The sequence below is a fragment of the Enhydra lutris genome, unplaced genomic scaffold, assembly GCF_002288905.1.
Source record: "Enhydra lutris kenyoni isolate GAN:26980312 unplaced genomic scaffold, ASM228890v2 scaffoldscaffold13, whole genome shotgun sequence".
Classification (NCBI taxonomy): Eukaryota; Metazoa; Chordata; class Mammalia; order Carnivora; family Mustelidae; genus Enhydra; species Enhydra lutris.
Window position 1 is genome coordinate 14,165,496 of NW_019154097.1, and position 72,089 is coordinate 14,237,584.

The following is a 72,089-nucleotide window of genomic DNA, read 5'->3' on the forward strand; positions in this document are numbered from 1 at the left end:
CTCTAGCCATGGGTCGGGTGCAAAGCTGTGTACTTTTTTAATCATTGGTCTTTCTTCTAATTTGCATAACCACTCTCCTCTAAGATTGGTAGAATAAAGACCAACCTAGATCTGGCTTAACTGAAGCCATAACTGAATTGCTTTATTGCTGTGTGTAATTTAGCTTCCCAATCAGTCTGAGCTAGTTCATGTGTGAACCAGTTTTAAAGACAACTGATTCTCATGGAGCATTTTCAACTGGCATGTCCACTAATTTTTCTTGGCTTTACATTGGCTGTCAGCTAAGGGATGAAGGGTTATTTGCATGTTTCATTTTCAGACGAGTGTCTTCTATATACCTGGAAGATAACTAGCCACCTGGGACAGTATGGTAGACTAGATAAAAAGAGCACACCATTTGGAGTCAGACAGACTAGGGTTTGAATCCTAGCTTTACATCATCGCTGTGTTGCATTGGGCAAGTTACTTCAGTTCTCTGGGGCTCACTTGACTTATCTGCAACTTGAGGGTGACAAAACCTAGCGCACTGAGTTGTTGCGAAGGTTAAATCAGATAATGTTTGCTAAGTGCTCTGGAGATCCTAGATGGTCAGCAAGAAGGAGGGAGGGGCAAGAATTGAGGAGGAGAGCTCTGAGACTCATGGCCCATTAACCAAACATGTAATATCAGAGTGCAAAGAAGACAAGGAAAGGGCGAGTGGTCAAGATGTTTCCAGGCATTATGACCCCTAAATAAAGGCTTTGATGAGGGAAAACACTAACTACAACTGAAGACAACAGCTTTTCCAAGATGGCCTCATTAAATGTTTAATTGGGTGAGAATATTTTGTGGGTTTCCACACATTGCCAGGATCCTTATGCAGCATCTTATTCTTTCTCTAAATGTCTTTGTCACTATGCAGAGACACAGACTCGAGGCTTGCTGGAAAATCTACCTGCTGGTTCTGACAGAGAACACAAACTGATTACTGAGGTTAAAGTATTTGCTTTGCTTTGTGTCTCTTTTAGGACCATTTCTCTTGCTTTCTCTGAGAGGGGGGTGGGAACAGTGAGTGAAATGATTTACCGGGAAGATAAGTGAAGGAGGCTTCAGGTGATCTGCGAAGCTGGAGGTCACTAAGAGGTCAGGCTGAAGGGCTGCATTCCAGAGAGCTAATGTTGGGTGAATTGGGTTGTTCTTATTTCACCCAAGAGGTAATTGTCCCCCAAAATGCATTGCCTGCAATATTTCAGATTGTCTTGATTATATACGAACTCACATATATTGTATTCTCTTCCATGAGTGGCCCTGGCCTAGGGAAGTCCTGTGGGGAATGCCAAGGAAGCACAAGATGTGGTCTCTGCTCTCAAGGAGCTTATTTAGCTAAAGAGAGAGGACAGAAAACTTAAGAAATAATACAAGACGTATTCAGTATGCTCTTGATCCCGAATGTAAGCGAAGTGGGAGACCAAACCGTGACATTCTGGCAGATGTTGATGACTGAGGTTATATTCACTAAACTGTCTGAAAATGGAGAGAAAATAAGGATACTATTTAACATCAATGTACAGTTGTATGTGTATATTACAGAACATGTATAATCTGATTATACTGTATTTCATTTCCATTATATACATATATATGTATCCAACTGTCTTTTCCTTGTGACTTAATTTTAATCCTATTATCTTTCCTTTACTTTTTTTTTTTCTTCAGTCTCTTTCTTTTTTTGTGAAGTAGCCATGAGACTATAAAGCCACTGTTTCTTCAAGTTCCATATTTGGCAAAACAATTTGTGGGTTGCCAGACCTTTGGCTTTTTAATGCCATTGGTCCCTGAGAACCACTGCTTTGAAGCAGAGAGAGGGTGCGTGTGTCAGAGGTGGCAGGAGGAGACTTCTTGGGGGAAAAGAGGAGTTCACTAATACAGAAAGAATGTGTCAGAAACAAGTAAGTGGTATGTTGAGGTGGGGTAAGGAAAGGACAGGTTAGGAAACTAGATTTTGTATAGCAGGGAGTGAGGGACCATTCATTGTCTTGAACTAGAGAGTGGCATAATGAAAACTGCATTCAGGAAGGTGAGTTTGTCATGAGATACAACGAATTAGAGGGGGTGAAATTAGCATTTATTTTAAGAAAAATTACTTACATAAATTCCTTCCAGAGTTACTAAAGGCCAGGTGGTACTCAGGAAGTTTCCAAATAGAAGATCAACTAAGAGAAGAAAAAAAAAAATCAAGGAGTATAGTGCTTAATCTGTGGATTAATAGATTAGAATAATAATAGATAATAGGGTTATTATCTTTTATCCATAGATTAATCCATGGATTTCCAAGCTTTTTTTGCTTATAAAGTCATAATCTGGAAGATGGGATCTTTGGTCACTCAGTGGCTCACACGGGGCAGCATAGCAGAGTAGGCAAGAGAGCAGCCTCTGGTCTGAGTGTTAATCTTGCCCTCATATTTTAGTAGCTGTGCAACGCGGTGAAATTTAAGCTTCACTTTCCTCATAAGAAAGATATGAAACACAATATTATCTACATCATAAGGCCCTTGTGAAGATTAAAAGAGATAAAGCAAGTGATATGCTCAGCAGAGTGTATGGCTCAGAGCAGGCTCCGAATAAGCAAAGCTCCTGTTTTTACCTGTGTGTATTTTTTGGCAAGACCCTTACTCGTTCTGAGCCCTGGTACAGTCAAATGTGAGGGGAGGTGAATCAGAACTACCTCGCAGTTACTGCAAGAATTAGGAGAGATGGATGTGAAGGCATCATGAAAACTGTAAGTTGTTGCATGGATGCTAGCTTTTATGGTTATTGTTGTTCATAATAACTGGTGTCATATATAAACTATGTGTCTAGACCCTGAGCTAAAATAGGTGCTTTTACATTTAAATGGTCTTTTGGGTTTACCAGGGATGTGATCATCTCTGCACTGTTCTTAGCCTGGCCCTGGGCTGTTAAGTGCTGAGCTGCTTGAGGGCGGGTGACAGAAGTTCATGTCACATGGACCCCAGACCATGTCAAAAAGGCCTTTCAGATTAGCCAGAGCTCCAGATGCCCTGGATGCTCTGGTGCAACGGAAGAGGCTTGTCCTGAGCCCATTTTTAGGGCTCAGTAATCTCTATCTTCTGATAAATAATTCAGGTCATGCTCATTCAGTCAATCAACAAACAATTTCCAAACACCCTGTCCTATGTCCAGTGGTTGGTGCTCTGAGTAGAAGGAGGAATCATTCAGTGATCCTACTTGAGGGTACTTACAATTTAGTGAGGGAAATAAGTCAAATGACAGACAGAACAGCCCATGTGAGTGTTCTGGATGGTTCGAGGTCTCCCACTGAGCACTGTGTACTATAGTGGACTATAGTACAGTGTCAGGGCACAGTGTCAGGAGACAGACTCAGCCAATTACTAGTTGTGTGATATTAGTCAAGGGACTTAATCATTCCAGCCCTTGGTTTCTGCATCTACACAATGGTAACTATATACATTTCCCATAGTTGTTAAAGATATCAAGAGAATCAGCCTCTGGCCAAGAGTAAGCTTTCAACATATGGCAGCTGTTTTTACTAGAGGAAGGGTACAATATGCACACCCACAGGGCAAGCTCTCTTCCACGTGACCATGCTTCCCTTTACTTGTTGTCTACAGCTGAAGGAAGAAAACAGGATCAGGACCAAACTTTTGATTAGTGGAAATTAACTTTTGTTCTATTCCAACAGCTAAATTCCGAAATACATTTTTTCACATGTACTATTTCTGTAATGCCTAAAACAGCCAAAGGGGAATATTATATCCCCATTTTCTAGGTAAAAGAGCTGAGGTTCTGAGAGTCTAAAATTTCCTGCCCAGAGCACATGGCTAATCAGGGATAGGCTAGGATTTGAACTCAAGTATTTTTCCATCTTATGTGTAAGAGATTTGCCCATAAGTTTTCTCCTCTCATTCAAAGTAAAGTCTAGATATCTGAACTTTAGATTATTATTTGTCACTGCTACACTCATGCAGATTGGATTATATGTAAAGTCATCACATGTTTCTTTAATTTGACTAAAGGACATATCCAGATATGTTTTGGATGGCCTTTGAGTCTATAAATAATACCATATGAATCACCCACCTATGACAAATTCCTTTGGGAATTACTTATGTTTCCATAGTGATATGCCATTCCAAACAATTAGCTATGGCAGACCTTGTATTATATCAGTATAGGAGGGGGTGCCTGGGCGGCTCAGTCATTAAAGGATTTGACTTCAGCTCAGGTCATAATCTCAGGGTCCTGGGACTGAGTCCTGCATCTGGCTCCCTGCTCAGCAGGGAGTCTGCTTGTCCCCTCTCTCCTTCTTCACCCCCATCCTCTCTCTCTTTCTCTCTCTCTCTCAAATAAAATCTTAAAATATATATGAAGAGAGGGTGAAGATAGAAATTAATATTTTTGAATACCTACCATTTGCCATACATACTACATACATTATTCCATCCAATCCTCAGAGGATTTATTTATTCAATAAATGGTTATTGGGTGCCTCTTCTGTTTCAAGTTTTCTAGGTAGTGAAGGTACAATATCAAACAAAACAGACACCTGTGCCTTTGTGGAAATTTAACATTCTCTTGGGAGATATAAACAATAAATAAAATATATATTCCTGATGGAGAGAAATAAAACATGGAGGATGTGGAGTATTAATAGGGTAGTTGGGATTTGTCTCTAATAGGAAGGGTCTCACTGAAGCAAAGACATTGAGTAAAGACATAAAGGAGACAATGGAGTGATCCTAACTGACATCTGGGGAAGAGGGTTTCAGGCAGAAATGAATAGCAAGTGCAAAAGCCCTGAGGTAGGAGTATGGCTGAGGTGTTTGAAAAACAACAAGGGGGCAGAGTGGTGGTAGTGAAGTGAATGAGTAAGAGACCAATAGGAGGTGAGATCAAAGAGAGTATAGGGGCCTGATCAGGCAGAACCTCATAGACTATTGTAAAGATGTTGGCTTTTATTCTGAGTGGGATGCAAGCCACTGGAGGGTTTTAAGAAGAGTGACATGATCTGACTTATGTTTGAAAAAGGTCACTCTGGCTGCTAAAAGCATAGAAAATGTGTAGAAAGCTTTTACAATAATCTAGGTAAGAAAGGACGGTGACTTAGACTTGAGCAGTGGCTGTCTAAGTGAGAAGTGGTTGGATTTATGATGTATTTGAAAGGTAGACCTGACAGCATTTACAGATGGATGGGATGAGGAGTATGAGAGAGAGAGGAGCCAAGGATAACTCTAAGACTTTTGGAACTGGATCTGGAAGAATGGGACTGCCTCCAGTGGGGATAGAAGACTACTGAAGGATCTGCTAATTAGCAACTTGTTCACATCCACACATCTAGGCTCTCCCCCTTTCAGCCCGGCCTTTTTCCACTTGGGCAAAATCCACAAAATGATGAAATCACTCTAGTTCATAAGCAGGCATGGTGTGGACAAAAGACTTGCCAGAGGCTCTGAAAACAACTCTCTTTCTTCCCCTTCAGACTAATTAGGAAGCAAATTCTTGTGAAATTAGAGTGCTCTAGTAAACCCAAGCCAATCTCTTGGTCAACTTGTTGATTATGGAAAATGGGGTTTTCCTGGCAATGATTCCAGTATGTTTCCACTGCTTTTCCCTATCCAACAAATGGGCCTAGATGCCAAATTCTTTCTTTTTCTCCAAGTTATATCTCCTTAGATAACCTCTCTGATGGGTGTGGAACCACCACAGTGGTTGCATATAGTTGGTCTTTTGACTAAAGAGCACCAACCAGAGGAAAATAAATAGCAAAAATATGATTGTCTCATGGGACTCATAAGTGGATAATTTCAGTGAAATTGTAAGACATGACACCCCTGGCAGGCATGGTCATAGCCCAGCTTTCTATAAGGAGGATATTTATCTGTTTGCTCACCTCTGGGCCCCAGAGTAACCAAAGCAAGACTTAAACCTCTCAGACCAGACGTCTCTCTGTTCCTGTGCCAGCAAAGGTTTTCTAACTCAGATTCTTCCAGCAGATTAACAAAAGGATTAGTTGAACATGATTGAATCCCCACTGTGGAGTGAGAACTGTGTAAAGATAATTCACAGATGACTTGGGGATACTTAACATAAAATATGCCTTATATAACATAGTGTTAGTATAAAGTCTCAATTTTTTTTCTTCAAGGAACAAGTGAAAATATTAAGCTAGTGTAGCAAGCCTTAATTTAACTATGTTGGTGTGTTCATTCATTCACTAGTTCATTAATTTACTCATTTATTTATTCATTTAATAAATGTTTTTAACAACACTTATGTGCAAGGCATTGTGCTAGAAATCCCTAGGGTAACTTCAAGAAGTTCATCCTCTATTGTGAGATAGGGCAGAAGGGAAAACATATATGCCTCCAATATGTATTGCAGGCACTGTATTGGACCCTGGGGTATAGCAGTGACCAGAGAGATAGAGGCCCTGCTTACGTAGTTCTTATACTAATTAAATAAAGAAACATATATATGATTAGATATTATTTCAGAGAGTGATGTTATATAAAAAAGGGGGGGAGAAAGTGATAAGTGGCTAGAGAGTGAACAGAGTAGAAGTTTGAGTTATTTTAGAAAGAGTGGTTAGGATAGGAATACAATGATAAGCAGGAAAAAACATGCCAGGAAGAAGAAACATGAAAACCAGTTATGGTGGGCAGATACGGAAGAAGAGAGGAAAAGAATAGAGGGAAGTCTAATGAAGTTCAGGTTTAACAAATGAGAGAACTGGTGGAATGAATGAGGTTGAGGAGAGAGGCAGGGGCCAGATTACTGGGACTTTGTAGGTCATGGTTAATGAGTTTGATTTTTATTCTAAATGTAATTAGAAGCTGCTAGAGGGTTTTATGCAAGGATTTAATGTATGGTATAATTTAACTTTATGCAAGGCAGATAGACTTGAGGCAAGACAGATAGACAAGATGGGCCAAGATGGAAATAGGGAGACAGGCCATTACAAGTGAAAGAGGATGGTGTCTAGGGCTGGTGTGTGGCAGTGGAGATAATGTTCAGTGGTCAGATTTAAGATGTATTTGGAGACAATAATAGGAGAAATGGAATATCCAAATATGACTCCTAGATTTGGGGCCAAGCTAATGGTGGATAGTGTCGCCGCTGTCTTAGACAGGTAAGACTAGAGAAGGAAGGAGATTATGAATAGCGTACTTGAGGAACCAGTGAATACAGTACTGGAGGAACCTTTTAAATTTTAGCTGGTAATAAAATATCCAGGTCTGAAGCCCGGGGAGAGGTCAACACAGGAGATACAGTATGAGATTTACCACTTATACTTAGTATTTAAATATTATGAATGATAATGTTAAAAAAAATAGATGTAGAAGAAAAGAGAGCTGAAGATTGAACTCTGAGGCATTCCAACATTTATACTGGAGGCAGTGGAGGAGTGACCTACAAAAGAAACCAAGAGGCATTAGCCAGTTGTAAGAAGAAAAACAAACGACTGATATTTCAGAAGCCAAGAGAAGGTATTTCAAAAAAAAAAAAGCAGTGTTTATCTTTTCTAAAAGCTGCAGAGTTTAAGGAAAATGATGATAAATAATTGATTGCTGAATTTAACAAGGTAGAGCTCTTTAGTAATGTTGGCCATGGCCATTTTAGTGGAAATGTGTATAAGATACATGAAAATACAAAGAATAAGTTACCAGGAAATACATCCTAAGGGGAATAATATAGAATTTGGGATTAGAATTTTCAAAGTGTTCCACAAGTAAGTGAAACCATATGATAATTGACTCTCTCTGCTTGACCTATTTCACTCAGCGTAATCTCTTCTAGTCCCGTCCATGTTGATACAAAAGTTGGGTATTCATCCTTTCTGATGGAGGCATAATACTTCATTGTATATGCAGACCATATCTTTATCCATTCGTCTGTTAAAGGGCATCTTGGTTCTTTACACAGTTTGGCAACTGTGGCCATTGCTGCTATGAACATTGGGGTGCAGGTGGCTCTTCTTTTCACTATGTCTGTATCTTTGAGGTAAATTCCCAGTAGTGTAATTGCAGGGCCATAGGGTAACTATTTTTAATTTCTTAAGGAGTCTCCACACTGTTTCCCAAAGTGACTGCACCAACTTGCATGCCCAATAACAGTGTAAGAGGGTTTCCCTTTCTCCACATCCTCTCCAACACTTGTTGTTTCCTGTCTTGTTAATTTTGGCCATTCTAGCTGGTGTAAGGTGATATCTCAATGTGGTTTTGATTTGAATTTCCCTGATGGCTAATGATGATGAATATTTTTTCATGTGTCTGTTAGCCATTTGCATGTCTTCTTTGGAGAAGTCTCTTTTTACGTCTTCTGCCCATTTTTTTGACGTGATTATCTGTTTTGTGTATGTTGAGTTTGAGGAGATCTTTATAGATCTTGGATATTAGCCCTTTGTCTGTAGTGTCATTTGCGAATATCTTCTCCCATTCCGTTGGTAGTCTCTTTGTTTTGTTGACTGTTTCCTTTGCTGTGCGAAGCTTTTGATCTTGATGAAGTCCCAAAAGTTCATTTTTGCTTTTGTTTCCTTTGCCTTTGGAGACATATCTTGAAAGAAGTTGCTTTGGCCGATGTCGAAGAGGTTACTGCCTATGTTCTCCTCTAGGATTTTGATAGATTCCTGCCTCACATTGAGGTCTTTTATCCATTTCGAGTTTATCAAAGGAGAAGTGAGTTGGGGGAAATTGGAAGGAGAGACAAGTCATGAGAGACTGTGGACTCTGAGAAACAAACTGAGAGTTTTGGAGGGGAGGGAGATGGGAGGTTGGGTGAGCCTGGTGGTATTATGGAGGTCATGTATTGCATGGGGCACTGAGTGCAGTGCATAAACAATTCTGGAACACTGAAAAGAAACTAAACTAAATTAAATTTTTTAAAAAGTTTCAAAGTGGTTAGGCAAAGACAAGTGTTAGGCAGAAGCATTTCAGCAGAGAGTTGTGTAATTAAAGAATCAAAGTCAGAGAAATAACATTGTGTAAAGGGAGCTATAAGCATTTCATGTTGTTGAATGATAAAGTACTAAGCTAGAAGTATGGGGGGTGTAGATTCTGTTAGAGGGCTAGATCATGAAGGATGTGGTAGATGTTATCTATAGGAAATGAGGAACTACTGAAGAGTTTAATCAGAGAAGTAGCATTATCTCATCTGTATTTTCAGGAAGGTCATTCTGCAGTATGGAGATTGGCAGGCAAGATTGGACACAAGGAAACCACAGATGGACTGTCTGAGTGTAATAGGTGAAAGATAATGAGGATACAAACTCGACTAGCTATTAGAAATGGAAAAGAAAGAAATATCTTAGAAATATTGGGGATATAAAGTTGGCATGTCTTGATTTTAGGTTAATCAAAATGCCTCCTAGGTTTTAGTTTTCAGTGACTGGATGAATGGCAATGCCAACATCTGTGATGGGCAAAACTGAAGAAAGATCTGGTTCAAACAGAGAATTGATAAGCTCAGTTTCACACCTGTTGACATTACGGTGCTTGTGGAACATGCTGAAGGAGTTTTCCAATAGAAGGCTGGGTATTAATTTGTAGCTTTGTGAAGAAGTGTGGGTAGGAGACACACACACACATACACACGCATACACATTCTGGAGTTACTGAAAAACATTCAAAGTGTTTGACAATTCAAAGATATCAGAGAGTGTAGTAGTGAGTATAGACTGCTCTTTAGAGGGGTTTCAGAGGTTTGGATTCAGAAGAGGAAGAGACAGATTGGACAGTCACTAGAAGGATATGTAAGATTAAGATATTCTCATTTTTTTAAGACGAGAAAAACTTGGAAATATTTATTGGCCCTGGATGAAGAATTCAGGAATTCAGGAGGGAAGTAGGATGAGGAAAAATTCAAGTGCAAGCTGAGGGAGAGGGGGTATGTACTCAGAACTCAGATGAGGGATTGGCTGTGGTCAAGAGGAAGGACAGCTATCTCTTACACTGCAGGAGAGCAGTTGATGTGAATTCGGGTAAGGTAGGTAGAGGAATTGAAAAGTCTCAGTTTTCTAGAACTCTTAAAAGGCACAAGATCATTGCGAGAATGAAGATAGTGGGCACTGGGTAGAGCACTTGAGACCAGTGAAGGTTTGAAAGAGCATCCTAGAGACAGAAAGGGGAGATAATCAAGAGCTGATAAAGAGACCCATGAACCATACTTGGTTCAATTTAGATAGCATGAGTTTATTATAGAGTCATCAGTCTTCATGGTTGCTTGGTTTTTCTAGAAGCTCTAAACAATTCCAATATAGAAGTGGGGGAAAATGAAAAATTATGCTAAACTAAAGTTAGGTTTATGTTAGATAAAGTGGAAATAATGGGGGTAACTATGAGTACTAATGAGCAAGTAGTTCCATGGTCCATTATGGGACCATGGTTGGAAGAAAAAGATGTGAGGATAGAATGCAGCTGATAGAATGAGAAGAAATGAAAACTTTTAAGCACCAAGTATGTTGAAGGACATTTAAGATGGGAATATGATATTGAGGGATCTGGAAGGTGGTTTATATGAGGTACTGGAGCTTAGTATTTCAAAGGAGGAAATATTCCAAGTGATGATAAGCTCTAAGGAGAGGCCACAAGAGTGAATGACTGGATGGGAGTGGAATAGAGTGGAGATGAAGGCCACAATGGCTCATGGTGTTAGATGCTAGATGGCTCATCAGTATGGAAATTAAAGCCACTCTTGCGGTATAGAGGTTGATATAGTTCTATAATCTGCATTCAATGAAGGGAAGGGACCATGAAGCCAATGGGAGACAGTGATGGGTGAGGATAGAGAATGTAGGGACAAGAGTTTTTAAAAGAATGTGGATGAACAAAAGTCTGTAATGAGCATAGGGAAACAAAGAAAGCATCAGACCTACCTCCTGACATTAAACAAGGTAAAATGTGACAGAATGAACAGCTTTCATTTGGGACAGCTGATAGAAAAACTGTATTTCCAGGGTGGAGAGGTAGAAGGATTAATATATGATAAGGTTAATATGAAAGAATTTGTTTATAATAAAGGGTTCCAGAGGTCTTACTGGGAATGTTTGAAAGACAAAGGAACAATAAGATTCGGACCAGGACTAAGAAAATGAGCAGTAAGGAGATGCAAATATGAATAAACAGAGATGACTATTGGGCTTTATGTTTTGGACGACAACCACTGAAGGGAAGCTGGTAAAATGTGCTGCAGAGTCCCAGAGAGCATTGGCGCAAAGTAGTAGCCTTTGAGGTCTGGCAGTGCTGGCAGCCTGTTCTAATGACTGGTGCAGGAATAACCAACCTTTCAAGGTCAGAGACTGGGATTTGGGCCAGATGAAGCTTCCCACTAGCACAGAGACAGGAGGCTTCATCTGTGAGCACTGAGTCTTCTGCTAACATGGTCAACTTTCTTCACTTTATCTTCCATCTGCCCTTTGCTGTTCTTCTCCTTTGCCATTCAACTGTGAAATGTCCATCTCTTTATCAAACTTTGCTTAAGCCTTCATTCAATGCTCACTTTGAATACAAACCTTATCAGTTGATTTCTATGCTTTCATGTTATCTACAATGTATGTCTTCTAATGTCTGTTCTTCACTCATTAAGCATTTGTACCTTATCTGTCTTGGAGGGGTTATGATGTTTTCAGTAGGAAGAATAATGCCTCATTGGAACTCAAGATAAAATTTGATACCTTCTTCATTCCTCTCATTGGCAATAATATTGAAACTTGGATGCTTCCTGTGGAAGTCCATTTAATTTCTTCCTGTGCTGTCCCACTTCCAAACTGTTCTTGTTTTACCACTTCACACTAACTCTTATTTGGGCTATGTAATAATTGTCTGATAACTTACAAAAGGGTAGGTGTTCTTCCCTGTTTCTTTCTTCTCAGGCATAATTTCCGCAGCCTTGGAGTCATCTAGGATGCTCTGTGGAGGCATGAATAATGTAAGAACCACCTGGAAGGCCTGGTAACTCTATACCTTTCTTAATAAAAGGCAAAGTGCAGTTTAGAAATTCTGACTGAGGACACATTCCCCAGAACCATGTTCTCACCATACAGATCAGGGAACATAACAGAGGGCAGGAAGTGAATAGCCTTTGCTCTAGGATCAGAGGTTACTTTTGTGTGACTTGCTGTAAACATCATTATGTCTGATGCCCTGACCTATCCAAATGCTGGAAATTCCTTCCCCAGACCTACCTTTGGGACCTGTCTGCCTCAGACTGCCTCTGCTTGCTATTTAAACCTAACCTGAACAACATTCATCCAGTTTTCTTGGTTTCTCTGGGCTCAACCTATAGCCCTGCATTTCTAAAAGATGGAGAAGATGAGCTTTAATTGAAGACCCAACTGGTCAAAAGGGCTTGAAACTGAATCTAGAGGGAAAGTAAGAACTGTCCAGATAAAACTACAAACCCATGCACGTTGATGACCATGGCTGATATCTCTACCCTTTGTTCTGCCCCTGTGAAACTATTACGCATTTACACAGATCTGGTCATGCCATCACCCTACTCCAAGTTCTTCTAGGGTTTCCTAATAACTCTGGGGAAAAAATTTAAAATCCTTAGCAGGACCTTTGAGGCAGTTTATAACCAAGTTTTAATCTATCATTCAGTCTCATTTCTTGCCACTTTTCATCCTGCCGTTATGTTTCAGCCACATTGTAGTGACCTTTCCCTAATACACAGGGTTTTTTCACACACTTTTGTCTTCTTACATATGTCAATACCTAGTTATAAATTGTCATTCTACTGTCTTTTGCTTGGGGAACACCTCTATAACTTTCAAAACCCATCAAGTCCCAATATAACCTTTCTTGGAAACTTTTCTCAATATCTACAGCCAAAGATAATGGCTCCCTCCTGTATGTGTGTGTGTGTATATACACACACACACACACATATATAAATATATATTTAATAATAATAAATATATATAAATATATTTTATAATTTATATATTATATATTATAAAATATATTTTTATATATTTATTATATAAAATTATATAATTATATATAACATATTATATATAATATGATATTATGAAATATATAATATATAATTATATATTATATATTATATATTATATATTATAAAATATATTTATTGTATATATATAATAATTTTATAACATACACATATATGTATATATGTATATACATATACACATATTTCTATGTGTATATGTATATACATATACATATTTATAATATATAATAAATGTTAAAAAATATAAATATGTTTATATGTATATGAAATAGACCTATAGATATATAAATATAAACATAATATATATTTATATAAATATTTTATATTTACATATAAATATGAAAAAATATATTTTTTATAAAATATATAAAATATATAAAAATAAAATAATATATTTAATAATTATAATAAATGTATATAATATTTACTTATAAAAATATTTATATTTTTATATATTTGTAATTTTTAAATTACAAATTTTGTTAAATTTTTAGGATAGGTTGGCAGGCTAGAAAACTCTGGGCAGGAGCTGAATTTGTAGTTCACAGGTAGAATTTCTTTTTTCTTCAGTGAAACCTCAGTTTTGCTCATAATGGTTTCCTCTGATTGAATGAAGCCCATCCAGATTATCAAAGATAATCTCCTTTAGTTAAAGTCAACTGATTGTAGATATTAACCACATCATCAAAATATTTTTTAAAGATTTAATTATTTATTTTAGAGAGTGAGGGCATGAATGGGAAGGATAGAGGGAGAGGGAGAGAGAATCTCAAGCAGACTCCATGCTGAAGGCAGAGCCTGACATGGAGCTGGATCCCAGTAGCCTGAGATTATGACCTGAGCCAAAGTCAAGAATCAGATGCTTAGCCAGTTGCCCACCCAGGTGCCCCACATCTGCAAAATATTTTTACAGCAACACCTACGTTAGTGTCTAATTGAATAACTATTATAGCCTCGCCAAACTGACACATGAAATGAGGCATCACAGGGAGATAAATTTATTATTATCCCATTGGAACCAAATTTTTCAAATATTTGGAAGCAGCTATAGCACATGGATCTTACTCTGGGGTCATATGGAATTTCTTATGGAAATATGTTTTCTTTATTGGTCACATACAGTAGATACTAAATATCTAGAAAGTATTTTAGGGATATGTACATTAATTTTTCTATTAAAATATCAAAGAGGAGTGAAAATTACTGGGAATGATAAATATGGGGTAAATATAAAATTTCATTTTTTTCTCTTAATCTCTTTTTATATATATATGTACATATATATATATTTGTTTATATGATTGACATAGTTTGGGGTATATATTATTGTCAATCAATATTTTTATACATTACGAAAATGATTCCCATGATATGGCTAGTTACCATCTGTCACCATACAAAGTTATCACAATATTATTGACTATATTGCTTATGCTATATATTACATCATGCTTTATTTATTTTATAACTGGGAGTTTGTACTCTTAATCCTTTTCATCTGTATTGCCCACCCTCCTAAGTCCTCTCTACTGTGGTAATCAATAGTTTGTTTCCTATATCCATGAGTCCTATTTTTGTTTTGTTGTGTCCATGCATTTGTTTTGGTTTTCACTTGGTGTAATACCCTCTAGGTCTACCCATGTTGTTACAAATGGCAAGCTTTCATTCCTTTTTTATGGTTGAGTAATATTCCATTATATATATATATATCTCACATCTTCTTTATTCATTCTTCTAGTGATGGACACTTAGATTACGTCCATATTTTGGCTATTGTAAATAATGTGGCAACGAACATAGGGATGCATATCTCTTCATAGTAATGTTTTTGTTTTCTTTGGATAAATGCCAAAAAATGGAATTGCTGGATGCTATGGTACATTTGTTTTTAATTTTTTGAGGACTCCTCATACTGTTTTTCATTGTGACTGCACCAGTTTGCATTCCCATCAACAGTGCATGAGTGTTCCCTTTTCTTTACATCCTTGCCAACACTTACTATCTTTTGGCTTTTTGGTAATGCCAGTCTGACAGGTGTGAGGTGATAGCTCATCATGGTTTTGATTTGTCATCCCTGATGATTAGTGATGTTGAGAATCTTTTCACATTCCTCTTAGCCATTTGTATGTTTTCTTTGGAAAAATGTCTAGTCAAGTCCTCTGCCCGTTTTTTAATTGAGTTGTTTGTTTTCATAAATTGTGTGAGTTCTTTATATATTTTGGATAGTAACCCCTTATCTAATAGATCATTTGCAAATATTTTCTCCCATTCAGTAAGTTGCCTTTTTGGGTTTTTTGTTTGTTTGTTTTTTCAGGCCCCCTGCTGAGCAGAGAGCCTGGGATCATGACCTGAGCCAAGGCAGAAACTTAGCCCACTGAGCCACCCAGATGCCGCACCTTTTTGTTTTGTTAATGATTTAGTTTGCTGTGCAAAAGCTTTAGGTTGTAATCTAATTTGTTTATTTTAGCTTTTGTTGCCCTTGCCTGATGAGACTTGTCCAAAAAAATATTGCTAAGACCAGTATCAAAGATACTGCTTTCTTCTTGGAGTTTTATGGTTTCAGGTCTTATATTCAGGTCTTTAATTTGAATGTATTTTTGTATATGAGGTAAGATATTGGTCCAGTTTTGTTCTTTTGCATATAGCTCTCCATTTTCCCTGGCACCATTTATTGAAAGGACTGTTTTTCCCATTGTGTGTTCTTGCCTCTTTTGTCATTGATTAATTGACCACACATATATGAATTTATATCAGGACTCTCTATGCTAGTCCAGTGATCTGTATATCTGTTTTGTGCCAGTACCGTACTGTTTTGATTATTGTAGCTTTGTAGTATAGTATGAAATCAGGAAGCAGTGATACCTCTGGCTTTTTCTTGCTCAAGATTACTTTGACTATTTGGAGTCTCTTGTGATTCCACACAAATTTTAGGATTCTTTGTTTTAGTTCTGTGAAAAACTGCCGTTAGTATTTTCATGCAGATTGCCTTGAATTTCTAGATTGCTTGTGTAGTATGGACATTTTAACAATATTAATTTTTCCAATTCATAAGCACAAAATATCTTTCCATCTATTTATGTTATCTTCAATTTCTTTCATCAGTGCCTTATAGTTTTCAGAGTGCAGTTTTTTTCTCCAATTTGGTTAAATTTAGTTCTAGGCATTTTATTCTTTTTGATGCAATTGTAAATTATTTTCATAATTTATCCTTCTGATGGCTCATTATTAATGAATAGTAATACAACCAATTTCTGTATGCTTATTTTGTATCCTGTGACAAAAATATATGTGATCAAAATATATGAATAATTAAAGCAAAACTCATAACATTGTTTCACAGATTGTATAACATATATAGATGTAATGTTTATGATAACTATAGCCTAAAGGATCAAGGGGACTAAATGGATTTTTACAGTTGACAATTTTCTACAGTAGACTGAAAAATTAAGAATGAATATTGTCATCCTAGGGCAATTACAAAAAAAAAATGCAATGATTTATAGTTAAGACTCCATGATCCCAACCTTATTTATTTACCCAAAATACATTAAGAGAAACTTGTACAAGAATGTTTATAGTAGTTTTAGTCATAATAGCACAATGTAGAGATCCCAGATGTCAGGCAATAAGAGAACGGATAAGTAAATTACTATCTTCATCCAATGGCATAATACTCAACAATGAAGTGGAAGAACTTACTGATATGTGTATGCATCCATTTGGATAAATTTCCAAAACATTATGCTGAGTGAAAGGGATATTATATGAAGGATACATACTGATGATTCTATTTATATTATATTCTAGAACAGGAAATCTACTTTATGCTGGGAAAAAAAATCAGAATAAGGGTAGGAGGATAGACTGGAAAAGAGAAAGTGAGAATTTTCTGAGATTATGGTAATATTTTGTATCTTAATAGTCTCCTAGGTTACTACAGATATGTGCATTATAAAAACTCCACAATATGTACAGTTAATAGTATGGCGATTTTACATCCAAAGAAAATAACTATCAAACAAATATTGAACTCTAGTTAATGATATGCATGGTGAAGTATTTAGAGGGAAATAGATGTCTTCAATTTGCTTTGAAATGTCTTAGATAGGATGATGTATGCATAGAAGTGTGAACAGAAAGGTATGTAATAAATGCAAGTCTAGTAAAGAATAATGATGTAGTCTAGGTGACTGGTATATAGGTGTTCATGGTAGGATTCTTTCAGTTCTGTTGTCTGAAAATTTTTACAATACACTTTGGGGATAAGAAACTGGATGCAAATAACCAGAAATTTTCTAAGATTTGGTTATTTGGTTGCAGTTTCAGAAACATAAGAGTTTTTGTTTGTTTGTTGTTAAATGTGGTACAGGTTACCACACTTATCTACCCCAAATCATCCTATGGTGAAGAGATAAAGGAATCCAGAAGTGTTTTCAGATATTCTTGAAGAATCGGCTTCTGCTTGGACAAAAGAATTCCTAAAGTCTGCCTTTAAGAACCAAATGTTTCTTTTAGCATGGAAGTAGATTAGGGTAACTTTTCCTTTTCTCAAAACCCGAGGGCTTGGAGCAGGTGGAGTGTGACTTTCAGTCTGAAACTGAGAAGCGCCTTCTTTATTCACTAGCCGTATCTGGAGGAATCAGTCACTTGATTGACAGAGCCCTTAATGACCTGGTGCTTTACATAGCATAATAGTACTGCAGGTGTCTTTGAAAAGGATGTTTCAGATGGGACAGTGAGCCCCCTTCCTTGGTAAATCATACTTGGTCATATACAAATAAGATCTTTGTTTGGCCTGAAGAGTATATTTAAAAATCTAACATCTCCACTTGGACTTACAACTGTCTCAAGTGTGGTTTCCTTTTTCACAATACACACGTTTATACTTGTTCTTTACCTAAATTTTTCTTTTGCCTTAAATAAGGTAAGGTTTTATAGTTCAAGAATTTCACTTTATTCTAACAGATAAAGCTTATTTTCTGGCTCCTGTCCTGTTGATTCACAAATCAGGGGATGGTGTCTCATAAGACCTGGATTTGGCTTGGAGAAAGGATGTGGTCTCCTGAAAGTAATGGTGATTGGTTGGGAGGGATCTGAATTGAGTGACCTTCTCTTGGAATAAGAACAGAATATTCAAGAACAAAGTCTTATGGTGGACAGGAATCAATAAAAGAACACTGATGGGCAGAGGTATTATACTGATGGGAATGATTCTTGATCCTTATGAGGAAAGGAACACTGAGAAAATGTTGAAATGGGTGCAGAACTCCTAGGAAGAAGATAATGTCCTCCTCCTCTTCCTTCCTCTCTTCTTCCTTTTCTTCTCCTATCTTCCTCTTATCCTTTTGTCAAGAAACCATAGTATATGGATTGCTATACATAATATAGTGTGCCTATTAGTATCTTTTTATAGGTAGGCAGACGTGAGTCTTGCTGATTTTTAGATAATCATGAACATAGGAGGTTGGAACCATCACTAAACACTGTTTGGGTGCAGAATTAAAGAGCAAGTTTGCAAATAGATGAATGAGAGTCTTTCACCCAAGAGGTAGTATGTTTGTAGACAAATTTGTTCTTTTTTAATTTTTTTTAAGATTTTATTTATTTATTTGACAGAGAGAGAGAGGTCACAAGTAGGCAGAGAGGGAAGCAGAGAGAGAGGGGGAAGCAGGCTCCCCACTGAGCAGAGATCCTGATGCGGCGCCTGATCCCAGGACCTTGAGATTGTGACCTGAGCCGAAGGCAGAGGCCTAACCCACTGAGCTACCCAGGCACCCCAAATTGTTCTTTTTGAAAAATTATCTTGGCTTGTTTGTTTGTATAGGTCTTACCGTCTTCCAAAAAAATAATTTGATGTACCTTAAAATATAACACACATCTACCATAGTATCATCAAAGTACGAATAAATAAAAATCATGTACAGGGAAGTAAAAATATGTATACAAATACTAGTAAAACATGCTCATTATAATGAGACATTACAGTTAATTGTTCATTCCTTGTAAGGAAATTACAGCAAAAAATTAAATCACAGTGAGTCATATACTTCTTTTCAACAGAATAAAGATAGCACAGTGCTTTAGTAAAGAAAACCTTTGTGCTAAATTTTTGAAGAAATTTCATATACTCATACTATACATGAATATTTATGGAGCTCTTTAAAAAGCATTATCCTTTTTTTATTAATACAAGTCTGTCAGTATTTGCCTCTCATTTTACAGAAAAGTAGACCGAAGCTCAGAAAAAAAAATATATATATGGTTTTGTGGCTAGTAAGTTACAGACCAAGAGTTACAACCTATATCTTTTATCTCCAAATCTTGTGCTCTTTCCATGTCACCATGTCAGAGATATTGTCCACAATAATGGATGCTGTTTTCAATGGTACACTTACTGATGATGCAGGAATGGAGACAGCATATGACCGTTTCCTGTATTGACCCTTGGTTAAAAGCTGAGGGCATAGAGGTTACAGCAAAACTCATTGAGTGAGTTGCTATTTGGAATAATTTACTGAAGTCTAGGTATTTTGCCTTTCAATAATTTAAATTTATGTGGGTTTAAGACTTCAGAATAACTGAAAGAATTGAGGCAAAAATATGCCCGTTAGACTATCAATCTCATTGGTATTTTCTTGGTTAGAAATTGTATCAATCAGGGTCCTGGCAGGAAAGTCCACAGACAAAGAGCAGAGTGGAGAAGGGTGAAGAGCAAATCTGGAGGTGTGCTCTAGTATGAAAATGGATGAAAGCTGGAACAGGCATAAATGTGGTAAATGCTGATCAAAGAAAAATGTATTTGCTTTCAATTATAGCTGGGATTATAGTATAGATTACAGTATAGATAAGTTAAAAAGTTATAGTATAGATTAAGTTAAAAAGAGAAAATGGAATGAACTTTTCTTGAACACCAGTATACACCAGGTACTGTGTAGTTTGCTTTCCATATATCAGTTTGTTAAATTCTTGCAATAATGACAATGGATATTATCACTACCATTATATATGTGGGAAATTAAGGTTCAGAGAGGATAAGAGATTTATCCAACAAAATAGCTAGTGAATAGCTAATCTGAGATTTGAATCCAGGATTGATTTTCTTTCTTTCTTCCTTTCTTTCAAGATTTTATTTATTTATTTATTTATTTATGCATTTATGCATGCAGAGTGGGGAGAGAGGGAGAGAGAGAATCTCAAGCAGACTGTATGCTGAGGGTGGCGCCTGATGGGGGCTTGATCTCACGACCCTGAGATCATAACTTGTGCCAAAATGAAGAGTCAGATGTTTAACTCACTGAGCCACCCAGATGCCCCCAGGATTTTCTAACATCAGAGCTTGGACTTTTTTACTTTTTAGAGTTTTCCTGCCCACTTTATTTAAGTCACCAGTGGAAAGCCATAATACACCTGCACTGAAGTAGAACCTTAATGTTTCTGAAGAAGCAGTTTTAGATTACTTAGATATATAAAATTAGTGTTCAATCAAGACCAAAAGTTACCACTCAAGAGATCATAGTGGAGAGTGTTCAAATTTGACATATTCAGAGAAAATAACTAGTCATAACCCTTATCCATGATGATAGCTGCCATTTACTGACTATTTAAAATATAGTTCACTTTCTGTTCACTTTCTATGCATTAAATCAGTTCACTTTCTATGCATTAAATCAGTTCTTTGTTATCATATTGATCATGTAAAGATGAAATTGGAAAATGAAGCATAGAGAGTGAACAAGAAAAAGGGTGAGGTAAGAAGCTAAATTTCTCTGAATAAACTTGTTTCCACAATTATAAAGAAAAATAAATTTGAAAAAAGAAAAAAATCCCCAAGAAACAGAAAAAATTTTTCTTAAAAACTTGGTATAAATTTGTTGGCATAATCCTATAGAGAGGAGCATTTTCAAGTGATTTAAAACAAAGCAATTTGTCTATACATCCTTAGTGGCATGTACAGTAAATGAATGAATGAATGAATGAATGCACCAAAACTGTAAAAAGAAAATCCAAGGGCGCCTGGGTGGCTCAGTGGGTTAAAGCCTCTACCTTCGGCTCAGGTCATGATCCCAGGGTCCTGGGATCGAGCCCTGCATCGGGCTCTCTGCTCAGCAGGGAGCCTGCTTCCTTCTGTCTCTTTCTGCCTCTCTGCCTACTTGTGATCTCTGTCTCTGTCAAATAAATAAATAAATAAATAAAATCTTAAAAAAAAAAAAAAAGAAAAGAAAATCCAAAACTGTTCTGTGTAGTAACCTTTTGAGTCATTATATTGATACTGTTATTCTGAAGCTATTGTGCACATAATGTATTATATATATAGTTAATATGATATTATAAAGCAATAATCTTTAACATAATCATTGTCATTAGGACATAAGATTTTTAGTATAGGAGGAAAATATATAAAATCAAAGAATTTCATGCAAATAAAAGCCACAATGAGATACCACCTCACACCAGTCAGAACGGCTAAAATTAACAAGTCAGGAAACGACAGGTGTTGGCAAGGATGAAGAGAAAGGGGAACCCTCCTACATTCTTGGTGGGAATGCAAGCTGGTGCAGCCACTCTGGAAAACAGTATGGAGGTTCCTCAAAAGGTTGAAAATAGAGCTACCATATGATCCACTAACTGCACTATTAGGTATTTACCCCAAAGGTATAAATCTAGTGATCTGAAGGGACACCTGCACCCCAATGTTTATAGCAACAGTGTCCATAATAGCCAAACTATGGAAAGAGCCTTGATGTCCATCAACAGATGAATGGATAAAGAAGATGTGGTACATATATACAATGCAATATTATGCAGCCATCAAAAAAAAAAAAAAGAAATCTTGCCATTTGTAATGACATGGATGGAACTAGAGGATATTACGCTAAGTGAAATAAGTCAGTCAGAGAAAGACAATTCTCATATGTCTCACTCATGTGGAATTTAAGGAACAAAACAGAGGATCATAGGGGAAGGGAGGGAAAAATAAAACAAGATGAAATCCAAGAAGGAGAAAAACCATAAGAGATTCTTAATTATAAGAAACAAACAGGGCTGCTGAAGGGTTGCAGGTTGTAGGGGGATGGAGTAAGTGGGCAATGGACATTAAGGAGGATATAATGAGCACTGGGTATTATATAAGACTGATGAATCACTGAACTCTACCTCTGAAACTAATAATATACAATATGTTAATTTAATTTAAATTAAAAAATGAAAAAATCAAAGAATTTCCATTAAACTCCTATAATTTATAATTGGAAATATCAGTTCATATTTATGACATAGAGCATTGTTCACTGGAAAGACTTGGAAGTAATAATGAATCCATTAGCACGAAGTACCACCAGCATCCAAATTATGTTACATAAATATCTTTCTCTACTAGAGGAAGCAGGGCTGTTTGGAAAAATAGCTGCTTCCAGGCCTGTGACAGGAAATATGCAAGATGAGCTTGAAACACCTTCCTTCAGAAAATAAGGACGCTACCAGAAACTAGTGAGGTCATGCCAAAAGGACTCAGAAGCTAATGTGAAGAGACTCTCACTGGACCAACATGAAGCATCCATAAGAATAGTAAATTCATGGATTAACATACATCAAAAATGTGAAAAAAACAACAACAATGTAACATATATTTTAAAATGACTTAGGAAAAAAAAGTTACTGGAAACTTTGCAGTATGATAAAGAACCAATTCTCTTTTCTCTGAAAACTGGTAAATAGAGAAAGAATCAAATATACTACTTTTTTTTTTTTTTTTTTTGAGAGAGAGAGAGAGAGAGATGATGCCAGAGAGAGCAAGTGCATGGGTATGGGGGGTAGGGACTCTGAATTTTTTTTTGAATTTTTAATTTTTTAAAATTTCTTTTCAGTGTTCCAGAATTTTTTTTTTTAAGATTTTACTTATTTGTCAGAGAGAGCACAGGCAGGAGGAGTGGCAGACAGAGGGAGAAGCAGACTTCCCACTGAGAAAGGAGCATGATGCAGAATTTGATCCCAGAACCCTGGGATTGTGACCTGAGCTGAAGGCAGATGCTTAACCAACAGAGCTACCCAGGTGTACCAAGGGGGAAAGAGAGAATCTTAAGCAGGCTCCACACTCAGTGCAGAGTCTGACTTGGGGCTCGATCTCACAACTTTGAAATCATGACCTGACCCGAAACCAAGAGTCAGATGCTCGACCGACTGAGCCACCCAGATGCCCCTCTACCTGCTTTTCCTATACAACCTCAGGATAACCAAATATCTTCAGGTTTATTTTTTTTTAAAGTATGCCAGCCAGCAAATGAAAGAAGAAAGAATTAGAAAATCACCATTTTGTAAACCTCTAATAAAATAGTGTATCTAGGTAATTATAATCAATGACTACTAACATCACGAAAAGCAGACACTGTGTGCCTCCTGTTGGAATTATGAAATACTTTCAATAAAGTATTTTTTGTCAAAGCATCAACCCTAAGTCAGATCAAACTTCTGGTTATAACTATCAGCTTATAGGAAATACAGTGTTAGAGGGACATGTTAAATATTGCCATAGAGTTGGCAATAGACAAAATCCAGAATGTGAGAAATGCTGAATAACAGCACAAATGGCTTGATTTCTTCACAAATAAATTGTAAGAAAAACAAAAGAGAAAGGTGAAGCTAAAGTTTAAAAAAGACCCAAGAAACCCATAAAATGCAATGTATGGAAATTGTTTGGATCTTGATTTGGAAAAACAAATGTAAAAATACATTTATGAAAGAATTAGAAATATTAGACACTGGATTTTTAATGAAATTAAGGGATTATTACGAATATCTATGTAGATTAATGGTATTATGTTCTTTAAAGGAATCCTTGTTATTGGAGATACTTACTGAACAAAAGAAATAATATGATGTCTGAGATTTGGCTCAAAATAATATAGAGGCTTGTAGGGTGGAGTTATGTGGGAGAGTTGAAAGAACAAGAATGACTGTGATTTGACATTTGTTGAAGATGGGAAATGGTAATGTGGGGATTCGTTATATTTCTCTTTACGTGTATATTTGGACTATTACACAATAAGTTTTTAAAATGTGTTTCGATAGGTGGGATTACTAAGTTCCACATGTGGATGGCTCAGAGATGTCTAGAATTTAAGAAAATCACTTTAAATTAAAAATAGGTAGCCTCGGGGCGCCTGGGTGGCTCAGTGGGTTAAAGCCTCTGCCTTCAGCTCAGGTCATGATCCCAGGGTCCTGGGATCGAGCCCCACATCCGGCTCTCCGCTTGGTGGGGAGTCTGCTTCCCCCTCTCTCTCTCTGCCTGCCTCTCTGCCCACGTGATCTCTCTCTCTGTCAAATAAATAATAAAATCTTTAAAAAAAAAATAGGTAGCCTCATCGAGTCATCAGTTTAAAACTATACAGTATTTAAATCCTTTTACATGTAACGGGTATGAATCTTGGTCCATAAACTCCAGTGTAAGAGAAAGAACTTTTTCAAAAATTTTCTGAAACCCAGTTTACGTTCTATTTTAAGAATCCAACGAGTGGAAATTTAATTTCAGAGGATTACCCAGTCTTTCTTCCTGAGTTGCATCCAAGTTCAGGGGAGTTACTGTATCACTGTGGTCTGGGATTAGGGGGCATGTGGTCCTCAGTGTCATCTGTCCATGCTGACATCTGTTGAAACATCCGTTGTGCCATATGATCATTGAACTTCAGTCCACAGAGATCACTAGGAGTCATTCTCTCTCTCCCATCTTTTTCTCCTCAACTCTCCTCAGTTCTGGCTTCTTCTAATTGATTATTTGGTGTCCCTGTCCTTTGCAAAGGAAACATTGTCTCTACCAGGCTGTGGTATGGAGACTTCTTGTGAAATTCTCCCAGTCCTGTCTGCTTGGATACATAGCAGAGCTGCTCCTTTTTCGGTCTTGCTTCTTCCAAGGATTCCGCCCTAAAAGGGAGCATAGGTGTCCTCTGCTCTTGCATTCCACAGATGTTTGGGTTTCCTTTCATTTCCTCCCTCACTGGTCCTCAGCCCACACAAGGTCAGTGAAGTCAGGTGGCAGGGTTTGTTCTAGATACCCACTAATGTCTACTACACCATTCTCTCCCTACATTATCTTCTCTGTTCCACCTCAAGAACACTGTTCTAGCCTTGCAGCAGGAAGCCTTATTCATATTTTTGACTCTGTTCTGAGTCATTTCTATTTCCGACAGTGAGGCATTTGAAAATCAAAGACCAACAAGAGACTTTTATTTCCTTTCCAAAACAGCCCCTTCCCAGTGGGAATGAGCAAATGACCTAAGTGTGGAGTTAGGCAAGGGGAGGAATGGTAGAGATAATAATATTAAAATAGTTTTGAAAATAACAACAATAAAGGACACTAAGTGGCAAGAACTACCGTAAGTGCTTTACATAGGTATTAATTCATCTGATTCTCCTACCAACCCTGTGAAGTCATGACTGTCATCTCCATGTTGTGGATCATGAATATAAAGCACAGAGAGGCTAAATTTCTTGTCCAAGATTGCACAGGTAGTTAGTGGTAGCAATGGAATTCCAATCTAGGCAGTCTGGTTCTAGACCTATGCTCTTTAAACCATTAAGAAAAATAGGCTGGAAGTAAGACACAATGCACTTGAAAGGTCTTGATGAGGTCTTTTGTTTGGCGCGGATTTTCCATTTTTGAAATCACCAAAAGCATAAAACCAACTGCCTCTATTTAATTTCCTTTACTTCATCCACACACAGTGTAGATAATGTGGAAGAAGAAATGTAATACTTACCTAAGTCCCACAGATCCATCTCACTCTAGCACTGGAATTTATATTATTAAATTTCCATTTTATTTCAGATAAGGACACTAACCTTTAGTTTAACTAATGTCGTCGTGACACCCCCCCACCCCAGCAAGGAAGAGGGCGTGCTGGGATGTAAACCCAAGGCCACCTGATTGAGCAAGGTCATGTTTATTCCCTGACCACTCAAGAGTGCTTAACTGCATTTTGACCCGAAATTGAAGGTGGACATTTGCACAGTCCCTGTGAACATCTGACCCTGCCAGAGGAGAGGAGAGTCGGGCCTTGGGCCTGTCAAGCAGATACCTTTTCACCAGCTGTGACTCGGCTTGCCTTTACACAGCATTAATGGAAAGCTAGAGGAGTAACAGATGGAACACACTTGAACCTTCCAATCAGGAGCCTTCGATCCCCTTTGGCTCCTCTCAGCCTTGTGCATCATCTGCATTAGAAAGCCCACTGGATCTTTTTTCAGCTGCATCCCGTCAGCCTACATAACGTTCTCTCTGACACTCCTCTGGGAAAGTCCCATGTCCGGCAGTAACAGACCTAGGAGGGTGCAAATAATTCGAAGTTAGATTGTCAACTCAGTCTCCAAAGTCAGTCACACAGAAAATGCACCAGCTTGACATATGATGCCTAGTGCCGTTTTATGGAAATAAATGATCTAAACTGCTTATTTTTTGGTAAAAGTTAATAGCATATTTTATATGTCCCAATCACTCATTTTTACGGGAGTCGAGGCAGTAACATTGATTAAGATGAATTCTTGGGAGCCAGTGTCAGTTAACTTCAGTTGTTCATGAAGTACCATTCATCTAATTTTTGCTTTTCTTCTCCTCCCCTCACCCACCATCAGAGGTGATACATTTAATTTAAAAAGTCATTTGCAGACAAAATGTATTTAGAAATAAAGATGCTCAGGTACCTAAATGCAGTGGTCTCTGTGAGAAATTGCTATTGATTGCAGACTTGTTACAGGAATCCGAAATTGACGCACAGAAAACACACACACCCAGACACACACACCTTGACTGAGGTTCAACTGCTCTCCTCCCCTTCTTGTCATAATAACTTAACATAATGATAGTGCTGTCATTATAAATATTTGGAGGCTTCTGCATCTTGATAATTGATGGATTCTGAATGTTGGAGGACTTGGAGGATAATTTTTAAATCAGCACAAGCATCATGTTCAAAGCCTTTCCTTGGATTTTTCAGAATGAAAACCAGAACCATCCTCTCTATCTTAGGAAATGATTGGGAAGCGTAAGAGAGGCAAACACACCCAGCCCTGTTATTTCCCAGGTCTTCCTCTGGTAAATTGAAAACGGTACCTCCCCTCTGTGAATTCGCCACCCTCCACATGCTTGTCCGGGATGCCACACACCTGCTCCGCGTCAGGCGGAACCCGCTGGAGCATATGGCAGCTTACATATTGCCTCGTCCCGGGACGGATTGGGAATGCTGGTCACCTGGGCACTGTTTTCAAGTGGTGTGACAGCAGCTGTGGGAAGCCCAGAGAATGACAGGCTCTCACTGCTCTTCTTACTAGTGGGAAAGAAGAGCGAGGGGAACAGAAGGAGATGTTTTTATATACCCAGCAGCTATGACTTGAGTTCTGTACAAGAACACACTACTCACTGGCTTTCCCCACCGTGAGCAGCTGCGGTAGAAGGAAAACCCTGACTTTTTAATTTTAAATTGCTTGTCAGTGGTAGCAGACAGAATTTTGGCCCTGAAAGATGTCCATTTTATAATCCCAGAAACTGTGATTATGTTAACTTTGCATGGCAAAGAGGAATTAGGTGTCAGATACGCCAAAGGTTGTTCATCATCTGTTCTAAAATAGGGAGGATTATTGTGGATAACCTGGGTGGGTCCAGTGTCATCACAAGGGTCCTTCCAGGGGGAAAGGGAGGCAGAAGAGGTCCAAGTGACACACCAAGTGATGGTGTGTGAGGAGGACTTGACCTGCGTTGCTGGCTTTGAAGATGGAGGGAGAGGGCCACTGGCTAAGGAGTGTGGGCAGCCTCCAGAAGCAGGAAAGGGCAAAAAGCGGATTCTCCTGAATGTCCAGAACGGAACACAGCCCTGCTGACACCTTGATTTTAGCTCAGTATGACTTAGGTGGGACTTCTGAACTATAGAAACCAATATAATGAATGTATCCTGTTTCAAACCACTGCCATTTGTGGGAATTGCCCCAGCAGCAGTAAGAAATGGACATATGGAGTGATGGCTTGAGTTGTGGTTCTCAACTTAGGGGTACATTAGAATCATCTGGAGAGCTTTTACAAGTCCTCGTGCTTGGGCCCTACTCCAGACTAATCATCTCAGAATCTCTGGGAGTGGGACCCCAAAAGTCAATTTTATAAACTCCCAGGTGATTTCACTGTGTAAGTAAAATGGAGAGGCAGTGATCTAGTGGCTAAATCCCCACCAGTGTTTGGAGTCAAGAAAGCTGTGTTCACTGAAGGGGCACGTGCACCCGAATGTTTATAGCAGCAATGTCTACAATAGCCAAACTATGGAAAGAACCTAGATGTCCATCAACAGAGGAATGGATAAAGAAGATGTGGTATATATACACAATGGAATACTATGCAGCCATCAAAAGAAATGAAATCTTGCCATTTGCGACGACGTGGATGGAACTAGAGGGTATCATGCTTAGCGAAATAAGTCAATCGGAGAAAGACAACTATCTTATGATCTCCCAGATATGAGGGAGAGGAGATGCAACATGGGGGGTTAAGGGGGTAGGAGAAGAGTAAATGAAACAAGATGGGATTGGGAGGGAGACGAACCATAAGTGACTCTTAATCTCACAAAACAAACTGAGGGTTAATGGGGGGAGGGGGGTGGGGGGGGTGGGATTATGGACATTGGGGAGGGTATGTGCTATGGTGAGTGCTGTGAAGTGTGTAAACCTGGCGATTCACAGACCTGTACCCCTGGGGATAAAAATTTATTATATGTTTATAAAAAATAAAATTAAAAAAAAATTAAAAAAAAGAAATAAAAAAAAGAAAGAAAGCTGTGTTCAGATCCCATTTTTTTTTTTCATTTTAAGATTGAGCTCAGATAATTTCTTTCACCTACACACTAAATGAACAGGTACACATATTTATATATTTGTATTTGTAGATATATAAATTATATGCACAAACCAGCCCTTCTGTAAAATGGAAAGCTAATGTGAGGTTTTATTATTTTTTTAAATTTTTTTTGTAAGTGAGGTTTATACATGAAGAATCTAGCACATCATAAATGCATGTAATGAAAGTTTTTGTAGTATAAGTAATTGAGAGCTACTGATGAGATTAAAAAAATCATTCTCTGATAACATCAAAACATGTTTATATTCCTATTTTACTTTTTTCTGGGCCCACGAATCTCAAAGTATGTTCTAATATGGGAGCCACTCTTAAATTTATGTCATGTCTCTGACATCTTGGGAAAAGCAACACTATTTTATGAAAGGTTTTTTTTGTTTGTTTGTTTGTTTTAGTATTAACACATGTGACCAGGGGCACCTGGGTAGCTCAGTTGGTAGAGTGTCTGACTTGTGATTTCCTTCCGGTCATGATCTGAGGGTCATGAGATCGAGCCCCTTGTTGTGGAGCCTGCTAGGCTGCTTGGGATTCTCTCTCTCCCTCTCTTTCTCTCTTCCTCCCACCAAGGTCGCACACATTCTCTCTCTCTGTCTCAAACAAAACAAAAACATGGAACCAGTCTTTCCCCGTATTTGGGATTTGTTTGCACTTCCCAATTAGCTGTCAGGCTCAGATTGCCTGTGGTGATCTCAGGCAATTTTCTTTCTTTTTTTTTTTTTTTAATTTTCAGCATAACAGTATTCCTTGTTTTTGCACCACACCCAGTACTCCATGCAATCCGTGCCCTCTCTGATACCCACCACCTGGTTCCCCCAACCTCCCACCCCCTGCCGCTTCAAACCCCTCAGATTGTTTTTCAGAGTCCATAGTCTCTCATGGTTCACCTCAGGCAATTTTCTTAACCTAGCCTTGAGCCTTCGTTTCCATGTTAGTAATAAAGAGATTATAATTGTCCTGTGGGGCTTGGAGAGAGCAAGTATAAGGTATCCAGCATTATGCCTGACCTGTAATCATGACTTAATACACAAAAACCAATGAATGAAGTGGAAGAATAAACTGGAAAGTCAGTGGGTGTGAGAAGAGAAGAGAGTGAGTGGCTGGGTGTGCAATCAGAGAGGTGCTGGAGGGCTTTGGCCAGATAGCCATCATTGTGCAGGTGCCCAGCAGGTGTGGTGGAGATGGGCACAGCTGTGTGCAGGAGCTCTGGTCTGCTGAATAGCCGACCCTGAGCCAAACCCTTGGAGATGTGGAGATGTAGGGAACCTGGTTGGCTTCAGGGACATTTAAAAGTACAATAGGCCAGCCTGGGCACAGGTAGCCCAGGTGATTTTAGTTACACCTCAGATATGTTGTTAATCCCTGGAAGGCAGGGGTTGTGTCTCAGGGTTCTGTCGTCTGATTCCCCAGCTCAGTTCTGGGCACACAGCAAATGTACAATAAAAGCTTGCTGTTTCAAAAAAAAAAAAAGGTACCCCCATTGGATTCACATAAAAACGATTAAGAGAAATGGAACCACATTCTGTCCTCTCAATTTCAATAAGTAGAACGTATAATGGTTCTTGAAACCACAAACAGTGGTCTGGATTTGGGGCCATGAAACTGACCCGTGTGTGGGTCAGCTTGGGCTCACAGTTTGATCATGGCTACATCAGTGGTCTTTCTCGAGGTCAGGTCATCTGCTGAGTGTCAGTGGAGTAATAGCAGTATCCACGGTGCTGATCCACAGGATTAGTGCCCCTATCAAATGTGCGGGGAAGTTTTCCATTAATTTCTGTAAATCCATAAATTTGAAAGAATATAATGACGTGAGACTCGAAGGAGGAAATGCTCACACCTGGCTATGGAGAAAAGAGAAAACTTTTTAAAGAGGCTATCTAAGGGTCGTAGCTAAAATAATTTTCTTTTTCCAAGTGATTTAGGATTCAGACTTTCCTGTTTTCTAGGTGCAACTGGTAGAAATGTGTTAATGGTGAAGATAGATTGAATGGGGCACACACTCTTGGCCTGGGCTTAAATCCCAGCACATTTGCATTTGCTTACTGTATGTGCGACTTCAGCCAAGACACAAATTCTCTGACCCTTAGTGTCCTTTTTTACACACAGGAGTGATAATCTGGATATGGCAGGGCTGGCTATTATGAACCTTCCCTGCATGCCTCAAACAGTGCCTCCAACATGGTATAGGAAAACTGGGTATCCCTCCCCCACTTCCTGGGGTTCTCTCAAGAAGCCCAGTTGTCTAGGGGACAGATTATAGGTAGAAGCCTTCTCCTACTAAAAGACAGTAATTGTTTGTTTTGGTTATAATTTTTAAAGACTCATTTATAATTATATACATAATTCATACATATGTATGTATTTGTGTTTGTATGTATGTACATATGTGCATACATTAGACAGTCTTACAGTAAAAAAAAAAAATGGAAACAATACCAATAAAGCAAATGTTCTACTAATCCCCTCTTCAGAGGTAGGTTTCCTTTTTAAAAAATCAGTTTACACCAGTGAAATATGAAGCCAGATTATTGTCCTATCTGACTTCAAAGATCAGACAGCTGGAATGTGTTCCCTTGAGGCATAGTCAAATCTAAAACCACCCTCAGGAAGCTCTAGAGAAATGCACTCAGCAGCCCCAGTGATTTGTGGGTTGGCAGTCTCTTCCTGGGTTCTGACTAGGGCCAGATCAGCTATCTCTAGCCACTCTTCAAATGCCCTCCTTACTCACTCTGCCCTTTACCCTTGCCAGGAACACACCACGCTGGTGTGGTGTATAAGAACGAGCTTGGGATCAGGAATCAAAAGATGGCAATGCTCAAAGTCTAGTGCTTCCTGCTACTAGCCGGTAGCACAAGGCATGTTATGGAAACTGCCTCTCAACTTCCTCATCTGTGAAATGGGAATGGTAGTTATAATTCTGTCACAGCATTGCTCTGAGCTTTGAATGACATCATGCTTTAGAATCTTGAAGTGCTTTTAAAATATGAACCATTATTATGACATATATATAATAAAGAAAGAGAGTTTGGAAGGCAGAAGAATGGAAAGTAATAGGTTTAATTGCTTATTACTCCCTTTTAACCATGACCTAATTTCACAAAATCTCATCACTTTCATCCTTTGCCATTGTACAGAATCTACTCACACTAAAGTGTGTAGCTGTGGAGTGGTTGGCAATGAAGCCCTTTGATTCCACAAAGGACCACACCAGTGAACAAAGCAGACGACAAGATCTGCTCTCGGGGTGCTGACCTGACTTTAGGAAATCCCGGGAATGGTCCCCAAGCAAGTTCTCTGACACCCAGCTGCCCTAGTAAGATTCCAGGGTCCTGTTTCCTCATCTTATGCCCAGTAGAATCCTGGGGGCCCAGGTCTTTCAAAAATCTACTACTTGGCTTTAGTCCAGGGTAGGCATTTGGAATTTTAAGCTGGGCCAATGTTTGGTGCTCAGAAGTTGGACAGGAACCATGTGCTGAGTGCCAGCAATGCTGTTTGAGAACCAGTATCTGGGTTTAATTTCCACTGTCTGTCAGAGGGAAGCTTTGATCAGACCCTGCATTTTTTCACTTCTCCTAAGTGACTAGAGGCTACTGCTGGCCCATTACCACTGCCTCCGTGGGAGCTCTAGGTTGGCCATGATAGCAGAGATTTATTTACATGAATTTCCTCCGAATTGCCCTGCCCATCGCCTCTCTCTCTCCTCTTCTCCCCTTAGGTCAGGGCACAGTGAGTGCTGGGGGCTCAACCTGGGTGTGAATGCCTGTCCAGGAAGCTAAGGGATGGGAAATGGGGAGGGGGACCCACACATATCACAGAAGGAAGTGCAGCTCAAGTAAGTGACTGCAGCTGTCTCTTAATGGCTTTTCTTCTCTGTCGTCATTTTCCTTTAAGCCCAAAAGAAACTCTTTGTAATACGTGTTAAAATTATGGTTCAGATTTCTGATGATCAAGTTACATAGATTAAAGTAATGGATACCAGACTCCACATCAATTCAGGTATAAATATGGATGAAATGAATGTACATTATCCACTGTTATAAATCTGTGTGTTCAAGGAAAGATATAAATCTCCTGAACCTTTCCTACCTCAGGGTTTGAGGGTCTTTTTTTTTTTTCAGTGTTTTCAGTGAAATTATGATTTGAAGTAATTTGCTGGTTTTGCAGAAACTCCTGGATTTTTTTTTTTAACAAGAAAGGGTAGAGTATATTATTTATAATGGCGAGTCATTAAAATGCTCCAGGAAGTCATCATTGCAGAGGGGGTTGGAGAGGGAAGGGGTTATACGGCATTCCAGATGTGCATGTGTGGAGAAGGGCCATGCATTTGGAGAAATTTATAGCACCTGGCTCCACTGTAAAGGGTACTTGGCCCGGGGGTGTTTCTCTCCCCCTCCCCTCGGCCCTATCAACACTGTACAAGCAGGGGCTCAAAGGTGTCGGTGTGTGATGGACACATGGCCACAGGATGTTGTGGTCTGGAAGAGAAGACTGAGTTCTCACTCCTGCTAAGCCACAGGGCTGATGAAAGAGAGCTCCTTGCAGCTTGGGGCCCTCACAGGAGCAGGAAGAGGCCTTACTGTGAGAGGGAAAGAACAGAGCCACATGCTCTGTAGAAATGCATTACCCCAGCATGCTGCTCAACAGCTACGCGTTTGGTCACCTTAGTTTACCTTTTTTAGGTTCACAGTCTATAAAATGCACCTTCCAGAAGGTTGGCGTGAGGACTAAATGGGATTCCAAGTGTGAAGGCACCTACCGCAATTACCTCTCCCTTCCAACCTCGCTCAGGCTAGGTTAATAGACTCGTGACCACTGTTGTCCCAAATAGGATTGCATCATGGACTCCCAGCCACTCTCCACACCCCCTCAGCTGAGGCCACTGCAGATCCCACATGGAGGCTCTTTCTAAGTCCTGTGAAGTCAGTGAAGAGCTCAACAAGCCCAGGTCTTTCTATGGTATTGCTCCACTATCCCTCTTCTGCAGCATCCAAATTGGCAAACAGCCACTTTATCCTCATCTCAATAAGCAAAAGGGAAAAATGGGGAAGGCAGGGCATGTCCTTTCCCTCTAGGGACTAGCCTACAAAGGATGTACGTCACTTTCCTTCATATTCCACTGGTCAAGAACTGTCTGGCCCTGCCTAATCATGAAGGGGACTAGGCAACATATTCTTTAGCTGGCAGAGCCATTGACCTAGCTAAATTCCCTTACCGTGGAGGAAAGTGAGATGGATATTAGAGGACAATTAGAGTCCCTTCCAGGGGAAGTCACAGGGAGTTGTGCCAGAAACTCAAATAGAACCATATGCTTAAAGAGAGAGATTTGGATTCTGTCGGGGGTAGAGAAAGGAAGATCATTATCCTATGGATCATGAAATGTGTTTATGTCTCATAATCAGATTAATCAGGATGTAGATATATGGCCTACTTTGTTAATGTGCAGATTCCAGAGGCCTAGGTAACTGGGCCTGTCCCATTATGGGTCAAGTAAAGTTTACTTTCCTCTGCAGCTGTAATCAGTCATCCTGTGCCTACCCAATGCCCAACATGTTTTTCAACTCCATACTTGCAGTGCATTTCTCATGGTCTGCCATATAGCTAGCTATTCATTCAGTAATTAAGTAAATGGATGAGTGAATGAATAAATGAGTTAGCAAAGTAAAGGACAAGTGGGAATAGGGCAACAAGATGGCAGTGTTATCAGGGGGCACTTTCAATAAACAGAACTAAATCATCTCTACTCTCCTGAGCCACCACCTCCCTTACTCTTAATTTTTTTTTTAAAGACTTATGTATTTATTTTAGAGAGAGCATGAGCAGGAGGGGCAGAGGGAAAGGGAATCTCAAGCAGACTCCGTACTGAACAAGGAGCATAATGTGGGGCTTGATCTCATGACCCTGAGAGCACAACCCTGAGATCACGACCTGAGCCGAAACCAAGTATCGGATACTCTACCAACTGCACCACCCAGGTGCCCCACCAACTCCCTTACTCTTCTCAACTCATTAAACTCTTCTGTCCTTCTTCTTGTTTATAGAGAGAAAAGAAAAAGCAAACATTCCTTAGTGCCTGTACAAGCCCAGCAAACTGTATGTCCATCCTTCCTTTCTTCCCTTCTATTAAACTTACTGAGGTATTCCACTAGAACCTGCTCTTCTTCCCTTCTGCTCCCCAGGGCCTGGTTCTGCCACTGTGCCCTCTCCTATACATTTTCATATTCCTTCGATCTTCTGGCTCCTTCAGAATTTAAGTAGGTTCAAATTTCTTTAAAAGAAATATATTCAAGGGAGCTTGGGTGGCTCAGTTGGTTAAGCGACTGCCTTCTGCTCAGGTCATGATCCTGGAGTCCTGGGATCAAGTCCCACGTCAGGCTCCCAGCTCCATGGGGAATCGGCTTCTCCCTCTGACCTCCCCTCTCATGCTTTCTCACTCTGTCTCTCTCTTTCTCTCTCTCTCTCAAATAAATAAATAAAATCTTGTAAAAAATATATATTCAATCCCTATCTAGAGTTGTATCTCTCCCCTCTCCCTTCACAACCAACTTCTTTTTACTTTTTAAAATTTTTTTTATTAATTTAAAAAAAATTTTTATAAACATATAATGTATTTTTATCCCCAGGGGTACAGGTCTGTGAATTGCCAGGTTTACACATTTCACAGCACTCACCATAGCACATACCCTCCCCAATGTCCATAACCCCACCACCTTCTCCTTCCCCCCAGCAACTCTCAGTTTGTTTTGTGAGATTAAGAGTCTCTTATGGTGTGTCTCCCTCCTGATCCCGTCTTCTTTCATTTATTCTTTTCCTACCCTCCAAACCCTCCACATTGCATCTCCACTTCCTCATTTCAGGGGGATTATATGATAGTTGTCTTTCTCCGATTGACTTATTTCGCTAAGCATAATACCCTCTAGTTCCATCCATGTCATCACAAATGGCAAGATTTCATTTCTTTTGATGGCTGCATAGTATTCCATTGTATATATATATACCACATCTTTATCCAGTCATCTGTTGATGGACATCTAGGTTCTTTCCATACTTTGGCTATTGTGGACATTGCTGCTATAAACATTTGGGTGCACGTGTCCCTTCGGATCACTACATTTGTATCTTTAGGGTAAATACCCAGCAGTGCAATTGCTGGGTCGTAGGGTAGCTCTATTTTCAGCTTTTTGAGGAACCTCCATGCTGTTTTCCAGAGTGGTTGCACCAGCTTGCATTCCCACCAACAGTGTAGGAGGGTTCCCCTTTCTCCACATCCTCACCAGCATCTGTCATTTCCTGACTTGTTAATTTTAGCCATTCTGACTAGTGTGAGGTGGTATCTCATTGTGGTTTTGATTTGTATTTTCCTGATGCCAAGTGATGTGGAGCACTTTTTCATGTGTCTGTTGGCCATCTGGATGTCTTCTTTGCAGAAATGTCTGTTCATGTCTTCTGCCCATTTCTTGATTGGATTATTCGTTCTTTGGTTGTTGAGTTTGCTGAGCCCTTTATAGATTTTGGACACTAGCCCTTTATCTGATATGTCGTTTGCAAATATCTTCTCCCATTCTGTCAGTTGTCTTTTGGTTTTGTTAACTGTTTCCTTTACTGTGCAAAAGCTTTTGATCTTGATGAAATCCCAATAGTTCATTTTTTTGCCCTTGCTTCCCTTGCCTTTGGTGATGTTCCTAGGAAGAAGTTGCTGCGGCTGAGGTCGAAGAAGTTGCTACCTGTGTTCTCCTCAAGGATTTTGATGGATTCCTTTCTCACATTGAGGTCCTTCATCCATTTTGAGTCTATTTTCATGTGTGGTATAAGGAAGTGGTCCCATTTCATTTTTCTGCATGTGGCTGTCCAATTTTCCCAACACCATTTGTTGAAGAGGCTGTCTTTTTTCCATTGGACATTCCTTCCTGCTTTGTCGAAGATTAGTTGACCATAGAGTTGAGGGTCTATTTCTGGGCTCTCTATTCTGTTCCATTGATCTATGTGTTATTTTTTAATTTTATTAACTTATTAATTATTATTTGCTTCAGGGGTGCAGGTCTGTGAATCATCAGTCTTACACAATTCACAGAGCTTATCATAGTTGGCTGAATACACTGTTCCTCTGTCTAGAACTCTACATTTCCACCCACTGAAGTTTAGCTTCTTTTCCTGCCATGACCCTGACATTGCTGGTCAAAGTCACTGATGACCTTCCTGGTGCAATTGCCAAGGGTGGCTTGCAGTTCTTATCTCACTTGACCTCTCAAAAGCATTTGACCTTGTTGATCATTCCCTTTTCAAGAAGTCTCTTCCCATGGCTTTTGTAACACACCATCTATCCTGGTATTTCTCCTATTTCTTGGGTCTGCTATGGACTCTCTTTCCCTGCTCATGATTAAATGTTAATGTTTCTCAGGCATCTGTTCTGGGCTGTCTCCTATTTTCACTCTACACACAGATCCCTGGACATGTCATCCACTGCAACCATCTCAACGCAGATCTAATCTATATACGTACGATACCCAAATAGGAAATATCCTCTCCTCTCTCTAAGTGTAGATCTAAATACCTCTTGGACTTCTCCATTTAGATCTTCTAGAGTCACTGAGGACACCACTTGTCTAAAATTAGATTCAGGCTTTGCCACTTCCTATTCTAGTACCTTGCTTGTGTCTCATTTGCAGAGCAAGGGTAGTAATAATGCAGGATTATAGTGCGACCAGATGGATTGATATGTAAAAATGTGATATGTATACTGTGAACTACTCTTTGTATGTAAAGGATAATAGTTACTTTATGTCAACCAACAAGGCTTCATTGAGTATCTATAGTGTGTCCTGCATGATTCTGGTGATTTCAGAATAGAACAAGCCATGGCTTCTGTCCTAAGGAACTCACAGGGGGAAATAAATGATGATGCACTTAGCGATTTAGGCAACAGGAATGGAAAAGCCAGTGGCATCACCATTGGAGTTCTAGAGGAATCCTCTATTTCCTTCCAGCTCCACTCATCCTTTTCTTAAAGGTATTATCCTGCCCACAGCTTAGAAGACACAGCTCTAGTTATCAAGTGACCTCTCACTCACATCCACAATCTTTTGGATTGGTATTCATTTGACCTAGGTTCTTTGGATCAAAATGTTTCTCCCAAGGAGATGTCATTCAGACAGGGCTAAGAAATGGTAATGTAGAAATAACTCCAGATTTAATGCCATGGGACATGTAAAGTAAAGGTTATAGGTAATAAATCCCAAAAATCTGGGAGTGAAAGCCTGTCCACTAAAGGGCGAGTGCAACAGAGAAGCAGGGAGAAGAGGAAACGAGACACCATGTAGTTCCAGGGAGAGCAATAGAGAATAGAAGCTGTAGGATGGCTTTCCAGTTCTCTTGTGACTTGGTTGGGTTTCATGCAATCATGTCCTGTGCTCATTCTTTTTTCTTTTTAAGGATTTAATTTATTATTTATTTGACAGAGAGAGATCACAAGCAGGCAGAGAGGCAGGCAGAGAGAGAGGAAGGGAAGCAGGCTCCCTACTGAGCAAAGAGCCCGATGCAGGGCTCGATCACATCTTGGGGTCATGACCTGAGCCGAAGGCAGAGGCTTTAACCCGCTGAGCCACCCAGGCGCCCCGTCCTGTGTTCATTCTACTACCTATGGTACCATATCACATTTATGTTTATTTTTTAAAATTATAGAAAGATATTTCAACATTAAACTCTAAGTTACTTACAAGTTGACCAGAACATATGGGGATTTGGTGTTTTTCTACCTCTGGTTTCTAATGGAAATTACCTTCCTCCATACATCCATCACATGTTAATTATTTTAATAACAATAATAGTTCCTGTGTTTTGCTTTTATGGTAGTTTACCATTTACAAAGGGATTTTACATACATTATCTCATTTGAACCACACAATAACTCAGTGAGGCTCAGAAAGAGTAAGTGAATTATTTAAAGTTACACAGCAAGATTGAGACATAAATTGGGGTATCCTGACTCTTAATTCAGTGCCAAGGCAAATTAAAAGTATAAAAGTTCAATCAGTGCGTTCGCCAACTCAGGCCTGAGGTAGGGTGTGTAGAGATATCTCTTGGAGCATTGCAAAGCCTCTTAAGTCATTCTCATGTACCTGTTATATTCAAATTCTCAGAGATCCAACAGTGGAGAAAGTCCAAATTCAGTTCAGTTCACCAACATTTTGTGATTTCTGATTGTGTGCTGGCTCTGAGCTAGGCCCTGATTTTTTGTGAATAGACTGCTGAGTCTGAAACATCTGTATCAGAGCAGGTAGGCAATCAAGCCTGACCTGTTAAAACATCAAGTATAAGTTTCAAGAGGTCTTCTTTACAGTGATAGAGGTTGTGTTACCCAGGGACGGTCGTCAGCTGTTTCGTAGAAACTTCCCATCTATTCAGCTCTGACATCTGGTTCCCAGGACACCTGATATAGAGGATGCTGAAAGCAAAGTAGCATGGTAGCTCAGGGCTTCTGCTACCAAGAGCAAGAGCTTTCACATGCTCTCATAAGACTTGCAAAAGCTGTTTGATCATTTCTGGCACAGCCATGCTCTCTCGCATCTATTTGGAGAAGGAGGAAGAAATCCAGTTTGGGGCACCCTTTTCAGAAGGTGGCCAGAGGAAATGCTCCCAATTATTCCCAGGCTCAAGAAAGCAGAGACCTTTCCGGGTGGAAGAACAGGTGACCTCCTTGCCACAGAGTCTAAGAATAGGCTTGGCTGATAGAATGTCTGTCAGCCTGTCCCCACTCTCCACATGCTCTGCCTCGTATGGTGGTTGCCCCTGCCCCTCTCCCTTGCAGATGAAGAGATGGAGGGCAGGTGACATAAAAGAAAAGGAGTGTCATGTGGTGGTTAGACTGGAAGGTGAGCTTAATGAACAAAAGGACACTAAACTACCCATCGTACCCCACTAGCAATTCTGCGTTCTCCCAAGATCCCCAAGATAAAAAGGGAGTCACTTGGGTACCATGTCCCTGAGTAAAGAAGCACAAAACAGGGCCACGAAAGCTTAGGCTTGGATCCAGTTCCCAGAAAGAACATCAACTGCCTTTTCAAGAAGTGAGTTCGTCTCGGGTACAATAGCTGGGATCCTTCCATCTCTGGGAAAGAGGAGCTATCAGGTAAGGCATTGCCCTTGAAGACTCCTTTGTGTGTCACAATCTCAGAGCAAACCTCCAGATCCTGCATAGGTCCAACATGTGGCCCTGTCTCCTCTCTGGAAAGGCTCCAAGCTCCTCTCCCTGGGCCCTCTAGCCACAGCCGAGTTGCTCAGAAATACCTGCTCATGCAAGACCTAGGGCTCAAGAGGGGCAGCACTCTGGGGAGGGTGGGGGGGTTTGCCTGCTGCTACATTTTTAGTTAGAGCGGAAGCCTGTCTTGCCCAGCAGTGCCTCCAATCCTATCCCTTCCCGACCCAAGCTTCTTGGGTGGGGCCTCACACAGCTGCGGGCAGTTTGTAATCCCAGGTGGGCTACAATCTAATTTAATCGGCTCTCAGAGGCCCCTTCCTTTCTACCTGGAGGTCCAAAATAGCAACAGTACCTCCTCAGCCCAAAGGAATCAGAAGCCAACAGCCCTTCTATTAGTAGGAGACATCAGACCTCAGGGAGTCTTGGCACTGCCATGAGGGGGGCGAGCTGAAGTGGAGTCCATAGCCCAAACCCAGGAAGGACAACAAAATCATAGAGACAGATGTGAGCCATCCTCCAAGAGACACTGCATAGATATGGGTAAATTCAGTGTGTCCAAGGCCTGTAACTCAAGCAAGAGAGAATAAATCTCCCAAAGGACATATCCATTTGCCACCTTTTGTAACCCTTCCCCCCAAAAAAAGTATCCTTGAAAATTCACCTTTCATCCAGTATAATCCAAATGGAATCCCATTTTCCTTTGTGGATTCCTTTGATACATTCCTTAAGATAGATTAACTCAACTATCTTTTGCTGAGTCTGTGAAACATGCATGTGTCAGTGATCTACACTGGAAAGGCAAGAGGGAGCAAGACTCAGTTTGATATTGCATTGTCCTTAGTTAATCTGTTGGGGGAAGCAAATAAGTCAACCAACCGTTACAACTCAGAGTGATGGGGAAAACCAGGGGTCACTGGTCCAGTTGGCTTGGTCGTCAGAGGTGTGAGAAGTCTTTCTTTGGGGCCAGATGCCACATGATAGTCCCAGAAGATGTCCCAGCCAAGCACAGTGGTTTGAAAGAGAAGTGTCTGACCCTTAGATAGTCTTTTTTAAATAGGCGCCATTCTAAGTTCCTACTACATACTCATTCATTTAATCCTCACAGTAACCCCATGAGCTATATAATATTATTAGTGTCACTTTATAGCCAAAGAAACCACTCTCGGTGATGTTTAGTAGTTTGTTAAAGGCCGTGAGAACATTATATTCTCCCCCAGACAGTCCAGCTTTGCAGACCATGCTCTCAGCCCATTGCCTCCATGTCTGCCACTACAGTGACAAAATCTCAGACAGATGGAGCCAGAAAGCAAGGTGGGAAGCCCAGAATTAACGAGGTGTGAAAGTGAGAGCAGGGATTTTGTATACCATACCGAGTCCTCATTTTCCAAACTAGGTACAGATAACATGATGAGAGGTCCGGGGACCTGATAAGCCATCATCCATCATTTTGGAAGTATAAATTCACAGAAAAAAATCTCATCAATTTGTACTCTGAAAAATATTTTGATGATACACCAGACAGAAACAACAATAGGCAGCTACTTGATTCTACTTCTGAAACGTTTTGCTTATTATACAGGGTTTACAAGACAGAATGTGTTTAATTCTCTTTCCTACCAGTGAGTTTCCTGATAACTATGAAAGTATAGAAAATTCTTGTTTTTGTGTGCATGTGTGAAAGAGAGAGAGATTTGGGGCTTATTCCTTTCATTTATTTTAAAGAACAATGATCTTGGGTTTGAGAGTATTTATCAGTGATTAAGAAGAGGAAGTTTCAAGCATTAACTTGAAAATGGCAAAACACTCTGCAAAATAGCAAAATTTAGATATCACCTGAAGTCACGGACCACCAAGAAAGCCATGACATTGCCTCACTATACACTTCACAGGAGAAAAATAGTAACACTAACCAACCACAATATAGTGAACAAACAGTTTATTTCAGAAACTAGCTTTAAAAGTTTGAGCCTGGGTGCTCAGCTGGTTAAGCATCCCGACTTTTGATTTCAGCTCAGGTCATATGACCTCAGGGTTATAAGATCAAGCCTGGTATCAGGCTCCCTGATGGGCATGGAGCCTGCTTAAGATTCTCTCTCTCCCTCTCCCTCTGCCCCTCACACTCTTTCTTTAAAAAAATAAATAAATAAAAGATAATAATGAAACACAAAAGTTTACATGCTTACATGTAAATAATGAAACATAAAAGTGCTTACATGCTTCTTAAAATGTGTACCTTGTGTAATCATTTGCTTCAAGGGGCTTAAACTTTGGTGTCTTTTATGTAAGAAGACTTTTAAATATAAATGCATAAATACATATGCATTTGGCATTAATTTTTTTATTCCTGTAAATATTGGAGGGCAATTACCTGAACTTTTTGAACTCAAGAGAACAATTTAGGTTTAGATCAACATGATGAGAAGTCAAGCAAACAAAATATACTTAATACTTCTTTTGAGTTCAATATAAAAAAATCATCTTGAAAAGCAAAATACATGTAATAGGGGTGGAGGGGGGTGTATAGCTGAACCTAGTTAAAGTCAATAAGAGGCAGCCATGCTGAAATAAGGTGGCATTACTGAATGACACTGTTGCCCACTGCTTTTTTATGTGATCAGACATATATTCTTGAACAGTTAGTTGAGAACTGGAGTTAATTTCATTCTTTAAAGTCTAACACTTAAAACACTGATGCCAGCTCTGTAGTTGTTTTGTCTTTCCTGTATTATTTTCAGATTGAAAGTATTGTTATTTTTTTAAGAAAAAGCATTGGTATTAAAATGTTTGTGTGCAAAGTAGTGACATGATATAAATATTTTGAAAATGATACATAAATTTAAAAATGTTCGTATATGTATAAAATAATATGCACATGCACATAGACACCTGTGATTTCAGTGCTCAGATAGGAAAAGATCAAGACTACTGGGCACTCGGGAATTAGTCACCTTTGTATTATTCTCTGAAAATGCAGCACCTTAAAAATACATTTATTGTATTTTTCAGTATGTTCAATAGGGGCAGAATACTGATCAATCTTATTTAATAAATAGAGTGGAGAGAAGATTCATCTTTTAAGATAAAGCTAAAACGAAATGAGATGTGGCTTAGAAAACTCATCTTACTCTGCAAAATGTATATTTGTTTAACCAGAGATCACTGAGTCATGATTTTGTAATGAAGGGCCGAACAGCTCTTTTTGTCATAGATGAGAAAGACACATAAGAAAGAAGAGGAACTTGTATAAAGTGAAGGATTTCATTGTCTTCCTCAGTGATTAAAAGGTGTCCACAAATTCTGGTTCTCTGGAGGTATTTCAAACCTTGTATGAACAGATGAAAAAATTTTGTTGTAACAGAGTGATACTTGGCAATTGAACAATGAGGATTAATTATGGGAATTTGGTTTTGAGACCCTTAGTTCATTTACATATCATGAAAGTTAGAGCAGTAATAGGAAAATGAAGAACACTATCAGTCATGTTTCTCTAGAGTGACCATATACTTTATCATCCAAATCCATAATGAAAGTGGGTCCTATTAATTGAAAATGAAAGTTGGCCCTATTTAGGACAATGTTAGGACAATGTTATAAACCACTCCTGTCAAAGGACTCTAATAAATGTTGTAACTGTATATTTTGCCCTATGTCCCCAGACACCCCATACACACATGTGTGTGCATGTGCACACATACACACACACACACACACACGAGTGAGGAGGAAAAGCAAAGGACAATATACGCAGCACTATTTCCCTGTGTGATGGTTAATTTTATTTGTCAACTTGACTGGGACACAGGGTACCCAGATATTGGACTGAACATTATTTATGGGTGTGTCTTTGAGGGTGTTTTTAGATGAGATTGGCATTTGAATCAGTGTGAATAAAGCACATTGCCCTCCCCAATGTGAGTGGACCTCATCTAAGTTAGCGATGGTCTACATAGAATAAAAAAGTGGAGGAAGGAAGGAACAACTAACTCTCTGCCTAACAGTTTGATTGAGACATCAGTCTTCCATTGCATTTGGACTAGGAAATATACCTTATTTCCCCAAGTTCTCAGGCTTGTGGGCCTGGACTAGAACTATTATCACTGACTTTCCTGGACCTCCGGCTTGCAAATGGTGGGTTGTGGGACTTCTTAGTCTCCACAGTCACATTAGCCAATTCCTTGTAGTGACTCCTCCCCACCCCTCCTAATATCCTATTGGTTCTGTTTCTCTGGAGAATCTTACTACACCCTAGGATAGTGAAAAAGATTGACAAGTAGACTACCGACATGAATACAACGTATGCCACAAGAGACTTGAGGTCGAGATGGGCCACTTCTATCCCTCCCATCTCTGATCCCATGCTACGTGCTGTATTTACTTGCTTCTATACTTGTTAGTATTTCTCTGGAAGAGTTTGAAAAGAATGCTGTAGGCAAACAGGAATTTACTGAAGGAGTATAGACCAGAGGCCTCACAAGATTTGATTCTAAAAGGACCACTTGCTGTTGTTGCAGAGAAGCTAATGGAGCAAAGTGGGCTAAAAACTGAGATACAGATTCAACCAATGTAGTCAGTTTCCCAGCTAAGAAATAATGAAAGATGGAGCCCAGACTCTGAATATGAATAGAGAATATGAAGAAACTTTACCACTTCAGGTCATAAGTGGCTTTGGTCAAAGGAGACTCTAACCTGACTCTATATAACTTGATGTCTAAGCTACTCGTAATCATTTAATTCAGTATTTCAAGGCTTTAGTTCCAAATTTCTGTTTGAGAGGAACTGAAATGGCAAAGAATTTCCACTCCATTTAGCTGAGGTCAGACTCTGAGTTCACCAGATCCAAACATAGCCACGTAGGCCCATTTCCCCGAAACCGGGTAGTCAGAAAATAGAAGTATAGCATGTTTTCTTTAATAAAATCTGCATAGAAAATAGAAATTAGATTCAAAGTGTGACAGCAGGGGAAGAAGAAAAGTAAAATAGAAGGAGATTAACATTTGTTAAAAGGCAGAAACATGATAGTCACTGTGGAAGGCACTTGGAGCATCTGCTGCTTGGGATAGCCCCCCTGAGGTAGGAACGAGTCCTACTTTATAGTTAGTGTGAGGTAAATTTCCCATAGTCCTGTAGCTCTTGACATAGGATTCAAGATTCCAGATATATCTACCTTCAGAACACATGTTTCTCCCAGCCTCTGCATGATGCTGTTTGATCTGGCGTGTAGGCGTGACTGGCTTTGGGGACCATCCCTCTCAGAATAACATTTTGCTTCCTGGCAAGAAAACAGAAAGCCCCAGTATAGTCTAACTAGCTTCTTTCTGGAACAAGTAGGTCTTCCTCAAGTTCTTTTCATGATTAAATTTTATCCCTAAAGGCCCAAAATTAGGTCAGTTACATCAATGAGTTCAGTTCCATTTCACCTACTTAATTAACAAACTTTAATCCAGTGCTTTGGATGGGCCAAGCCCATGGCTAGGCTATGGAATAAGTAAAGGCTGACCCTGCCCTCAAGAAGCTCTCAGCATAGAAGAAATGAGACATGCATATAAGGAGTCACAATGTAAGATAAACTTAGATGATTATCATATGAAAGACCTATTTGGAGTGGTAGGGAAATTTTAGAAGAGATCATCCAAGTAAAACTTGATAGACGAGGAGGAATTTGGGCAGGGCTGGGCTGGGAAGAAGTTAAATGTGTGGCATTGGTGCAAGGAGTCTCTTAGGTCAGGGCCAGGAGCTGGGGTGATGATAAACACAGGCCCTGAAGCTGGTACTTAGGAGCATGGGCAGGGAATAGCAAGAAGCAGTGTGGTGATGAGAAGCCCCATCCAGAGGCAGCGAGGGGACCGTGCTGGGTGTTTTTCCCCACTCAGACGCTGACATTTGAGAGTTTGATTGGGTTCCTGGCTATTCTCAGGAGTGGCTGTGGCAATCTTCGAGGTTGGCGCAAGGCTGAGTACTTCTATGTTTGTGCAGTCTTTTTCCTTTTGATGAGTCCCTGGACATACGAAATCCACCTCCTCTCCTGGTACTGTTATCAAACCTCATACTTGCATTCAAAATGGGGTCAAAAAAGAAGAGAAGAAAAGGGCAATTGATTTGTATGTTTCAGTCATTTCCTTGGGAACACGCTGAGCTTTTACTCTGGGGTGACTGCGAAAGAGACCCTGCCTGTGATTAGATCTGTCAGGCGGAGGCTGTGTTACACGAGGTACCTGGGGAAATAAAACCACAGGCAGTTGCCAGTGCCTGCATGCTCAGAAGGCTGTCTGCGAGCAGTACAATGGTGGACTGTGTGTGTGTGTGTGTGTGTGTGTGTGTGTGTATAGGAACCACGTGGCTAGGACTGGGCAGCAAGGGGATTCCAGATTTGAATTCTTGATTTCAATTTGGACAGATGATCTCTAAGGCTCCTCCTCAAATCTCAGACTATATGACTCTGTATATATGGACACAATGAAACAATGCCTAAAGATATGTGAAGCTGATCGGTGGGTTCCCATTTGACCTCTCATCTTGACTCTATCCATTCCAAACACCACGCAGCTACCAGAGTGGCATTTCTAAAATATAAATCTGACCACCCTCTTTTTTTTGCTTAAAAGCCTTCAGGGTCTCCCACTTACCTGGGGGATAAAGCCCAAGCCACCCAAGACTTACCATGACCCGACCTCAGCTTACTTCTCCAGCTTCAGCTGCCAGCATTCCCCGTGTTACCCTTAATGATCCAGCAGCAATGAATCGTGTGTACACACCTTCCAGTTTCTATTGCTTCCCTCTGCCTGCCCCCTCCTCTCTCTCTCTCTCTTACTCTCTCAATCACACACACAGGTTAGAATGTCCTCAGTCTTCCTTCCCAGATAACATTCCCTCATTTTTTATAAAGACTCAGCTCAGTTCTTATTTCCTTCGGAAACCCTCCCTAATAGCACGTATCTCAGAGTGGTACCCATAGGTCTGTCTCATCCTTAAAATATTGAATTCTAAACTACCTGCTTATATGATTCCTTCTCTGAACCATAACCTCCACAGGGTCAGGTACTTGATTTTACATGTCTTCGAATCTCTCGTGCCTAAGTGAGGGCATAACATGACGCTGCACGCATTGAGTGTCACTGTATACGTACTAGAGGAGAGGCATGGATGGGTAGTGGATAGAAATGGACTTTTAAAAGGACATAAATCCCAGGATTCTGTTTCCAATCTTGATGTGATGATTGATTTTAGGTATCGACTTGGTGGGGCCAGGGGATGCCCAGGTAGCTGGTTAAACATTAGTTTTAGGTGTGTCTCTGAGTGTTTCTGGAAGAGATTAGCGTTTGAATCAGTGACCTGAGTCGGGCAGATGATGTGGGTGGGCATCATTCAGTCTGCTAAGGGGCTGAACATACAGGTGCAGGGAGCTTGAATTCTCTCCCTGCCCGATTGCTTGAGCTGAATCAAAGATCCCCTCTTGCCCTCAGTGCTCCCGCTTCTTGGGTCTTCAGACTCAGGATGGCATCTACACTATGGGCTCTCCTGTTCTCAGGTCTTCAAACTATATCACAGGCGTTCCTGAGTCTCCAGTTTCCAGACAGCAGAGTCTCTGCCTCCGTAACCACAAGAAGCCAATATCTTATAATAAATTCTATGTAAAAAAATTGGATGAAATATCTATATATACATATGTACATGTATGTCCTATTGGTTCTGTGTCTCTGGAGAACCTTGACTAATACTTTTGGCAAGGTGTTCCTTTCTTTGATTTTACAGGAGTAGCTAACTGTGCCACAGAAAGACAATGTCACACAGCTAAACCTTTAAAACTGCAGTCAGAGTCGCTTATTCCTAATGTAGCGCTCATTCTCCTGTCCTTTAGCACCTCTCAGCGACTAAGTACCCATTGTTTTTTGAATCCTGAATTGCTTAGACTTAGAATTGTACAGCTCAAAAGAACCAAATGGAAAATTCATTCTGCCACATCCCCCTATTTTTCTCTTTTTAGTAAATAATTAAAAGCTAGAAGTGGTCAAGTGACTCGACACCTCATTCATCCTTGAAAATCCCACTTAGTCATAATCACTATTGTCATCCTGAGTAACTGTAGAATGACGACAGTGATTGATGGTACAGAGAAGTAGGCGGTATAACAAAGGCCAATGATACAATAAAGAAAACTAACCAAATCAGCAGTCCGATGATTAGCTAATTAATCATTAAATAAATATTCATTGAATGAATACTATATGCTAGAAACTCTCAAGTGCTGAGTACATAACCATAGGTAAACCATCTAAATCCCTGTTGCATGGAGCTTACATTTTAGTAGGAGGGAAGGGACAATAAATACAAGGAAATAGATGCTATCTTGGAGAGTGATATAATAGACATTAGCAGGCAAACAGAAAAGATTACTCCAAGGAGTAGAAAGAACATAGACAAGATCCCTGAGGAGTGTGAGGTCATAGAACGTTTGAAGAACTGGAAGATTCCTATGAGTCAAACATGGAGATAAGAATGTCTCCAAAGAGACCAGAGCTGGATAGTCATGTTTCAGATCATGGTGGGCCTTGAAGGTCATGTTGAATTTGGATTACATCCTTGGTGCAAGGGAGATCACTAATGATTTTTAAACAGGAAGTAGTATGATTAAAGAGGGGTGTGTGTGTGTGTGTGTGTGTGTGTTAAATATTTGGTTCTCCCTGTGGAAAATTATTAGGAAGGGAACTGCAGTTACTCTAGAGAGATAAGTCAGGAAGATATCCCCTTTACTTAGGTGAGTGATAATGGTGGTCTAGACCAGGATGGGGCAAGGAGAAATGAAGTCAGGTACAGAGATATTTTAGAGTTAATGGAGAAAGAGATATCAGGGTAGACCCCTAACTTTCTGTCTTGAGAGCAATTAGGTAGTTGAATATGACACCTAATGGGAGTGATAACACTGCAAGTAGAACTTACTTGGGATAGAAAGGAAGAGTCAGGAGTCCAAGAATTATGTTTTGGACATGTCATGGTCAAGTTGCTTATGAAGCATCAGAGTGGAGGTATTAGGTAATCCACTGGATTATATGAATCCCTCGTTCACAAGACCTTGGGGCCGGAAATTTAAGTCAAGGAATCTTGAAACACGAAAAGAATATATGAAACCGTGGGAGTGGATCATTTCCCCTAAGGAGAGGTAAACATGGGAAAAAACTGAAGAAATCTCACATGAAGAAGAATCAGCAAAGGAGACTGAGAAGCAGAAGCAAAGGGGTAAAAGAGGAGATTGTAATGTTTTAGAGGCTGAGGAAAGAGTGTCGAATGCTGCTGAGATTTCAAATAAGGGGCTAGTTTGAGATTATTTATTGTGTTTGTAACAAGGTTATTATTCAACACCTTATCAAAAGCAATTCTAAAGAACTGAGCCAGATAGAATGGGTTGAAGAGTGGATGGGAGGTGAGTATGTTCAGATACCACGTGTTAACAATATTCTTTTTGAGGAGTTGACTGTGAAAGAAAAACCATTTTCTATCACAAATGTGCTTAACTGATGAATTTTGGGTTTTTATTCACTATCCATGTTGCTGGGCAATAAACTTCTTAACATCAGGCAATACATCTTTCTTGTTTTCTTCTGTATATTTGAGACCTAACATGCTTCTCAGTTCATTGTAAAGTTCAGTAACATTTGACAAGTAAATGAATAAAAGTAAGTAAACAAGAATTTAGAGAATATCTTGGACAACTATTTTCTGAAAAATGATAAAGTTGCTTTTAGAACATATTCATGACATTGGAAATTAATTTGTTGGAAGTAATTATATTGTCATGCTCTGTCACTGTCAAGGAGAGACTTTGGGCTGAAAAAAAAAAAAAAAAACATAATCCTTCCTCTGCTATGTTTTGGAGGAGAATTCCACTGTGACTGTTGTTCCCTTGAACGTTGCCTTTTCTTTGTCTCCAATGCTGTTGCCTTATTACTCTCGATCTATTCCAATGCAATTTTTAAGTGCTCTAGGCAGTGCAATCCCTTTGCTTCAATCTGTAAATCAAAATCAAAATAACACCAAACTATAAAACCTAAAGTTTATGCATATACCAATATTAAAAGAACTTTTCTCTGTATTTCACTGCTTGCAAAATTCTGGATAAATCACACAGCTGACACAGGCTCATTCACCCCTGCATTATTGGAGCCCAGAGCATGAGTTTAACCCACCTACTCAGGAATTCATTATTTCTCAGGCTAGTTTCTCCCCACTTCACCCTCTTCTGAGTGATCTTAAAACACTGATGTGATCTTTTCATGTGAAATGCTTCATTGGTTCCTTATAACCTATAGGACAAAACTCATTCTCCTAGCCTGACTTACAGGGTTTTTTATTTTATCATCCCTGAAAATTCCCTGGGCCCATCCATTGTCCCAATACACATGTGGTCCAGTCATTCTGGATTGTTTGTAGTTCTTTGAACACCTCTTGGGATCTCACAGATTCACACATTTGCACTGCCTGATGTCTCTGCCTATAATATCTCTCTTCTACTTCACCCACCTAATTCTTCCATCTCTCCAGACACAACTAAAAATCACTTGGTCTTCTAAGCCTTAGCACAGTCTTAGTTATATGCCTCTCTGTGCAACTGCTGCACACCCTGGTTTTGCCTAATCTGCACATTGTATTGAAACTGACCCCATCTCTTTCCAGCACAACTCCTCCTAATGATATTTATGGACTCTTTAATGAGCTCTTCATGAGTTATCTCATGTAATTCTCACAACAACTTGATGAAATACATACTATAATATTGTATCTCACACATGACAAAATTAAGACCTAGTGTTTTGTCCAAGGTCATGCAAGTATCAAGAGATAGAGCAGATATTCAAACCAGATTATCTAACACTGGAATATAGTTGACCCTTGAACAATGTGGTGGTTAGGGGTGCCAACCCCCATGCAGTCAAAAATCTGCATACAACTTTTAACTCTTCCAAAAACTTAATTCTATTGACCAGAAGCCTTACTAATAACATGAACAGTTGATTAACACATATTTTGCAATATATACTGTATTCTTACAATAAAGCAAGCTAGAGAAAAGAAGTACTATTAAGAAAATCATAAGGAAGAGAAAATACATTTACAGTGCTGTGCTATGTTTATGGAAAAAGAATCCATGTTAAAGTGGACCCAAGCAGTTCAAACCTATGTTGTTCAAGGGGCAACCATACCTACTCTTAACCTACTATATTAGACTTGAGGTTCTTGAAGACAAGGAGTGTCCTTGTTCCCAGATCTTTGCACTAGATTTGGAACAGTGAGAAGTTGGTAAATGTTTAATGTATGAATGGAATGAATAAATTATTATGATCTATTTCTCTTCTCTCTTAGACATTATTAGAAAAATTAGATTATGTGCATTTTTATTTTTCCTGTAATGTTCTAATGAGAGAGTCTAAAATAAGAAGGAGCCTAGCATAAATCAAAATGGTAGAAGCATTGGAAGGCTTTCCAGGTAGATGAGAGATTAGATTTGTTTGGTCTCATGTCAAGAGCTGAATTAGGACCAAAGAGAGAAAGCATCAGGGAAATAGCTCTTACTCACTGGGAATTAAAATATTTTAACTTACAGAGCTATGTAAAGATGGAACGGGCTGCCCAGCAGAGTGATGAGGTCCCCATTCCTGGGGGGTATGCAAGTAGAGGCTGAAGGACTATTTGGGCAAATGGGACAGAGGAATTTCAGTCATCTAATGAGGCATTTTATTGGATGACCTTGAACCTCTTTTCCATACAGAAATTCTATGAGTCTATGAAATAGAAAGGTGAGAAGGAGCAGGAAAGCACTGAAATCTGAACAGATTGGATGATATATTTTAATTTTCCTACTGGTGTAAATGAAAGTCTAAATTTATGGAAGAGCAGCATTTATTAGAATTTATCTACTAAGTCAAAGAGAACAGGCAGATGGAAATAAGCCAATTAAAAGAAATGCTCCAAGTTATCAGTTCTGCCCTGGTCCTCTTGTACCCTTGAACCTCATCATTTCTACTACCCCCTGAATTTCCTTTGAGTGATAGATTTTTGTGAAACATGAACACAGAGAACTAGAAATCGGTACCCCTTCTAATGGGACAGTTTTGAAAGTAGAAGAGACAGACAAAGAGAAACTTCTCCAGCAGAGAAGAGATGGAAGAAATGAAGGAAATCTCAAGCTGGCTGATGGGACAGAGTGTTGGAAATAAATACCCCACGTCTGTGCAAGTAACAGCATTAAGGATGATGGCTCTAGCCCCAGAGGCAGGGATGAACACTTTCACCTATTTATAGGGTTTCAGGTTTTTTCCTGGGCCTATAGGAGAAAAAGAAAAGAACTGGGAGTGACCCACGAATGAAAAACAGCATCTGATGAGGTCATAGCAGTCTTGGCTTGCCCGGGGGGATAAATCTTGAAGTGGGGGCCAAGGGCATGGTGATGGGAAGGGAAGGCAGCAGCACCAGAGGGTAGTGGAGGACCCAGTAGTGGTGGCCAAGCCTCAGCACAGGAAGGGTGAGTTTGGGAAGCCTCCTAATACCAGAGAGCAGTGGGGGTTAGGGGAAGCTGTCATTCTAGAAGCTCGACTGGTGTGGCTAAGCCAGGAAATTCCTCTTTGTTACTACTTCCTTCCTGGAGCCATAACTTATTAGGAGCCCCTTTAGGTTTTACTTAAGCATCTTGAGGAGAAAAACCCTAATTGCTTTTATTTGTTTCTCCAGAGTGTAGCTTAGTTCCTGAGACACCATGCACTAAATCAGTGTTTCTTAAATGATTAAATGAATGAACAGATCAATGAAGAGGGATCACTAATTTTGTAGAGGGACTCTATTAAATATTTGATACTGGCTAGAGTAGGGGATGGAATCTGCAAATGAAGACAGCATCCATGTTCCTAAAAAGCTGTATGTCAGGTAGAGAAGTTGGATATAGAGACGCTTAATACAATGAAATAAAGGTTGATGAAGGAGAAGGAAGTGCTGAGTTTACACTGAGTCTGGAAGTTACTTGCTTGAAATTCTATATGAGCGCTTTTGATATCAGAGGGTCTTTTTCTTTTCCCCCCACTGCTCCTGATTGTTGACGTAATAGGCCAGCATTTTGAATAATTTAGAAAATGTTAAAAGGCAGGACAAATATAAATCAAAAGCTCACCGTGCGGCGTCAACCTATTATTACTACTTTGACATATTGCTTTCTAGACTTTTTCTGTGCATTTTTTTCCTTCATAATTGAGATCATATTGCACCTAGAATGTTATGTTATTCTTTCCCCTCCCCACTTACCATGTCATTAAAATACCATTTCTAAGCATGATGTATGACTTTCTCATAGTCCATTGTATGTCTGTACCACAACTCATTTAATAATTCTCCTGATTCTCTTTCTGTTGGACAATTGGGTTCTTCAAATTCTTGATGCTATGAAAGTTAGACTATATTTCTAGGAAAGTAGTTCCAAATCAAAGAGCAGAAATTATTTTTACAGTTTGTGATATGCCTTGTCCAAGTGCCCTTGTCCTAGTACATTTGGGCTGCTGTAACAAATTACCAGAGTGGATGGCTTATAAACACCAGAGCTTTATTTCTCCCAGTTCTTGAAGCTGGAAGCCTGAGATCAAGGTGCTAGCAGATTTGGTATCTGGTTCCCAGACAGCTGTCCTTCCTCACATGGCAGAAGGGAGCTAGGGAACTCTCTGGAGCTTCTTTTAAAAGGGTGCTAATCCTATTCATGGAGGCTCCACCCTCATGACCGATTCACCTCCAGATTCCCCACTGGGGATTAGGTTTGGACATATGAATTGCGGGGGAGGGGGACACAAACATTCAGTCTATTGCAGGATGATGGAACCAATTTATATTCTCACCGGTTCTTTGTGAGTACTCATCTTACCACATGGAGGGTTTTTTGTTTTTTTTTTTTTAATTCCAGTGTAATTAATATACCGTGTTAGATTGGAGTAGGGGTATTATTAAATGCTATCCTGGCAACTGGGTTGTTGTCAGAGAGCTTTTATTAGTTCTCTGGCTAGAAGAGAAACCAGATTAAAGAGCTACATTTAAATGTATATCATACTACTTTATCAAATTATCAAAACATTAATATAATGTCTAACTGGTGTGGGCAAGCATTAATATGGTGCCTCTTAACATTGTTGATGGCAAGATACAATTATGGAACACTTTCAAAAAGGTAGTTTGGGAATACTTTTTAACAAACATCAATGCCCACGTAATTTAATGTCTGAAAATTCTTCCCAAAGAAACACTTAAAAAAAAAAAAAGAAAGTTATTTCATCAAGGGGTGCTAATGCAAAAATGTTACTACTTTTGTTAATATTTAATATATAAAGGAATGTTTAAGTAAATCATGGCATATCTTCTCAATGAACTTGTGATGCATGCATTTTATTTTTAAATTTTTATTCCAGTATATTAACCTACAGTGTTATATTAGCTTCAGGCATACAATATAGTGATTCGACAATTCTATACATTACTCAGTGCTCATATGATAAGTGTACTCTTTTTTTAAATTAACATATAATGTATTATTTGTTTCAGGGGTTACAGATCTATGAATCGTCAGGTCTACACATTTCACAGCACTCACCATAGCACATACCCTCCCCAATGTCCAGCACCCAACCACCCCCTCCCTACCCCTTACCCCGCCCCCAGCAACCCTCATTTTGTTTCCTGAGATTGAGTCTCTCATGGTTTGTCTCTCTCCCCATCCCATCTTGTTTCATTTTTCCCTCTCTACCTCTCAAATTCCTCACATCAGAGAGATCATATAATTATCTTTGACAGATAAGTGTACTATTAATTCCCTTCAACTATTTCACCCATCCCTCACCCACCTCCCCTCTGGTAACCATCAGCTCTCTATAACCAAGAGTCTGTTTTTTAGTTTGTCTCTTTTTTTCCCTTTGTTCATTTTTTTTAAATTCCACATTATGAGTGAAATCATATGATATTTATCTTTCTCTACCTTATTTTGCTTAGCATTGTGCCCTCCAGAGCCAGCCATTAATGCAAATGACAAGCTTTCATTCTTTTTTATGGCTGAATAGTATTCCATTGTATAAGTGTAAATACCATATCTTCTTTATCCATTTATGTGTCATTGGACACTTGGGCTGCTTCCATAATTTGGCTATTGTAAATAAAGCTGCAAGAATCATAGTATGCATATATTTTTTTGAGTTAGTATTTTTGTGTTCCTTGGGTAAATACCCAGTAGTGGAATTACTAGATCATATGGTAATTCTATTTTTAATTTTTTGAGGTACCTCCATACTGTTTTCCATGGTGGTTGCACCAGTTTGCATTCGCACCAGTAGTGCACAGGGGTTCCTTTTCCTTCCCATCCTCACCAACACTTGTTGTTTCTTGCATTTTTTTATTTTAGCTATTCTGGCAAGTTGAAGTCGTATCTCATTGTGATTTTGATTTGCATCTCCCTGATGATTAGTGATGTTGAGTACCTTTTCATGTGCCTGTCAGCCATGCGTATGTCTTTGGAGAAATGTCTGTTCTTTTCTTTTGCCTATTTTAATTGGATTATTTGGTTTTTTGGGGGTGTTGGGTTTTGTAAGTTCTTTATATATTTTGGATACTAACCCTTTATCAGATATGTAATTTGTAAATATCCTCTCCATTCAGTAGGTTATCATTTGGTTTTGTTGATTTTTTTTCCTTTGCTGTGCAGAAGGTTTTTATTTTTGTGTAATCCTAATAGCTTATTTTTGCTTTTGTTTTTCTTAACTCAGGAGGCATATCTAGAAAAATGTCACATGGCTGAGGTCAGAGACATTACTGCCTGTGCTTTCTTCTAGGATTTTCATGGTTTCTCGTATCACATTTATATCCTTAATCCATTTTTAGTTCATTTTTGTATATGGTATAAGAAAGTAGTCAAGTTTCATTCTTTTGCATGTAGCTGTCCAGTGTTCCCAATACCATTTGTTGAAAACACTGTCTTTTTCCCATTTCATATTTTTTCCTCCTTTGTCAGAGATTGATTGACTATATAATCATGGGATTATTTCTGGGCTTTCTATTCTGTTCCATTGATCTGTGTATCTCTTTTTGTGCCAGTACAATACTGTTTTGGTTATTATAGCTTTGTAGTATATCTTGAAATCTGGGATTCTGTTACCTCCAGTTTTGTTCTTTTTTAAGATTTCTTTGGCTTTCTGGGGTCTTTTTTGGTTCCATACAAATTTTAGGATTGTTTGCTTTAGTTTTGTGAAAAATACTGTTGATATTTTGATAGAGATTGCATTAAATCTATAAATTGCTTAGGGTAGTATGGACATTTTAACAATATTAATTTTTCCAATCTATTAGCATGGTATAGCTTTCCATTAGTTTGTGTAATCTTCAGCTTCTTTAATCAGTGTCTTACAGTTTTCAGAGTATAGGTTTTTTACTTCTTTGGTTAAATTTATTCCTACTTATTTTATTCTTTCTGGTGCAATTGTAAATTGCAATTTTTTTTCTTAACTTCTCTTTCTGTTCCTTCATTATTAGTATGTAGAAATGCAATGGACTTCTGTATGTTGATTTTGTATCCTGTGACTTTGCTGAATTCATTTATCAGTTCTGGTAGTTTTTTGGTGGAATCTTAAGGGTTTTCTATATAGTATCATGTCATCTGCAAATAGTGAAAATTTTACTTCTTCCTTAACCAATTTGGATGTCTATTATTCCTTTTCTTGTCTGATTGCTGTGGCTAGGACTTCCAGTAGGACTAGTTTTAAAATAGTAAGAGTGAACATCCTTGTCTTGTTTCTGATCTTAGGGGAAAAGCTCTCAGTTTTTCACTATTGAGTATGATGTTAGCTGAGGGTTTTTCATAAATGGCCTTTATTATGTTGAAGTATGTTCCCCTAAACCTACTTTGTTGAGAGTTTTTATTATGAACGGATGTTGTATCTTGTCACATCCTTTTTCCTCAACTATTGAAATGGTGGTTTTTATCCTTTCTCTTATTAATGACTTATCAATTTATCAAAATTGATTTGCAAATGTTGAACCACGCTTGCATCCCAGAAATAAATCCTACTTGATTGTAAGTGATTTTTTTTTTAATTTTATTTTTTATAAACATATATTTTTATACCCAGGGGTACAGGTCTGTGAATCGCCAGGTTTACACACTTCACAGCACTCATCATAGCACATACCCTCCCCAATGTCCATAATTCCACTCCCTCCAACCCCCCTCCCACCATTAACCCATTAATTTGTTTTGTGAGATTAAGAGTCACTTATGGTTTGTCTCCCTCCCATTCCCATCTTGTTTCATTTACTCTTCTCCTACCCCCTTAACCCCCCATGTTGCATCTCCTCTCCCTCATATCAGGGAGATCATATGATAGTTGTCTTTCTCCGATTGACTTATTTCGCTAAGCATGATACCCTCTAGTTCCATCCACGTCATCGCAAATGGCAAGATTTCATTTCTTTTGATGGCTGCATAGTATTCCATTGTGTATATATACCACATCTTCTTTATCCATTTGTCTGTTGATGGACATCTAGGTTCTTTCCATAGTTTGGCTATTGTAGACATTGCTGCTATAAACATTCGGGTGCACGTGCCCCTTTGGATCACTACGTTTGCATCTTTAGGGTAAATACCCAGCAGTGCAATTGCTGGGTCATAGGGTAGTTCTATTTTCAACATTTTAAGGAACCTCCATGCTGTTTTCCAGAGTGGTTGCACCAGCTTGCATTCCCACCAACAGTGTAGGAGGGTTCCCCTTTCTCTGCATCCTCATCAGCATCTGTCATTTCCTGACTTGTTAATTTTAGCCATTCTGACTGGTGTGAGGTGGTATCTCATTGTGGTTTTGATTTGTATTTCCCTGATGCCGAGTGATATGGAGCACTTTTTCATGTGTCTGTTGGCCATCTGGATGTCTTCTTTGCAGAAATGTCTGTTCATGTCCTCTGCCCATTTCTTGATTGGATTATTTGTTCTTTGGGTGTTGAGTTTGCTAAGTTCTTTATAGATTTTGGACACTAGCCCTTTATCCGAAGTCATTTGCAAATATCTTCTCCCATTCTGTCAGTTGTCTTTTGGTTTTGTTACCTGTTTCCTTTACTGTGCAAAATCTTTTGATCTTGATAAAATCCCAATAGTTCATTTTTGCCCTTGCTTCCCTGCCTTTGGCGATGTTCCTAGGAAGATGTTGCTGCGGCTGAGGTCGAAGAGGTTGCTGCCTGTGTTCTCCTCAAGGATTTTGATGGATTCCTTTCTCACGTTGAGATCCTTCATCCATTTTGAGTTTATTTTCGTGTGTGGTGTAAGGAAATGATCCAATTTCATTTTTCTGCATGTGGCTGTCCAATTTTCCCAACTCCATTTGTTGAAGAGGCTGTCTTTTTTCCATTGGATATTCTTTCCTGCTTTGTCGAAGATGAGTTGACCATAGAGTTGAGGGTCTATTTCTGGGCTCTCTATTCTGTTCCATTGATCCATGTGTCTGTTTTTGTGCCAGTACCATGCTGTCTTGATGATGACAGCTTTGTAATAGAGCTTGAAGTGCGGAATTGTGATGCCACCAACTTTGGCTTTCTTTTTCAATATTGCTTTGGCTATTCAAGGTCTTTTCTGGCTCCATATAAATTTTAGGATTATTTGTTCCATTTCTTTGAAAAAAAATGGATGGTACTTTGATAGGAATTGCATTAAATGTGTAGATTGCTTTAGGTAGCATAGACATTTTCACAATATGTATTCTTCCAATCCAGGAGCATGGAACATTTTTCCATTTCTTTGTGTCTTCCTCAATTTCTTTCATGAGTACTTTATAGTTTTCTGTGTATAGATTCTTAGTCTCTTTGGTTAGATTTATTCCTAGGTATCTTATAGTTTTGGGTGCAATTGTAAATGGGATTGACTCCTTAATTTCTCTTTCTTCTGTCTTGTTGTTGGGGTAGAGAAATGCAACTGATTTCTGTGCATTGATTTTATATCCTGACACTTTACTGAATTCCTGTACAAGTTCTAGCAGTTTTGGAGTGGAGTCTTTTGGGTTTTCCACATATAGTATCATATCATCTGCGAAGAGTGATAGTTTGACTTCTTCTTTGCCAATTTGGATGCCTTTAATTTCCTTTTGTTGTGTGATTGCTGAGGCTAGGACTTCTAGTACTATGTTGAATAGCAGTGGTGATAACGACATCCCTGCCGTGTTCCTGACCTTAGCGGAAAAGCTTTCAGTTTTTCTCCATTGAGAATGATATTTGTGGTGGGTTTTTCATAGATGGCTTTGATAATATTGAGGTATGTGCCCTCTATCCCTACACTTTGAAGAGTTTTGATCAGGAAGGGATGCTGTACTTTGTCAAATGCTTTTTCAGCATCTATGGAGAGTGTCATATGGTTCTTGTTCTTTCTTTTATTAATGTGTTGTATCACATTGATTGATTTGCGGATGTTGAACCAACCTTGCAGCCCTGGAATAAATCCCACTTGGTCGTGGTGAATAATCCTTTTAATGTACTGTTGAATCCTATTGGCTAGTATTTTGGCGAGAATTTTTGCATCTGTGTTCATCAAGGATATTGGTCTGTAGTTCTCTTTTTTGATGGGATCCTTGTCTGGTTTTGGGATCAAGGTGATGCTGGCCTCATAAAATGAGTTTGGAAGTTTTCCTTCCATTTCTATTTTTTGGAACAGTTTCAGGAGAATAGGAATTAGTTCTTCTTTAAATGTTTGGTAGAATTCCCCCGGGAAGCCGTCTGGCCCTGGGCTTTTGTTTGTTTGGAGATTTTTGATGACTGTTTCAATCTCCTTACTGGTTATGGGTCTGTTCAGGCTTTCTATTTCTTCCTGGTTCAGTTGTGGTAGTTTATATGTCTCTAGGAATGCATCCATTTCTTCCAGATTGTCAAATTTGTTGGYRTAGAGTTGCTCATAGTATGTTCTTATAATTGTCTGTATTTCTTTGGTGTTCGTTGTGATCTCTCCTCTTTCATTCATGATTTTATTTATTTGGGTCCTCTCTCTTTTCTTTTTGATAAGTCTGGCCAGGGGTTTATCGATCTTATTAATTCTTTCAAAGAACCAGCTCCTAGTTTCATTGATTTGTTCTATTGTTTTTTTGGTTTCTATTTCATTGATTTCTGCTCTGATCTTTATGATTTCTCTTCTCCTGCTGGGTTTAGGGTTTCTTTCTTGTTCTTTCTCCAGCTCCTTTAGGTGTAGGGTTAGGTTGTGTACCTGAGACCTTTCTTGTTTCTTGAGAAAGGCTTGTACCGCTATATATTTTCCTCTCAGGACTGCCTTTGTTGTGTCCCACAGATTCTGAACCGTTGTGTTTTCATTATCATTTGTTTCCATGAATTTTTTCAATTCTTCTTTAATTTCCTGGTTGACCCATTCATTCTTTAGAAGGATGCTGTTTAGTCTCCATGTATTTGGGTTCTTTCCAAATTTCCTCTTGTGATTGAGTTCTAGGTTCAGAGCATTGTGGTCTGAAAATATGCAGGGAATGATTCCAATCTTTTGATAACGGTTGAGACCTGATTTAGGACCAAGAATGTGGTCTATTCTGGAGAATGTTCCATGTGCACTAGAGAAGAATGTGTATTCTGTTGCTTTGGGATGAAATGTTCTGAATATATCTGTGATGTCCATCTGGTCCAGTGTGTCATTTAAGGCCTTTATTTCCTTGTTGATCTTTTGCTTGGATGATCTGTCCATTTCAGTGAGGGGAGTGTTAAAGTCCCCTACGATTATTGTATTATTGTCGATGTGTTTCTTTGATTTTGTTATTAATTGGTTTATATAGTTGGCTGCTCCCATGTTAGGGGCGTAGATATTTAAAATTGTTAAATCTTTTTGTTGGACAGTTCCTTTGAGTATGATATAGTGTCCTTCCTCATCTCTTATTATAGTCTTTGGCTTAAAATCTAATTGATCTGATATAAGGATTGCCACTCCTGCTTTTTTCTGATGTCCATTAGCATGGTAAATTCTTTTCCACCCCCTCACTTTAAATCTGGAGGTGTCTTCAGGTTTAAGATGAGTTTCTTGTAGGCAACATATAGATGGGTTTTGTTTTTTTATCCATTCTGATACCCTGTGTCTTTTGATTGGGGCATTTAGCCCATTAACATTCAGGGTAAGTATTGAGAGATATGAATTTAGTGCCACTGTATTGCCTGTAAGGTGACTGTTATTGTATATTGTCTCTGTTCCTTTCTGATCTACTACTTTTAGGGTCTCTCTTTGCTTAGAGGACCCCTTTCAATATTTCCTGTAGAGCTGGTTTGGTGTTTGCAAATTCTTTCAGTTTTTGTTTGTCCTGGAAGGTTTTTATCTCTCCTTCTATTTTCAATGATAGCCTAGCTGGATATAGTATTCTTGGCTGCATGTTTTTCTCGTTTAGTACTCTGAATATATCATGCCAGCTCTTTCTGGCCTGCCAGGTCTCTGTGGATAAGTCTGCTGCCAGTCTAATATTTTTACCATTGTATGTTACAGACTTCTTTTCCCGGGCTGTTTTCAGGATCTTCTCTTTGTCACTAAGACTTGTAAATTTTACTATTAGGTGACGGGGTGTGGACCTATTCTTATTGATCTTGAGGGGGGTTCTCTGAACCTCCTGGATTTTGATGTTTGTTCCCTTTGCCATATTGGGGACATTCTCTCCAATAATTCTCTCCAATATACCTTCTGCTCCCCTCTCTGTTTCCTCTTCTTCTGGAATCCCAATTATTCTAATGTTGTTTCATCTTATGGTGTCACTTATCTCTCGAATTCTCCCCTCGTGGTCCAGTAGTTGTTTGTCCCTCTTTTGCTCAGCTTCTTTATACTCTGTCATTTGGTCTTCTATATCACTAATTCTTTCTTCTGCCTCATTTATCCTAGCAGTGAGAGCCTCCATTTTTGATTGCACCTCATTAATAGCTTTTTTTATTTCAACTTGGTTAGATTTTAGTTCTTTTATTTCTCCAGAAAGGGCTTTTATCTCTCCGGAGAGGGTTTCTCTAATATCTTCCATGCCTTTTTCGAGCCTGGCTAGAAGCTTGAGAATCGTCATTCTGAACTCTAGATCTGACATATTACCAATGTCTGTATTGATTAGGTCCCTAGCCTTTGGTACTGCCTCTTGTTCTTTTTTTTGTGGTGAATTTTTCCGACTTGTCATTTTATCCAGATAAGAGTATATGAAGGAGCAAATGAAATACTAAAAGGGTGGCAACAACCCCAGGAAAATATGCTTTAGCTAAATCAGAAGAGATCCCAAATCGTGAGGGGGGAGAAAGGGGATAAAAAGAGGTTCAGAAAGAAGAAAAAAAAAAAGAAAGAAAGAAACAATTAAAAAAAGAAAACCAATAAAGAAAAAATATAAAAAGGAAAAAAAGAATATATATATTAGATAAACTAATTAAAAAACGTTAAAAAAGGAAAGGGTAAAAGTTAAAAAAATTTAGCAGAAGAAGAAAAATAAATTGAAAAAGAAAAAAATGAAATTAACTGCAAGGCTAAAGAATCATGGGGAGAAAGCCATGAGTTCCGTGCTTTGCTTTCTCTTCCTTTGGAATTCCGCTGCTCTCCTTGGTATTGAAACTGCACTCCTTGGCAGGTGAACTTGGTCCTGGCTGGGCTTCTTGTTGATCTTCTGGGGGAGGGGCCTGTTGTAGTGATTCTCAAGTGTCTTTGCCCCGGGCGGAGTTGCACCGCCCTTACCAGGGGCCAGGCTGAGCAATCCGCTCGGGTTTGCTTTCGGGAGCTTTTGTTCCCTGAGCGCTTTCCGTAGAGTTCCGGAGGGCGGGAATGAAGATGGCGGCCTCCCGGTCTCCGGCCCGGAGGAGCCGAGAGCCCGGGGCCCTCTCCTCAGTGCGCCCTCAGAGAACAGCGCCGATTTACTCCCGTCACCCTGCCTCCGGCCGCGCTCCGAGCTGACCGAGCCTGCAACCGGTTCAAGGTAACCCCGAGCTTAGAGCTTACTCCTCGGCTCTGTCTCTGTAGCCGACTTCCCTGTTCTAATACCTGTAAGCTCTGCGACACTCAGACACCCCCGATCCTTCTGTGACCCTGCGGGACCTGAGGCCACGCTGACTCTGTGTGGGCTTCACCCCGGTTAAGCCTCTGGAGCGATGTCCCTCAGCGGAACAGACTTTTAAAAGTCCCGATTTTGTGCTCCGTTGCTCCGCCGCTTGCCGGGAGCCAGCCCCTCACCCGCGGTCTATCTTCCCGTCGCTTTGGATTCACTTCTCCGCCCGTCCTACCTTTCAGAAAGTGGTTGATTTTCTGTTTCTAGAGTTGCTGTTCTTCTTCTCTTCGATCTCCCGTTGGATTTGTAGGTGTTTGCAATCTTTAGATAAGCTATCTAGCTGATCTCCCGCTACCTGAAGTAGTCTCAGCCTGCTACTTCTCCACCATCTTGACTCCTCTAAGTGATTTTTTTTTAGTGTGTTGTTGGATTCTGTTTGCTAGTATTTTGTTGAGTATTTTTGCATCTGTATTTCATCAGAGATATTGGCCCATAGTTTTCTTTTTTTTTGTAATGTCTTATCCAGTTTTAGTATCAGGGTAATGCTGGCATTATCCATTAAAATGAATTTGGAAGCTTTCCTTCCTCTTCTATTTTTTGAAATAGTTTGAGAATAACTGATATTAACTCTTCTTTAAATGTTTTAAAATATTAACTCTTCTTTAAATAAACTGTTCTTTAAATCTTCTTTAAATGATATAAACTCTTCACCTGTGAAGCCATCTAATCATAGACTTTCATTTTGGGGGAATCCTTTTGATTATTAAATCAATTTCATTGCTGGTAATCAGTGTGTTCACATGTTTTATTTCCTCCTGATTCAGGTTTAGGAAGTTACGTTTCTATGAATTTATCCATTTCTTCTAGTTTGTCCAATTTGTTGGCATATAATTTTTCATAATATTGTAATTATATTTCTGTGGTGTCAGTTGTTATTTCTCCTCTTTCATTTCCAGTTTTGTTTATTTGAGTCCTCTCTCTCTCTCTCTCTCTTTTTCTTCATGAGTTTGGCTACAGGTTTATCAATTTTTGTTGATTTTTCAAAAAACCAGATACTGGTTCCATTGTTCTGTTCTAATTTGTTTTAGTTTCTGCTTCAGTTATGTTTTAACCTTTATTATTACCTTCCTTCTACTGTTTTTGGGTTTTGCTTGTTCTTCTTTTCTAATTCCTTTTAGTGTAAGGGTAGGTTGTTTATTTGAGATTTTTCTTACTTCTTGGGGTAGGCCTCTATTGCTATATACTTCCCCTAGGACCAATTTTGCTGCTTACCAGAGATTTTGGACCATTGTATTTTCATTTTCATTTGTCTCCATGTATTTTCCTCTTTGATTTCTTGGTGGACCTATTCATTGTTTAGTAGCATATTAAATCTCCATGCATTTGTGTTCTTACCAGATTTTTTCTTGTGACTGATTTCTCGTTTTATATTGTTGTGGTTAGAAAAGATACATGGTATGATTTCATTCTTTTTGAATTTGTTGAGACTTGTTTTGGGGTCTAATACATGATCTATTCTGGAGAATGTTCATGTGCATTTGAAAAGAATGCATATTCTGCTTTTAGGATAGAATGTTCTAAATAGATCTGTTAGGTCCATGTGGCCCAATGTGTCATTCACAGTCATTGTTTCTTTGCTAATTTTCTGTTTGGAAGATCAATCCATTGATGTAAATGGGGTGTTAAAGTCCCTAGTATTACTGCATTATTATTGATTACTTCCTTTATGTTTATTATTAGTGGCTTTATGTATTGGGTGCTCCCCTGTTGAGTGCATAAATATTTAGAATTGTTATATCTTCTTGTTGGATTGTTCCCTTTATGATTATATAGTCTTTCTTTGTCTCTTGTTACAGTCTTTTTTTTAAAGTCTCTTTTGTCCATTATGAGTATTGCTACCCCAGGTTTCTTTTCAATTCCATTTCTCTGATAAATGCTTTTCCATCCCTTCCATTTGTGTCTTTAGGTCTCAAATGAGTATCTTGTAGATGATGCTATATAGATAATTTTAAAATATCACAAAATCTTTGTGGAAATATGGGAATAATACAATTTTATCTGGATTTAATTATATAAATATGTCAATAGATGGGCAGAATGGAAAGGGTTAAACAATAGAAAAAATAGAAAAGTTGCCTTTGTTGATGAATGTAGAGGTATACACTGTGTTTATAATATAATTTTTTAGTTTGAGATAACATCAAACAGTTACTATATTTCAGTATTATCTCTGCCATATGCAAAGCACTTTACATGTACGCTTTAGAATATTTCTCATGACATCTCTATTATATTCTTATTATCACTGTATCTATTTAAAAGAGGAGGGAATTGAAACTCAGAAAGGTAAAGTAACTTGTCTAAGGTCACCTAGCCAGTAAAAAGCAAAACGTGTGTTCAAATTCAATTCTCTCTAACGTAAGTGCTGGCGCTCTTAACCATCACAATGTGTTGCTGGAATTCCTTTTTCTTAAAGCTGATAATTGTTTTTTTTAAATTGTGGTAAGAACATTTAACATGAGAGCTTCCCTCTTAACAAATTTTCAATGTACAATACAGTGTTATTAATGTGATTTTTTCTTAAGTTTATGTTTTTTTGATCCCTCCTTACTTTTAGCCCTGGAAAGCAGCTATTTCCCTTTTCATCCCAAAGCAAAATGGTATATAAATGGCCCCCTAACTAAAAGGCACATAGTTGATGTTTTCAGGGTGAGATCAAGGTCACGAGTAATATGAGATCTTTACATAAGATCTCAACCTGGGAGAACCAAGGAAATCATACAGCAGTTTGTTTTTCAAGTTTCAGCAAAAACCCCACCACTCTAGTCAGTTGAAGGAGGATTCCTACAGGCTTGGAGGAACTTCACAAAGATTGGAAATAATGTATTTGGCAAGAGAGTCCCTGGTCTGAGTAGCTGATTTTTAGGGAGAGGGAAGGAAATCCCAGATAAAACTGTAAAAGCAGATGTCACAGAGGACAATAGGTATGAGAAAAAGAAGTAACATAGTGTGAAGTATCACAGGAACTCTCAGATAAAAATATGTTCAGAAATAAGTCCTATAGCCACCTTCCATATATGCCAACACATTCAGGACAAAGATCAATCAAGAGAAGGAAGAAAGCATGAAATTGTCAAATAAAATCTCACAGGTATCAGGGCAACTTGACAGAGTGGGGATCAAGGATGTAAAATGACAATTGAAAGTTACGTATATTTTAAAGAAATAGAAATATAGAAAAAGAAGAGGAAATGAAGAAGTAGAGTATGTCTGGACAGTATTGAGTACTAAGGTAATTTAGGACCTGAACTAGGATGAAATGAAAGAGAAAAGGAGAGAGGAACTAATGTGATATTGCCTCAGAACTATAGCACCAACCACCTGGTGAGAGGGAAGAAACTGATGGTGCTCTCCTGAAAAGGGTATAAAACTGGCCCAGAACTTTGGGAGACTAGGGGAACTCCACCACTTCTCATGTCTTCTGAGAATCTCTTTTAAAAGAGCCAATCATTATAGTTATTTGCACTTTCTTTTGAGAACATCACCTCCCAAAAGATCAAGAGCGTAGCAAGAAAATAACTATATCAGACTCCATTGGGAGCAAGAAGGGAAACATTAATATCAAAGTAGATTTGATAATTGGGGCAAATGACTGTGTAGAGATGCTTGATATAGTCATATATCCATGAGGCTACAAAATGGCTTTTTTTGAAGAAGTTTTAAAAAGTAGAACTTGTCATCTGAGGAATGGAAGAGTCAAACATGAATTTCTGTCCTAGAGATTAAAATGGAAACTGGCTACAAGTCTTGTCCCAGCCTGTCCCAAATTTCTACTAGAATCCCCATAAAAATAGAGTAGGTGAAAACTGTCCAAAAAAAATAAATAAATAAGAATGGCAAGAAAATATATTTCTAGAATCTACTGGAAATTTCACTCATACAATGGCTTTTGGATCCAGATTAGGAGAGAGACAATGATGGGCTGTCCATGTGTGACCTCACAGAAAAGCAGAACAAAGGTGGGAAAACATATTGTATCTATTGCATAGCTGCTTTCTGGCCCAGAGATATGAAGATCATGTAGAATTAAAAGCTTATAGTCAGGGACAAATGGATATAACATTGAACCCCATGCCATCAATCTATTATTTGGTCAAATCACTAACTTTCCTAAGCCACTTTTTATCATCTGCAAAATGGGGTTCCTATAGTACTTTCCTTAAGGAGTAGCCATAAGATTAAATTAAAAGAGCTAATGTATGTAAAACAGTAAGCACAGAACCTAGAACATAGTAAACATTCAATAAATACTTATGACATTTACTCCCTCCTCTTAAAATCTTGATCTCTCAGAAAATAGGGTGTTTCCCAAGGTGGTGAAAAGGAAAGTGAAGAAGGAAAGGCAAGCATACATAATATCCCAGGATATGGAGTTCCCCCAACATTGTAGACAAGGTGGGTAAAAGAGAAAGAACAGGGCTCCCAGTATAGTACAGCCTTTGCAGAAAACCAATGAACAGAAAAGAAAAATAACTCCCCTCAGTAGATGTGCACCAGATTAAAACCTGCTTCACAGAGAGAATTGGGCTGTTTGAAGTGTGTCACCCTAATCAGGGGTTGTCAGATAAAACACAGGAAGCAAAAATAAATTTGAATATTAAATTATTTTTAAATAAAATTATCATAAGTATATCTCATACAATATTATGGAACATATTGATAGTTAAAAAATGATTATTTATCTAAAATTCAAATTTAACTGAGCACCTTATATTTTTATTTACTAAATCTAGCAACCCTAGTTTATCCTCTGGCTGCAGTTGTTAGGAGGAAGTTTGATTTGCAAAGAAATAGAGAGTGAATGAAGCCACAGGAAATGCTCATACCCTGACAATTGGTAAATTCTGATTAAGTCTGCATCCCCCTCCTCTCACAATGAATAAATAGAAAATATAGCAATAGCAACAATAGAGGGCTTATCAAGAAATTAGGAGGAGAATGGAAGAAACTAATTTTGAAGACTCATGCAACAGGACTTTGAAAATATTAACTACAAAAAGCAGAAAATTTGGAAATTATGTAGTATCCACAAGAAAGCTTGCATTCTGGGGAAGGAACTGAAAATTTTAAAGGGGAGATGTTTACAAATAAAGTTAATTAGAGGATATGCAATAGATAATCTTAGTAGAAAAAGCAGAATTGCAAAGAAAGTAAAATGTGAAGGGCACAATCTAAATAATTTTGGAGGCAGTCTGGAGCAGAAATGGTGTTGCAGTATAACAAATCACGAAATGGGGTTGAGACTGAAGAAACACCTTTATCTTCAGAGGAGAAGAGCAAGAGGTAAAACTATAAAAAGATAGGGTGAGACACAGGGGATGGAGATCAGATCTCAAACTATATTAAATCAAAACAGTTATAGTACAAGCAAAAGCAAACAGTCATTTAGAGAAAACTTTCTCAACTCTAAACCAAGATGGTGACATAGCAGTCTCCTGAACTTCCCTCCTCCCATGGATGAGCCAAGGAGAAATCCAAAAACTAGATAAATGACTCCTACACATCAGGCAGCAGAGAAAATACCCTAGTCAAAACAGGTAGGAAAGTCTGGGACACATTCTCACCATAAACCCCATGATCAGCACAGTGCCATCCTATTGGGAGGGGATGCCCAATGCCCAGTTTCTCTTTGAGGAGCAAAGGTCTTGAGCCAAATCTAATGCCCCAACTTTGAAGGATCTCATATGAGACACAGATCCCCAAACCAACTAGCTCTGAAAGTCAACAGGGCTTATATCCACAAGTCCCAAAAGGCTATAGAAAATGAAGAATCAGTTATTAATGGGCATGAAAGCACTTGTTGAGGCTCTCTACCCAGAAAGAGAACAGAGGGAATAGGCAAAATTGTTCATTATCTGGCCATTCCCTGGAAGGGTTTTGGTGTCATACTGCACAAGCTGCTTCTTGAGGGTTTGACTTCTAATTAGCATACATCTAGGTGCTGACTGTGATCTTCCTTGGAGCCCAAAAGAGCCAGTGGACACTTTCCCTGCTTTCTCCCTCTGGTACATTCTAACAGTAAACCCAAGTTACCGTTATCTTCTTGGAAGAAGCTGTCCACACACTTAGCACAGCAAATTTTATGGCTACCAATCTGAAGGATGGGTCCCAAATCCAGCTCTGATAGCCAATGAGTTCTGCATTTAGGAGGACCATGGAACTACAGCAAACCAAGTTTCTGAATGAATATAGGAACACCTCCCACCCCATGGGTATACATGTGGGCTCAGCACAGAGAGAGCAAGCAAAAACACCCATCTCCAAATTTCTTCCTGGAAGAATTTTGACTGCATACTTTCCTCAAAGCTGCTTGAGGGTTTAGCTTTTAATCATCCTGCAGCTAGGTGCTGACTGCAATTTTCCAGTTTGGGGCACTGATGAATCTTGACACTACCCAACTACTGGAAGTCACCAAGAACAAAGATAGCAGGTTGAACAATAACAAAGGTTTGGAAGACAGTCTGGAACTTGGGCCAGACTAATAAACAAGTTTGAGCTCCCCCATGAGACCATGCTGTCAAGACTGGAAGGGGTGGCTATCCCCAAGACAGTCAAAGAAAATGAGGAAACGGGACTGTATTTTAACCAAAAGAACAAAATAAATCTCCAGAATCTGATCTTAATGAAATGGAGATAAGTCATTTACCCAATAGAGATTTCAAAATAATAGTTATAAAGATGCTCACTGAGATCAAGACAGCAATGTAGGAACAAAGGATTTCAACAAAGAGAAAATATAAGAATACAATAACTAAACTGAAAAAAATTCAGTAGAAGAGTACAACAGCAGACTAGTCCAGGCAGAAGAAAGGATCAGCAAACTTGAAGGCAGGCCAGTGAGATTCATTCAGTCAGAAAAAGAAAAAAGGATAAAAAGAATAAAGATACCTCAAGGACTTATGGGACACCACAAATGGACAAATATGTGCATTATAAGGGTCCCAGAAGGAAGAGAGAAAAAGAGGCAAAAGGCTTATTCAAAGAAGTAATGGATAAAAACTTTACTAATCTGGGGAAAGAAATCAACATCCGTATTCAGGAAGCTCAAAAAATAGTAAATAAGATAAATTGAAGAGACCCATTTCAAGTCACCTTTTTTTTTCATGTCACCTTTATGGATATACAACATACTACCACATAAATTTTGATATAAAAAATATAATTGTGAGAGATGGGGGTATAAAAATCTGGAGCTTTTGCATGCATTCAAACTTATCAGCTTAAAATAGACTGTTATAAAGTATTTTATATAAACTTCATGGTACTCATAAAGCTTAAATCTATATTAGTTACATAAAAGGTAAAGAAATTAAAGCATAACATTAAAAGAAATCCTGAAATCCTAAACAAAAATAACAAAAGAGGAAGCAAGGAACAAAAGAACTGCAAAATATTCAGAAAATAATTTACAAAATGACAATAGTAAGTCCATATCAACAATTACTCTAAATGTAAGTGAAATAAATTCTCCAATCAAAACACATAAAGGGGCTGAGTGGATTTAAAAAACAACAACAACAAGCCCCCAATATAGACTGCACATAAGCGACTTCAGCTTTAAGGACATACACAGTTTGGAAGTGAAGGGATGGAGAAAGATATTTCATGCAAATGGAAAAATAAAAAGAAAATAGAGATAGCTGTATTCATATCAGACAAAATAGATGTTAAGCCCAAAACTATAATAAGAGAAAAAGAAGGTCACTAGATAATGATGAAGGAGTCAAATCTGTCAAGGGGATATAACAATTGTAAATATATATGCACCCAACCTGGAACACCTAAATATGTAAAATACATATTTAGGTAATACATATTTACATATGTATTTAATATTTAAATATCTAAAAATTACATATTTTGGCAATACATATGTAAATATGTACCATTACCAAAATATGTAACAGATCTGAAGGAAGAACAGACAACAATGTAATAGTAGGGGACTTCAGTCTTCCAGTTTCATCAATGGACAGATTATCTTGATAGAAAATCAGTAAGGAAACATTGAACTTAGGCTACACATTAGGCCAGTTGGACCTAACAGACAAATTCAGAAAATTCTATGCAACAGCAGTAGAATACACATTCTCCTCAAGCACACATGGAACATTCTTTAGAATAGATAGTATGTTAGGTCACAAAACAAATCTTAATAAATTTAAGAAGATTGAAGTCATGCCCAGCATCTTTTCTGAGCACAGTGATATGAAACTAGATATCAATTACAAGAGGAACCTGGAAAATTCAAACATACCAAGACTAAACAATAGCCCCTGCACAACCAATGAGTAAAAAAAGAAATCACAAGACAAATAAAATACCTCGGGACAGACGAAGGTGGAAACACAACATACCAAGACATGAAATGCATCAGAAACAGTTCTAAGAGAAAAGTGTATAGAGAGAAATGCCTACATTAAGAAAAAATAAAGACCCCAAATAAACAATCTAACTTTATACCTCAAGGACCTAGGAAAAGAATAACAAACTAAGCTTAAAGTTAGTAGAAGGAAGGAGATAACGAAGATCAGAGTGGAAATAAAAGAGATAGAGACTGGAAAGAATACATAAGATCAATGAAAATAACTATTTTTTTTCAAAGATATACAAAATTGAAAAACTGTTAGCTAGACCAACTAAGAAAAAAGAACACTCAAATAAATATAATCAGAAACAAAAGAGGAGACATTATAGCTGAAAACAGAAATATCAAGGATCACAAGAAACTACTATGAACACTTACATGCCAACAAATTAGATAACCTAGAAGAAATGGATAAATTCCTAGAAATATATAACCTACCAAGATTGAATCATGAAGAAATAGAAAATCTGAACAGACCAATTACTAGTAAGGAGATTAAATCAGTAAGCAAAAATCTCTCAACAAAGAAAAGTTCAGGACTAACTAGATGCCTTCATAGGTAAAGCCTACCAGATATTTAAA